The sequence below is a fragment of the Ananas comosus genome, linkage group 9 (assembly GCF_001540865.1).
Source record: "Ananas comosus cultivar F153 linkage group 9, ASM154086v1, whole genome shotgun sequence".
NCBI classification, from domain to species: domain Eukaryota; kingdom Viridiplantae; phylum Streptophyta; class Magnoliopsida; order Poales; family Bromeliaceae; genus Ananas; species Ananas comosus.
In genome coordinates, this window is record NC_033629.1 from 7,737,132 (window position 1) to 7,809,220 (window position 72,089).

The following is a 72,089-nucleotide window of genomic DNA, read 5'->3' on the forward strand; positions in this document are numbered from 1 at the left end:
TAGAATGTTGATGAAGAACCAGAGACCAAACTCTAAACGAAGTCTTAGATCAATTCGACATTAAGATCTCGAATTACGATATCTCGAATTGACCTAAAAGAGGTTATTTTGTATAAAATAGATTTTGGACGAAATCCTAACCTCTAGGGTTTCTCAAACATCTATTCTCATAATGCTTAATCTGTTAGAAAACCCCAATAGCCTATTTATATAGACTTTACAATCAATTAGAGTCGGATTTGAAAGCTTTTCAGATTTTTACATTGTGTACCAGTACACTTTTAAGCTATTACCGATTACACGATGACGGAAGAGAAAATCTGTGAAACGCTGTAACCGGTGACAAGTCGCTGGTTGTACCGGAACATAATTTGTACCGGTACACTATCAATGCTGTACCGGTATACTTTGCATTTTCCAGCTTTTTGCACAGTTTCAGGTTTTGCAAAGTTCCGACGCACTTTCTAATCCACTAAACTTTGATTTTCTGATTCTAATGCCTATAACTAAGTATGAATCACCATAACATGAATTAAAACCTTACCTGAGCATCGTGATTCACATCGTGAGTTATTTTTCGATTTCTCCGAAGTCTTGGATTCTTCAATCTTCGACGATACACACCGATCCTTCAAGACTCCGACTCAATCCACGAAACTTGTGAACACACAAAACTTAACACCTTGTTGTAGATGCCTTATATGTTGTAGGCATATGGCGGGTCTGGATACGCACCGAGCAGGCTTCCGCTGGATCCCGCGGCGTGACAAACCCGCCGAACACATAGAAGCTTTCCGTGTATACGAAGAGATGGTTGACCTACAAACTAATAAATATAATTACAAAAAGTACAGAGCTGCTAAAACCAAAATATATATAAAAAAGGCCCACTGTACATACAACTTTCCAAAATGCATCTCTGTCCATCCAACATACAAGTTAAAACCTTATCACAAAATGCGTAAATAAAATAACCGTATGTATATGGCAACTCCCAAAAAGAAATTGTCTCTAGTAAGGGTACTCCTCTAGTATGATGACCGAGGTAAACAAGGATCTAGTGTTGGCGGCTTAAATAGGCTAGTATCCTGCCCTGTGGCGGGAGGCTATGTCTGGACCGAGTCATGTTCGAAATGGCGTGAGAATGGGTTGGGCCGAGTCATGTTCGAAGTGGCGTGAGGTTGGTTGGGCCGAGTCACAATCGAGACCCGTGGCCGTTGTATCTGTATATTTTAAGTGAATTAGTTACATATTTCTAACAGCTTGAACTTTTGGGATTAATGGTTAGCATTAACGATCCGACAAGTGGTATCAGAGCCAAACGTCACGGGTTCGATTCCCGTATGCTGCAAATGTGTGCAGGTGCTAGAGGGAGGATTATTGGCTTAAATGAGCCAGCATTCTGCCCTGTAGCGGGAGGCCATGTGTGGGCCGAGTCATGTTCGAAATGGCATGATGCTCGGTTGGGCCGAGTCATGTTCGAAGTGCCATGAGGCTGGTTGGGCCGAGTCACAATCGAGACTCGTGGGTGTTGTATCTGTATGCTTTAAGTGAATTGGTTCCGTATTTCTAATAGCTCAAGCTTTTGGGATTAATGGTTAGCGCCAACGATCCGACATCTAGCTCGCGATTCCCTTATCTCAATCAGAAGCAGCAGCAGCGGCAATCGGCGGCTCTACAAGAAAAGTTGGCAACAACGGGTGTGAAAACTACTATAAAATAAAGTAGCCCTCAGTGGGCACCATCACCAACCTCAACGGCCTACCCACTAAGTCTACGAGATAATAATATAGTTGATAGGTAAAGAAACAGTAAGGTAAGCTTGATTAAAACTCTATAGTTACTATTCCACTACCCTACCGCTATGCACATCAAGATCTCTACAAACATATGCATCACTAGCTAATAAAACAATCCTCACTGACCCAATCCACAGGAACTGCGATACTCCCGTCCCGCCTGTTTATGCTACATCATACACCACCCTGAGGGCAACCGGTGGACAGCAAAAGTCAAACCTAGACTACTAAAACATCAACGCAAGATAGCCAGACTCCGGAGCGGCACTCGTGGGAGCAACCTAACCGAGTATGCAAGCGTATCTCTGTCGAGCTTAATCAAGTTCATGCAGGCTAAAATCAATACGAATGGGTCAAATAGGTCTAACAACCAAGGCTCACGTGCCCTCGGCATAATCTGATGCAAGAAGTAAAGATCTGGGTCCACCATCAGCTCCGACGGCATCCAACTGTACGAAACAACCTAACTCTGCTGTAAAAATAGGCTCTGCACCTCACCACGAGCGTAATCTCAACTACACTAAACTAAGTATTTACCTCGTACTAATAGCGGGGATACAAGAGTAAAAACATCTCCCAAAGCTAAATCTGTTAACATTCTCGAAAAGTGACATTTGTAGTTTTAATAAGTTTTCTCCTAAGTCAAGTCCCAATTCAGCATGTAAAAATTTATCTAAAATTATTAATCATACTCCAAATTCAGATTTTATTTAAAAACACGCAAATCCTTAAATTCGAGCTAACTGTGTGACACATTATTGTAGATCACAAATATTTCCCCCATAACTGAAAGGGCAAGTATAAGAGCCAACATCAGCCTCTGTTTCAACTCTTCGAAGCTTCTCTGGCAGTCCTCACTCTAAATAAACTTGATTTCCTTTCGAGTTAATCGAGTGAGGGGTATGGAAAGCTTCACAAAGCCTTTCACATACCAACGATAATATCCTACTAATCCAAGAAAACTCCTGACCTCAGTAATCGTCATCGGTCTTGGCCAATTCGGAATCACATTAATGTTCTTCTAATCAACTGCCACTCCAGCAACTAAAATCACGTAGCCCAAGAAGAAAACCTCTTGAACCTAAAACACGCACTTTTTCAACTTGGCATACAACTTCTTCTCTCTCAGTAGCTGTAATACAATCCTCAAGTGCTCCTCGTGCTCCGCATCAATCTAGGAGTAAATCAGGATATGATCAATAAACACCACTACAAATCTATCTAGGAACAACTTAAATACTCGATTCATTAAATCCATTAAAGACGGCAGAGGCATTGGTTAATCCAAAAGACATCACTGTAAACTCAAAATGCCCTTACCGTATCCGAAAGGTCGTCTTGGGAATGTACTCGACTATCACCTTCAATTGGTGGTAACCCGACTGCAAATTAATCTTCGAAAAAATACAAGATCATTGCAGCTGATCAAAAAGATCATCGATGCGCAGTAAAGGATACTTGTTCTTGATAGTCACTTCATTCAACTCTTGATAATCTACACGAAGTCTAATTGAAACATCCTTCTTCTTCACAAATGACACTGGCGCTCCCAAAGGAGACACACTGCATGGGTCTCATAAATTCTTTTTCCATCAGATCCTGGAACAGTGCCTTAAGTTCTCTCAGCTCAGCCGGTGCCATTCGGTACGGTGCCTTTGAAATTGGCGCAGTTTCTAAAACCACGTCAATCACAAATTCAATCTCCCTGTTCGGCGGCATAGTCATTAACTCAAGGGAAAACACATTTGGGAACTCACGAACTATGGGAATATCCTCGAGTCCTGGTGTCGCCGTGGGCACCTCTACAACAGTCGCCAGAAACACAATACATCCTTGATTCATCATCTGTCTTGCCATCGCTGATGAAATCTAGGTGGCAAATTGCATACTCCTGCAACCCCTATAAACAAACTCCTCCTGGCCTGGCTCGCGGAATGTCACCGTCCTAGCTCCACAATCAATCGTCGCAAAATAGCGCGTCAGCCAATCCATATCGAGAACTACATCAAAATCCTATAGCTATCCTAAGACCAATAGGTCTGCAGGCATAATCCAAGGTCCCAACTGCACTAGACATGTCATACCCTGAATTCTCCAGATCCGAGAGTTGCACTTCGTCCAGAATCGACTAATGGTCGATTGGATAAGCTTTGGAAAAGCTTAGGATGCACAAAATCCAAGAAGTGCATTGGAATGGAGTCCGCGAGGGCAAATCATGCAAATTGCATTATTGGGCTGAAGTTGCCCTCGGGGACTGGTCTCTGGTTGGAGAGACCGGTCCCATCAGCTGAAGGCTGCGGGGTCGCTGATGCAACCGGTCCCTGGCAGGGGAGGGACCGGTCCCAGCCTGCGACACTAGTGAGAAGAGCCAGAAATTGGCTAAGTCCCGCGAGATGAGCTCTCGGGGACCGGTCTCTGGTGGGCGGACTGGTCTCCCGAGGACCGGTCTCTCAGGGAGAGACCGGTTCCCGAACGCGTGGAATCGGGGAGAGCTCTCGGGGACCGGTCCCTGGTCGAGGAGACCGGTCCCTCAGCGTGCAGAATCCCCAGTGAGGGCTGTGTAAGAGGTGAAAAGTGGAGGGACCTTTGGGGATATTGTTACAAAATGAGATAGGGTATTAGAGAGACCTTTTCCTTTCTCTCTCTCTCACTCCCTCAGCCTCTCTCTTTCTCTCCGGTCGTGCAAGGGAGGAGAAGAAGAAAAGAAGGAAAAGAGAGAAAGAAAAGAGAAGAAGAAAAAGAGAAAGGAAAGGAGAAGAAGAAGAGGACCAAGGAGGAGATCCTCTTCCTCATCTTCATCTTCATCTTCCTCTCCCCTTGGAGCTCTTGGAGAGGTAAACTTCCAAGCCCTCTCATGGTAGATCTCTTGTGATGGGTTTTTAAACCCTAGAAATGGTATTTTTAGTACCCTAGCATGCTATCTAGATGGATTGAACCCAAATCATAGATCGATTCGGTGGATTTGGTAGTATTGGCATCTAGGGCATCCAAAATGGGGTTTTGTGATTTGGGAGGGTTTGATCTCATTTGACCCTTCGTAAACCTAATTGATAGGTAACGAAACGCGTTGGCGGAGTCGGTTCGGCAATCCGACAAGCTGTTGCGAAAATATTGAAGAAACGGGCGCTCGGAGCTTCTTTTCCGCCTGGGAGGCCGAGGCGGCGTCCATAAATCGTGAGATCGGGTCCCGAGCACCGTAGCAGCAAGGCGAAGATCGCTAGCACTTAAATCGGTGAAGCGGCGCGCTCGTGGGGAGCAACTCTGAGATCGGGCCCAAATGGGTGCCAAGTGCCGCGGGAGGCCAATTGCAAGTGTCGACGAGCAATCGGAAAGCTAACTAAGGTGGGTTGTGCTTACCGAAGCGACTAGGTCACCCTTTATGTCTTAGCAATGTAATCTCATATTGATGCATGTGCATGTAGACAAGACTAAATGGTGCATTAATAAATATGCATAAAGTAAAGGCTAAGTAAAGAATGCATACTAATAATAATGCATAAATAGAAATGCTAAATAGAATGCATGGTGGGTAAAGATGCATAGAGTAATTGCTAAGTAGAAAGCATGAGATAATAACTCTAGTGTGAGTAAAGTTGGTTGGACAACTAGGTTGTCAGATAGATCGAGTGGCATCTAACCTAGTGTTAAAAAACATAGGTTAAACAAGTGAACCTAGAGTCGAACAATCTAAGTGTATGTGGCATCGAACCTAGTATTAGTAAACCTAGGTCAAACTAGTGAACCTAGAAATGGACATCTAGGCAAAGAGGACAAGAACCTTGTCACGCCCCGGGACCGGCGGAGGCCCTCCCAGTAGCGTGCCCAGACCTGCCATATGTCAACACATATAAGGCGTCTACAATAAAAGCGGAAGTAAAAGCAAGTAATAGAACAAATAGAACAGTAACAACTAATGATATCAGAGCGAGCAAAGTTCTACCATATAAACCAGAGTAAAGGAAATATACCAAGACGAAGAAAGTAAAACGTAAGGTGATACAAAACTAACTCCTCAAAAGAAATACCAAGATCCAAAAGAAAGGTGGTCTCTATACAAATACAGGTACAACTCTCAACCTCTCACAAAATAAAACATCGAGAGGTAGACCTCCTAAACTCGTCTCTCGCTGAAGAGCTAACTCGAAGCGACGCCCTCCCCCCGGTCCCTAGCCTCTCCCGGCGTGGAAGGCTCTGAAAGAAAACATAAAACAGAGGGCGTGAGAACTATAATTTATAGTTCCCAGTGGGCAATTACTGACCTCAGCTCATTGCACCACTAGGCCCAAAAGAAAAGGGTAAGTCAAAAGCGATAGCAATAACGAGTAATTGCAACTATGAAATACTAAAATATTACTTGCGATTAAACATGGCATTTATGTAATGCACAATTATCCTGTCATGAAGAGTATGTCTCTACTTAACCATAAATAATGTCATGGTTTGCTTAAATGAAATTATGAGGATTATCCCTTATCATAGCAACATTGTTTAGGTGAATGCAATTAAACACTGCCTCCTAGCATACTACATGTATGTATGTATATCCAAAGTCTAAACCTACGCTAGAAGCAAGTCCGAGTAATCCAACTACCTCTCTCTATTTAGTAGTGATTATAACAAACTCATCCCGTGTCGATTTCCATTTCCAATTAGGGACCTACCAAGGGTAGTCCAGCTTGTGCCACCTAAGTGCCTGTGGTAGCCCAACATCCCTACTCTTGGAATGTGTCTGTCCCACTCGACCCTGTAGGCTTCTCAATACCGCACGAGCGAACATAAGTCGCGTAGGCTAACTCCGGAGTGCCGGTTTGTAGGGAGCGACCCTCACAAGCATGTGCGAATGAGCACAAATGGCAAGCAAGTATAGTCCAAGTCTCAAGCATCCAATCCTCATATCTCTAAGTAACGTCCCAACACTCACTTGCTTAGTGCCTCTTTATGACACTTAGGCATCACAACAGATCAAGCCCAAATCTTGTTCTATGTTTCCATTAAAACATCAATACTAATGATTACCATGACCCGGGCCCGATGCCTCTTTATGACATTGTCCCAATTCTCAAATAGTCCAAGTTCTCAAGCCCTCTATAGGCTTCTAACATTCCTAATGTCACAATTGGCATATAAGTTAAATGCATGAAGCAAGGTTCATTTACATAATAAGGATCATGGTTCCCAATCATAAACAGAATGCTAAGTCTCACATGCATGCACTCTACCACATAGGGGTCTAAAATTTCACTATACATAATATATGCATATTAAGCCTTCTAAAATTCATATTAAATACATTTAACAAGGAAATGCATGAGTTTCTATTTTACGAAACATATTTGCCAAATATGAGCATTTCTCATATCATAGGCTAGGTCAAACCCACCGAACCGTCGCGTGCTCCTTCGGTTCGCCGAACGGAGTTGTCCACGAGCCTCAAGATACCCTAAAAGTGATCAGCGAAGAGGTACGAGGGCATTACGACCAACCATAAGATCAAACATTAATCTAGAAGCAAAAAGGGCCAAAACTCACCTCAAGAGAAGAAATCTCTTCCAAAGCTCCAAAAGAGAGCTAGAACCCTTCCAATCCAAGCCCAAGGAAGGTTCTAAACCAACTAATCTAGCCTCAAAAGCCCTAGATCAAAAAGCCCCAAAATCAACCCTAAATCTCATTTCTAGGGTTCCAACTACAAAAACCATCAAAACAAGATCTAGAGGAGGGAAATGGGCAACAAACCTCCTTAGAAGCTCCAATCCTAGCTCCAAGGGTGAAAATCTCCTCCTATGCAAGCTCCAAGTCCAAGCCTTCAAGCACCAACAAGGTGGGAAGAGGAAGAAAGGCAAAAGGGATGCTCCAAACCCAAGCTAGATCCTTCTCCTCTTCTTCTCCTTCCTTTTCTTCTCCTTCTTCTCTCTCTCTAGCAAGGATGTGGGGTGTGTGAGGAGGGAAATAGAGAGAAGAGAGGGTAGATGGGTCATATAGACCCTCTATTGTAACAAAATCCAGCTAGGTCCCTCAAAAATCCAAAATTGCATCAGCCCGAACTGGGCAGTTTTCGCCCAGAGGGACCGGTCTCTCCCCAGCAGGGACCGGTCTCTCGCTGCGAACCCGAAAAATCCATGTTCAGGAACCGGTCTCTCCCTGCGCGGGACCAGTCTCTCTCTGCAAAGGCGCGCTCGGGGACCGGTCTCTCCCGCCAGGAACCGGTTGCCTCAAGGCTGCCGCAGCACTGCTCACAGGGGGACCGGTCTCTCCTTCCAGGGACCGGTCCCCAAGAGTAAAAAACTCTCAGGTCTTGTCCAGAATTCCAGTTTTCGAACTTTTTAGGTCAGAAAACATTCTACAACCCTCCACCAAGTGTGGAAAAGCTCGAAATACATCCAAACACTCGAACCTCGCAATTTGCAAAGGTCCAGTGTGCTACAAACCTGGCAAGTGTATTTAGGTTAAGTGACATGGACATAGAACCTTGAGTATTGAAACCTAGGTTGATGAGTATAGTGGTATAGCCACTAGGATGAGCTAGGTCGACAGTATAGGGTTGGCTATGGACCCTCGACCTGTGGAAAGTGGATTCCGGAATCCCATGACTTGTGATGACCCTGGTAGAAGCTAGGGCGTTTGTGCGACGACTTTGCCGCCGAGCTTGGTACCGAGGGAGGATTGGGGGCGATCACATGGAGATCACCGCCCGGGGCTTGAACCATTGTCGTGGCGTTTGTGCGACGATTTCGCCGCCAAGATGGTCAAGCTGATTGAGGATTAGACTGCCAGAGCAGACTGAATCCATGCTGGGTAAGTACGATACGGGTGCCTCCAGGTGGCTGAGTCTGACATGTACTGTTGTTGGGTGTGGTGCGATCCGTTCACCGCCAGACCGTGTGTCGTGACTCGAGCTCACGCTGGGTAAGAGCAACGTGATCGCCGCCAGATGGTCAAGTCGTGCGACTTGAGCCAGGCTTAGCGTGTGCGACGACTTCACCGCTAGGGAGCTGAGACAGAGAGGGCGGTAGGCTGATAAGCAGCCAGTGCGCGGGTTATCCGCGGATGATTGACTCGGAGCCAAGTCGGGTGGTTAGCTTCGATAGGGTAGAGGAACCTTTATGAGCTAGAGATAGAGGCTTGAGCTAGGTAATAGAGACCTTAGAAGCCAGTGGACCGAGTTGAGATCCTAAGGTAATAGAGACCTTAGAGTAAAGATATGAGCTAAGAGTAGCTAAGTAAAGTGTAGAATCAAATGATCTACTTGATATTGCATAGAGTTGCATGATTTCCATATCGCATATCGTGAGGCATGGCATGTATTTCAATTGAATATATATCTGTTGTATATTGTTGAACTAACATGTTGCAGTGCCTCCTCGGACCTATCGGTCGAGCTTTTTCCTTGGGTGGCCGTACCGACTCGAAACCATGGAGTTGGTTCTCACCCCACGTGGTTTTGGGGTGTTTTCAGGTTGTACGTCCGCAGCGCGGCGGCACGAGGCAAGGGCGTAGCTCCATAGATAGCGCCCTACCACAGAGACCGAGGTAGCAGTAGTTTTATGTATTTGATACTCCCTTTGCAATCTGGATTGATATCCGTTCCTAGTTGGAACATTCGTTGTTTGTTTGGATTGCGATGCCTAGAACGTACAGGGGAGACTCTGTCCGCGTACAGGGGAATTCCCGGTCCGTTCGGCGGTCTGTTGGCGGCGCCGCGACCCGGTCCAAATTGGCGGTTGGTCACGGGGCGTGATAGGACAAGTCCAACAACACTTAGCCACGTACAAAACATGATCGAGGCTCTGCACCTCTCGTGCATGTGGTAATGGGCCCTATCTCTAGTCTATATAGTAATGCAAATGCTTGGCTAATAAATGAATGCGATGCACTGGTATCAAATAATGCACGAACTCTAATGCCGAAAATCAAAATAATACTCGCCACTATGTGATCTGCTGCTATGGAGTCCTCGACCTGAGCTGTGTAGACTCTACCACTCTATGCCTGCTGTCGCCGTTTTGCTTGTTGCTGCACAAAAGCCCTATTTGCCTGGCTATAAGTCGGTGGAGCTCTGAATGTCTGCTGAGGTACAGGAGAAGTCGATATTGTCAAAGGTGCTAGCGATGCTGCTAGGGGACAAGCTGCCCGCAAATGCCCTGGCTGACCACATCCAAAACATCGACGCTCTCTCTGTTCGCATCGCTGAGGCCCGTGTGGTCCTCAACAAATGACACACCTCTGTGGCCTTCTCTATTGTTGTCCCTGCTAACGGGATCCACCAGACCACTATCGCCTTGAAGACCCACGACTTTGAGAACATGATATGGAGGCCTCGGCGAACGTCTACCATTGGTTTGTCTTTTGTCATCAGGAATCGGGTGCTTCCTCTCCGGACTCTATCCTGTCACAATCGCCTGCTCTCTAACCACTGTTGCTCCTCGCTCGAACCACAATGCCTATTCAATCGACGCATTCAAGGTCTGCAACCTCTATGCCTGAACTAGTGTGAAGATCTTCAGCCGCAATCCTCGCCCATACAGATAAATCTTGTGAGCCTCATCCCTCACTGCGAAAGGCACGCAGTTCAGGAGTTTAGTAAAATCTCATGTGTACTTCCGAACTGATCGGTCTCCCTACTGCTGATTTTTCAGACCCACCTCAAGTTTCTGCTTTACGCTGCTTAGGAAGTAGGACCCATACAGCATCCTACGAAACTTTCTCCACCTTATCTGCAGCGGATTCAAAGATTTGTCCTACCGCATCCTCCTCTACCATGCATGTGTGTCGTCAGCTAAACAATGCATCACCAGGTGGACTTGTTCACGCTCCGATACAAAGAGATCCTCAAACAACCTCTCTATCACACATACCTACGCCTCCACAACCCTAGGCTCAATAGGGCTACCGTCGAAGTAGAGTGAATCAAATCTACAAATGCGGGCCAACCTCTCCGTAATCTGCTCCTGTTTCATCTCTGTCATCTGCCCATTTGAATGCGATGACTCTCCAGTAGGCGCAGTCGGTGCTGACGTTAGTGGGGTGCAACTCCGGCTAGAGTAGTACCCACTAGGGTGGTCAGGGGTGGCGCTTGCGTCTCTGACACTCTAGGTGCTTCACTCGGCTGGTGAGTGAATGTGTCACACATCTTCTGTAATAACGCACCCTGCTGCCTAGTTGCCTCTGCCAAGGCAGCTAACTGCTCCCTCAAACCCGACTGTGCACTAGATCCCGCTTGCTTAGGTACCTCTGACGGAGCGGAATTAGCCCGCGTTGGTGGTCGACCTCAGTGCCGGGGAGGAATCTTGACTATCTAAAACCAAGACAGTTGTCAGATACGAAACGCAAAACAACTCTTGACCTAATCTAGCGAAAGTTTGGAAGGTCGTCTCTATTCCTCTGCAAAATTATGCCGTCTACAGCAAACATAATTCATCTGGCGGAAAAAACATTCCTCCAGTCACTCTCTCCACTCTAGGAAGAGTTTAAACAATTCAATCACCGTCTTTCGCAGCAAGTCACATCTTGCTTTCCTAAGGTCTGCCAAAGGCTAAGGTTTTCGAGGTCCCAACGACTTATTCCGATGCTCTGATACCAACTTAATCTATCACGTCCAAATTATTGCGTTCCACGGGCTCGCCAACAGACCCACCATACACATAGAAACTTTTCGTGTATACGAAGCGATATTGACTTGCAAACTAATGAGTACAACTACAAGATGTATAGAACTACTAAAATTGAAACAAAAATATATAAATAAGACCCACTGTACATACAAGTTTCCAAAATGCATCTCAGTCCATCCAACATACAAGATACAACCTCATCTCAAAATGCGTAAATAAATAACTGTATGTACAAGGCAACTCCCAAAAATAAACTGTCTTTAGTAGGGGTACTCCTCTAGGATGATGACCGGGGTAAATAAGGATCTAGCTCGTGATTCCCTTATCTCGATTAGAAGCAGCAGCACTGACCCAATCCACAGGGACTGCGATACGCCCGTACCGCCTGTCCACTACAACAGAATTAGATTATAGGGACACATGTTTGGGACACTTTTGTGTAAGTGTCCTATTTATGCCAAAACTTTTAAAAAAATCTACTAATGCCTAAATATAAAGTCCAATCCAACAAAAAATAAAAGATTACTCTACTCAACCCATCCAACCGAGCCCATTCGGCCCGATTACAAATGTAAAAGAAAAAAAAAAATCGATTATCATCTCTCCTTCTACCCTCACTCAATCCACTGAAATCCTAGACGAAGAGCCCTTCCCTCTCTTCCTCCTACGCCATCGCAGCCAACGAGATAGACTTCCGGTGGTTGTTAATGCTTAAATAAGTGTTGGTAAATTAGCAACACTTTTTTTATATTATACCGACTCTCTTTAACTGTCACTATATACCTAGTGACCCCACATATAGCAATATTTTTTAAAAGTGTCGGTAATTTAGTCAGCAGCACTTTTTTTGACATGTACCGATATTTAATAGTGTCGCTATACACCGTTTTTATTGTAGTGGTCTAAGCTACACCGTACACCACCCCGAGGGCAGCTGGTGGAGAGCAAAAGTCAAACCTAGACTACTACGACATCAACACAAAATAGCCAGAGTCCGAAGTGGCACTCGTGGGCGCGACTCAACTGAGGATGGAAACTTATCTCTATTGAGCTCAATAAAGCTCAATAGGCTATAATCAATATAAATGGGTCAAACATGTCTGACAACCAAGGCTCACGCGCCCTCGGCATAATCTAACGCAAGAAGTAAAGATCTGGGTCCACCGTCAACCCCGACGGCACCCCACTATACAAAATAGCCTAAACTCTGTTGTGAAAATAGGCTCTACATCTCAGCATGAGTGTAATCTCAACTACACTAACCTAAGTACCTACCTTGCACTAACAACGGGGATACAAGAGTAAAAATAGCTCCTGAAGCTAAATCTGTTAACATTCTCGAAAAGTGACATGTGTAGGTTTAATAAGTTTTCTCTTAAGTCAAGTCCTAATTCATCATGTAAAAATTTATCTGTAATATACCGAAACTTCGGTAAACGAATATCGAACTTTAGTCAAAATGACCAAAGTGCGAGGTTGCTACGCTTAGGAAAGATCGAAGGCATCAAAAAGAGCAAACGTGCATTACTGGAGGTCTTCAAGAGCAAACTGGAGCAAGTCTGCAAGACTGCAGCCTTTGTGCTCTCGGGGACCGGTCCCTGAGTTGAAGGACTGGTCCCCATACGCGTGAAAAATGGGCAAGGGCCCATTCTGTGCTGGATTGCTCTCAGGGACCGGTCTCTCGAGTAAGGACCGGTCCCCGTAGCTGATGGCTGCGCAGGCGCCCGATGCAACCAATCCCCCGGCCAGAGGGACCGGTTCCCATAAGCGTATCTGGCTGTGGAGCTCTTGGGGACCGATCCCTCATCGGGAGGACCAGCCCCTCCACGCGAAAAATGCCCAGACAGGGCAGGTTGAGAGATGCAAAGTTGAGGGGCTTATTGGCATATTGTTACAATAGAGGGGTTATGAGAGGATTTCTCTCTCTCTTCTCTCATTCCCTCACTTCCACACCCTCTCATATCTCTCTCTCTCTCTCTAGAAAGAGAAAAAGAAGGAGAAGGAGTAGAAGAAGGTGGAGGAGTGGGATTTTGGTAGCTTGGGAGGACCTTGTAGCTCTCCAACAAGAAGGCTTTGGAGGAGCTAAGGTGAGTCCTTATACAAATATGAGTCTAGGGTTTGGGTTTAGACCTTAGATTTTTTAAGTTTTGATCCTCTAATAAACTTAGAAACCCTCTAGAGCTTAGAACACCATGAAAACCATGGTTTTCTTGAGGTGCTCTCATGGTGGATTTTTGGAATCCAAAGTAGATGCCCTAGGAATGGTCTAAATGGCTTAGTTATAGTATTAGAGAGCTTCCTAGGTGATTCTAAGCTATCTTTTGCTTAGAGATGAGATCAATCTAGGAGAAATTCGAAAATGGCATTATTAAGGCACCCAAATTGGGGCTTTTGCCCTAGAATTTTTTCAAGGCAAATTGACCTCTTGGAAACCTAATTGGGGGTATTTCCGACGCGTTGGACAACTCCGTTCGACGTTACGAAAATGTCTAAATATAGTTTGTGTACATAGGGCCTAATTTGGCACTATTTTGGTTATAGGACGCGGATTCGGTGTTCGTAAAGTTCGAGAGTCATCATATTCTTCTCCTACTACCACTCAAATTCGGGGGCCAGAATCATCGGATTTTTCTTTATGTCTATTTTCACCTTTATTGAGTATACTTGTATATAATAGTCATTCATGCATATTAGGGTAGTTCTAGGGTAGTTCACATGTGAATAATGGTTTAATTTCATTTATATGTTTCAAATGTAGTGGAATATAAAAATGATTGAGCCATAGCAGACATGTATGTTGGGACCCTAAAGTTGTATGAATGTGAGGCTTGGACTTGGACAATAGTAAACAAAGGTGACATTGACAATAGAGACATGATTAGCATTGAGAAATTGATTTTTAAACATAGTTTAACCATGGCGACATCGTGACAAGTATTACTTGGAGAGTAGCATGATCAAATAGGTAGAAACCTATTATGACAATCACATTATGACTAGTGGCTATGTTTTCTCAAGTTGGGGATCGGATCGATACTCACATTACTGGGCTTGAGAGAGGTAGCTCCTCCTCAAGCGGTGTACTCCGGAGTGTAGACACCACGGAAAAAGTACCCCGTTGACGGACCCTCGGGTGGTTGAGCCTAGAGCCTCCCCCGGTAGACGGAAATTATAATGGTGAGTTTTGGGGTTAACAAGATTAACTGGCAAGATTGGGTAAAAGCCAAGGTAAAGTTATGGAACAAGCATGCATGCATATCATCATATATATTATCTGTTATTGATTAGTTTTCTTGCAGGCATAGTATTAGCATTAGTATTGGTTACTTTTCCATTTCTTTGAAATACTCATGTCTGGATAAACCTAGTGGGTAAGTCGGCGAGGTCAGTTGCCGAACCCACTGAAAACTTCGTTGTAGTTCTCACACCACTAACCCTACAGGTCCGAGCGCGAGCGGGGCGGCGGAGGACCGGGGCAAGGGTATTGCGCCATAGCTAATGGCTACCGGAGTTATGCATTTTAGTCATTCCTTTTTTTGTTTCATGTATCAACTTTTATTTTGTTGATTTATAGATGTAAAAGTTGAAAACAATTCATGTATTTTGGTGAATGATTAAGATGTAAAAGAACTTATGAATGAAAGCAAAAAGATGTAATAGTTTTAGTTTACTTGTATTTGGTTTAAATCTAATCAAATATCATGTATGGTTGTATGTTTAGCTTAGAGCTTTCGCTTTCGTTGTTGCTTGCCCTCGTGCAAGCCTTGTATAATTGCAAAATCTCTTGTTGTTTGTTTAATTATACTTGTTGTTCGAGCCTTAGGCGGACAGGAGAGATGCTGTCCATTCGGCGTCTGTTGACGTGACCCGAACCCAGCCAAATTGGTGGGGATTGGGACGTGACATTATCTAAAATTACTAAATCATACTCCAAATTCAGATTTCATTTGCAAATCCTTAAATTCGAGCTATTAAATTTATAGAGAATTAAAGCATGCTAAAATTCTCTATTCTAATGTCTATTCTAATGTCTTCTAAATATTTGTAAATGTTCATAAATCATCATCAACATTATTTAAACTTACCAAGCATTGTGGATTCATGTTTTGATTTTTTGAGTCTTCGATATTCGTCATTTTTTCTTTAAACCTTCAAGACTCCACTTAACTTCATGAAATCTGCCAACCTAAAAATCCTTAACACTTCAGAATAGAAGTCTTACACACATCATTGTTCTAGCACCTAACAACGCCCATAGCGATATCGCTTAATGCCTTATTCATAGCTTGCTCACTTGATCCCACTTGTTGAAAAAAATTAATTAATTCTTTTGTAGAAATTTGCTTTTAAAATTAGTGAAAAACTCTTTCAAAAACATTATGTAAAAAACAATATTCAAATACAAATCGAGAGGTAAAATAAGGCTTGTGAGTCGAGATGTGCAACGCACTATCTTAGAAAGGAGACTGCCCTTCATGGTAAGACTCCGGCGATCACTTTTAGTGACACAATAACCACAAACTACCTCGTCAACATGTCTTAGGGTAGCACAATGTGAACAAAGAAAGCTCTGAGAGATCCAGCCGATAGTGAAGAAAATTAGAAAACAAGTAGAAGACTCGAGCTCCAAAAAGTTAATGAGTAACCTTGCTGACCAAAGAAAGAGAAACAGGAGAGACCCAAATCACTCCTCTCTATATAAATATAGGTGACTAATTAGGGCTTGCCGATCCAGGTGGCCAACAAGGATAGCTAATTAGTGTAACTAATAATGGCCGGCCTGGTTCGGAGCTCAAAGAGGTGCCACTGACTAGTAAACTAGTTCGACCTCTAAAGAAGCGCTTTCCAAAGAAATGGTTTTACAGGTAAGCTAATTATTTACGCTAATGTCACACCCCGGGACCCAGCGAAAGCCCACCTGGCACGTGTCCAAACCCGCCATACGTCTAAAACATATAAGGCATCTACAATAAAACGGTAAATAAGCAATGATAAAAGAATATCTAGGAATATCAGAGTATAGTACAACTAGAATCTACAAAAAGAATAGATAAAGGGCTAAAATCCACTAAGAAAGAGCCATCAAATAGTACAAATAAAGTCCAAACCCAAGAGCCAAAAGTATAACATAGGTGGTCTCTATACATGGTAACAAAACTCTCCCTCACCAAAATACCAAAAAGAGAGTAAACCACCTAGGAGCAAAAGCAAGCTCCGCTATCTAGCTACGCGACCCCCTTGCCGCGATCCCGCGCCTCCACTGGTGCTGAAGGCTCTGAAAGGAAACCATAAAACAGGGGTGTGAGAACTATTAAATAATAGTTCCCAGTGGGCAATTACTGACCTCAGTGAAATGCGCCACTAGGCCCAAAAGCTGAAAAGGGATAAGTACAAGTATAAAATGAACCATAAGCTACTAACATGAAAGCTTACTATAACAAGATATCTCTACTTAGCATGAATTTGCATAAGTAATAAAACTGCTGTAACATGAATGTCCAAGAGTACAACTATCATAATGTCCACAAGCTAAATAGTAAAATGTCATTGTTTACTATTCTAGTCAATATCCACTCGGTATACTAAGTCACCAATGTTCCAATTCTGTAGGACCTACCCGTGGGTAGTCCGGCCTGCGCCATGCCTAATGGCCTCGTAGTAGTCAACATCCCGACTCTAGGAATGAGCCCCCCCACGGCATCCCATTTCGGCGCACAATCCCGCACGAGCGAGCATGTGTCGCGATGGCTATCTCCGGAGTGCCGGCTTGTAGGGAGCGACCCTCACAAGCATGTGCGAATGAGCACAATGGCAAGCAAGCGTAAAAGTTCGTCTCAAGTCTCAAGTCATCATGTCTAAAATATGGAATGTAGTAAATATCTCAATGGCCTATCACTATGTCATCATGCCTAAAACATGGAATATATGTCTAAATGACCTGTCACTATATCTCTATGTTGCAGTTTCACAGTTTACTAAGTCGGGTGCCCCTTTATGGCACTTTTGTCCACTAAATCCAAGCATGAATTTAGTGTTCAAGAGTACATAATTCGAGTCATTTTCATCACATGAGACATGTTTCCAACTTGTAAGAAAGAATACTTTTCATATGCATGCATAATACACATAATGCTCTACTATATAGAGTTGAATTTTCATGATACATAGCGCATGCATTTTAAGTATTCTAAAATTCATATAAATTCTATCTAGCATGAATATGCATGCGATATGATGAAACGAAAATATTTAACCACTTAGGAGAAGATTTCTCCTATTCCAATGAAGTCAAAACCACCATGACTCTTGCAACCCTTTGTTCAAGCCGATGAAGGTGCCCACCACTACAACAAAAACGGTGTATAGCGACACTTTTAAATGTCGGTATATGTCAAAAAAAGTGTTGCTGGTTAAATTACCGACACTTTTAAAAAGTGTTGCTATATGTGGGGTCGCTAGGTATATAGTAACAGTTAAAGAGTGTCGCTATAACTTAAAAAGAGTGTTGGTAATTTACCAACACTTATTTAAACATTTAGCAACCACCGAAACTCTACCTTGTTTGCTGCGGTGGCGGAGGAGGAGGAGAGGGAAGGGCTCTTCGTCTAGAATTTCAGTGGATTGAGTAAGGGAAGAAGAGGAGGTGGTAATCAATTTTTTTTTTCTTTTTTTTTTGTTTGTAATCTGGGCGAATGGGCTGGGTGGGGTGGGTTGAATAGAGTAACATTTTATTTTTAGTTATATTGGGCTTTATATTTAGGCATTAGTAAATTTTATTTTAAGTTTTGGTATAAATTGGACACTTACACAAAAGTGTCCCAAACACGTGTCCCTATAACCTAATTCTGTTGTAGTGCACTACTCTCCTAGCACCCTAAAGGTATAGAAAAGAGAGATACACGAACGTTACGAAGAACTCATTGCTCAAACATTAAGCAACTCAAGCAAAGGTGAAGAAAACTCACCGAATGCGAAGGAAACTCTCTCGATCTCCAAAAGGGAGTTAGAGTCCTTCAAAACCAACCTAAACAAAGGTTCTAAACTAATCAATTTGGTTTCATAAGCCACAAATCACAAATCCCCATTTCTAACCCTAAATCTCAAATCTAGGGTTTCAACAAGTAGAATTTACAAAAACATGATCTAAAGGAGAGATCAAGTTTACTCACCTATCTTGAAGTCCCAAACCTAGCTAGGAAGGTGGTAGGGCTAAAGTTCTCCCTCCAAACAAGTTCCAACAAAATTCTCTAAGGTTCTCCAATGGAGAAAACCCAACATGAAGCAAGGAGAAGGAGAACAGAAATATCAAAACCAAATAAACCATGCAAAAAGGAGCAAAAATCCAAAGGAGAAGTCCTCACCTGGGTTCTCCACGAAATAGGGCTCAAATTAAAGGAGCTCTCTGAGGCAGCTGGGGTAGGTTATATAGAGTTGCAATAATTGCAAATACACCCCTCCACAAAAACAGCCTCTTCTGCAAAGTGTACTGGTACACGGGAAAGTGTACCGGTACAAACCCAGTGTACGCGTGAACCCGAGGCTCGGGTTGGCAGAAATACCCATCTGTACCGGTACAACCATCAAGGTGTAACCGGTACACTTTTTGTACCGGTACAACCTTCAAGGTGTACCGGTACACAGCTCTGCAAAATGCAATCCGAGAGCAGGCTAAGTCCTCCACTTTGGTGACCTTAGCGCTACTTTAAATACTTTAATTCTTGGAATACGAGCCATAGGTCGAAACACTGTCAACGACCCTCCAGAATATCTGAAAAAACTCGAAACACAGATCAAACACTCGAACCTCGCAATTTGCAAAGATCCAGTGTGTTACAGCTAAATAAAAATATTGTTAAATAAAGAAATAAAAGATAAAAGTTAAGTGTTGGTGAACCAAACCAAATAGCCAAAACTCTCACGATCCGACTCATGCTTGTGCCGTGCGCGATAGCGTGAATAGTGGATAGCACCGACCTCTTGGCCACCTAAGAAACTGACCAGAGGATAATGGAGTATATTAAAATATATATACACTTCTTGTAAGTTTGTCATTTGTGAGTAAACTTATAAGTAATAAATAGTACACAAGATCCCACCTAAGGCCCATTGGTGTTGGACTACCTAAAAAGGTCCTATGCCAAAATAAAATTTTAAGAGTAGTGCTTCTATACTTGTTATTTTTCGCTATCATTCATTCACTCCTCTTCAAAAGCTCAGATTTTAATTTTTTTAAAATTGAGACCTACAATAGCAGGTTATTTTGGGTGAGGTACCGATTACCAGGTAAATCGAAGAAAAATATTTTTGCCTTTTAATATATGAATAATTTAGTAATTTTATCTCTACTATATTATCAAAATCTTTATTCTCTCTTTATTTTCTTTTTCTCTTTTTTTCTTTCCTTACAAATTCAACAAATTCAATAATTTTTAAGGAACTAAAATTTAAAAAATTGACTAAAAACTGATAAATTTTAAAGGTAAATCAAAATCAATTTACTAAATCAAAATAGTAACGACCCAGCCAACTAGCAACAATAACTCGTTGGACCCAAACACCAGCCCAAATGCTTAAGGCCAGTTAAGGCCCTGACGTTCTCGTCAGTCCAATCACACACACAGCCCAAGATTATCAGGCAATGTGAGACTCGTCTCGCTAGCCTTGTTGACATAGCTTATCACATTATCTTTCAAACCGTGGCTCAGTCGAGATTCGTCACACATTTCCGGCTGATGAACTGATTCTGATACCAAATGTAACGACCCAACCCACTAGCAATAATAACTCGTTGGGTCCAAACACCGGCCCAAAATGCTTAATCCCGGTTATTATTACTAGTGTCTAAGTCTCTTATATACCCAATCACATCCCCATTAACATCCGATGTGGGATTATTAGAGTGTGACAATTAAACTAATCAAACTGATAAACTATATAAATAACTTAGATTCGTTCAATATAAGTTTATTTAATTTATCTATAGTCTTAATTTTGTTTACTCCAGTAAAACTCTATGGTGAAGATTTATTATAAGCTTAAAATTTAAATTATACGGTCTGAATTTATTTATTAGTAAGTTTAAATTGCACTATTCTATTTAGATTTATTAGAGGTTTCTGTATACTTTTTAGGTTCTAAATATCAAATTTATTTTGTTTTCTGCTTATATTTTGAATTACAATATATGATCTTATTATTTTAAAAGATCAATTTTTACTATTAAAATTTGAATTAATTTTGCCCGTACAATTCTATTCTAAGAATAAATTTGAATTATACCCTATATTTCTAATTAATTATCCACATTAAATTTTTTAAATAGTAATAAAGTATTAATATCTAAATTAGAAAATTCTTAATTTTTTTCAAAAATATTAAATATGTTGAATTTAAATATTTACCGACGTTCAATTTTTTAAAATTAGTAATACAAAATTAATGTCTAAACAAGAAAAATTCATAATTTTATTAAACATATTACATATGTTAAATTTAAATATTTACCAACATTACAAGTTTTTTAAATAGTGATACAAAATTAATGTCTAAAGCAGAATAATTTTAAAAGTTTTTTAACATATTAAATACATTTAATTTATAATTTTTTTACCTACATTCAAATTCTTTTAAATAAGTGATACAAAATTAAGATCTAAACTATGGAAATTGAAAAGTTTCTTAAACATATTAAATATGTTGAATTAAAATATTTACCAACATTACAAATTTTTTAAATAGTAATACAAAATTCCTCTAACTTAAATTTAAATTTTTAATTTTTAATATTTAATATTTAATATTAATTTAAATTAATGCCTAAATTTGAGAAACACTAAAATTTCTAAAATGAATGCCTAAATTAATGCCTGTATTAATGCTTAAATTTGGGTAATCAATCAATTCCCCAAATTAGTGCAAATTAATACGTAAATTTGATATCAATTAAAACTTTTTTTCAATGTTGTTGCATAGTTTAATTACAAAAAATAACCTCGAATGAAGTAACCCGTTTACCTGCTAAATAATAAAATTACATTTTTATTTTCTATTAATCAACGGTTAAATTTTTTTTATTTTCTATAAAATAAAGTGCCAAATTATTTCTCAAAATTTAAATTATTATAAAATAAAATAACTCCAACACCAACCACGGCCCACCCCCGCACACAACAAATACTCAAATGGCTCAAATTGAATGACAAAGTCATATTTTCCACGAGAATAATAAAAAAATAAGGAGAAACACATGCGCGCACAACAAATAGCACAAACTGAGCAACAAGTCATATTTCCCATCAAAACAATAAAAAATAAATAAAACTCATGGTTCCAATAAAAAATAAACAAAACCTATAAATAGCCACCTCTACAACCACTTACCCACATATACACAACAAATCGCTGATGTCGGTCCACGAACCTATAAATAGCCACCTCCGTAAGAGCCTACTCACAGCTGACAGATAGCTCAAGTGTGGGATGTCGGTCCACGAACACTGTGTTTTCTGCGCTTTTTCCACAGAGAGTTGTAACTATCTATTCCGCCACTGTGTTTTCGCTTGATTTCTTCTCCTTAAAGCGGAAGTACCCGTTGGGGATTCGAGCGACGTTCGTGACCTATGGTCCAACATATCTGCATTTTCCAACACAAAGCAAAGATCGAAAGTTCTAACCACTCTGGAGGCAATCTGGTAGGTGCTATGAACAGAAAGGAACAACTTCGTTTTCCGCTCCACGGCCCCCAACGTTTCGCTAGCATATGAACGTTCCATACTGCTGTTGAAATCCTGGATGGAGCTACTCTGACTGCACCTCTCCCCCTCCCCCACCCCTCTCTCGCGCCCTCTTCACTTCTCGCTGCCTTCTCACTCATTCCTGCTTTTTATTTTTATTTTTCTTCGTCTTTCCTTCATTTTTTCTCTCTGTTCTGGTTTTTCTTCGGAGGCCCTAGCTGCTTCCACACTGTAAGCCTAGTTCATTTTATTTAATAAATGAAGCAAATAGTTTGCTACCTATTTCTAAAAACAAAAACAAATCACTGAAATTGGATAGTAACATTTTCTGTCAAAACAATAAAAAATAAGCAAATCCCATGCTGGCCTATTTACTATAACAAAGTTTAATAAATAATTTAAATGCAATTTGAGCGAGAAATCACCATAGTGGGAGAAGAGGATGCATCGGGGAAGCCAATTCCCCTGGTGATAGCGCCGACAGTGGCCCCAGAAGGAAATTGGCAGTTGTAAACATGAAAATAGCTGTTCAAATCAAATGTCATAATCTACATAACAACAATGGAAAAACACATAAAGGTTACATCGTTAAATTCACTAGTCAAATAATGTCAAAAAAAATATAAAATTTGGTTTTTAAATATTTCCAATAACGTAGATAATGTCTAATATATTATCGAACCGATCATTGATTCGGAAGCTGCATTATCAAAAATAACTTGGTAGCACAGAAACCTCCGTACTACTAATAGTATAGTACGTAGACTCTCTCATCCTCCCCTCTCTCTTTCTCTCTCTCTATATATATATGTATATATATATATATATATATATATATGTGTGTATATATATATATATATATATATATATATATATATAGAGAGAGAGAGAGAGAGAGAGAGAGAGAGAGAGAGAGAGAGAGAGAGAGAGAGAGAGAGAGAGAGAGAGAGAGAGAGAGAGAGAGTTGAGCTGGAATACTTTCAAAAGCACCAAGAGGTTGGTACTTTTGAGTTTTTAACCCTTGGATGGAGAAATGTAAGATTGGGATGATGGTGGTAGGTGGAGGTAGGTGGAATAGTATTTGATCTAAGGACTATTAGTAATCAAGGAGTAGATCCAAGGGCTAAAAACCTAATAGCCCTTCCGCTCCGCCCTACGATTTTGGACCTTCCCCTTCTGAGTTTGCAGGTTAGTGGGTACATTAGCCCAAAATTAAGTAAATTTGATTCGGAAGTCAAATTTACATGTGTTATTGATTTTTGTTAGAAATTTTATTCGGCTTTTGATTCTGTTAACTCCAGCAGGAATTTTTGGAATTCGTATTCACTTTCCTTTTAATTGGAGCTAGCGGAAGGTATTTGTGGAGTTACATTTTGATCCATAGTCGGATTAGTGTTCTAGGTGGATTGATATTTACGGAATTCACTGGAATCCTCTAAGTTTTGTAGTAAAATTCAGCACATATATGCATGTCTTGATTACCATCATTATTTAGCTCAAATTTTAGATTTGCATATTAGTATGGAATTTGAAGTTTGGAGCATGTTAAATCCATTTTTAGATGTTTAATAAATGTTGAATTGAGATTTGACTTAGGAGAAACCTACATTTTAACATGTTAATTGCCATTATTAAAAATTAACTTCAGTAGCTGTTTTTACTACTTTCTCGCCTCTGTTAGTGAGCTACGAATACACAAATTAGTGTAGGTTGAGTTTACGCTCGTGCTGAGGTACCGAGTGGATTTTTACAGTAGAGTTTAATCTGATTCATATTGTATGATACGGATTTTTTTTTGTAATTGTGATACAGTGTAGGTTGCCGGTTAGTGTGTGAGCACAAAGTTGGAATGATATGAAACCGTTTTGACAGGAAATTGACGCGAAAACAGATGAATTGGGCCAAGTTTTCACTACAAAGGACTAAATTGCAAATATAAAAAATAGTGGGCTAAAGTGCAAAATAATCATTTTAGTGGAAGTCCACTATGTGGCGTTTGTCCTTATCCCCTTTCTGTCTCTCCCTCTCTCAGATTTTGTTGCAAGAGAAAGCAAACAGAAAAGGAAAGAAAAGAGAATATGAGAAAAGAAATGACAACACTATAATATTTTGTATTAAATGTGGCTTTTATGGATACCTATAGCGATTTTTTGAAAAGCCGCAACAAAAAATATCGACTTTTCTGAAAAAGCCACAAAAAAAACCGGTAAAAACTGAGTCGGTATAGGTCTATGTCAATATAACGGCAGCTTGTAAAAACCGCATTTTAGTGTCCATAGCGGCTTTTTGAAAGCCACTATCAGCATTCAAATTGTGGCACTATTATAGCCGCCTTTGATTATCTATAGTGACTTTTTGCCACAATACTGCGAATTCTACAGTTTTTAAGAGCTACGACAATTAGAAAGCCGCCTTTAATTAGTATAGCGGCATTTGGTATGCCACAATGCTATAATTTTTGCAACTTTTCGATGCTGTTAATAAAATTATGTTATGGTTTCTTGAAAGCTGGTAATATGCATATACAATTGACTTTTTATAAAGCTACAATTGATTGAAATATATGGACTTTTTAATATGTATATTAGCTACGGATTATAGTTGTATGAAAAATACAATACAAAAATGACATATTCATAGCAAAAAAGTTATTTCATTCATATATAAGCCAAGAGTATCAAATGAAACCAAAATACTAATTGTTCCTCACATCCTCAACATCAATAAAATGATAAAAAACTATAATATCCAAAAACAGTTTTTTTTAGAAATGACACAGTAACTCAAAATATAAAATGATACTAAAGGGCATAGTTGGTCCAAATACAAAAGAAATGATCAAATATCACTAAAAGAATTTGATGATGCTGACGTATAGCAAGTGCCCGAAGACTCAGGATCCTGTAACAAAAATAAAAATTTCTTTCAATAAAATAAGAATATAGTTAACAATTAAAACATAATGATAAAATTAGACATTCTATCTAGCTAGGTTATAGACATATAGTAAATATAGAGTTGAAAGCTAACAAACATAGTATTAAAATTACCATTAATTTTTTCGCATCGTCACTTATAAATGATCCATTTTTTTTTGTGTTAGTTCGAACATCTCAACAAGTCTAGGTACTCTGCCAGTTGTATCTTTCTGCAAATATCATAATGTAGACAAGTAAAAGAATGTTGCAATAACATAAGACGAAAAAATCCTTTAACCAAGCCATACTTGGGAGCTGGATACCGACTATAGAAAAATCCCTTTCCATCGTGTGTCCAACTAATTGTTGAGAATTTTACCAGCAGCCAAGAGAAGAGGCTGCATGTTAGTTCAAATTAAGAAAAAGAAGTTAGTTCAAATTAAGAAAAAGAAGTTAGTTCCTACGCTAGACACATACCAGCATGGTCCCTAAACTCTTTTTGGTGCAAGTTATACATTTTTGTCAAAAAGTATCCACTTTAGGAATAGTCTTACAAGCATAAATTTCACATTCTGCTAGCATAGCTAAAAGCTGATAGAGAGTACAGGATAAAAGGAAATCAACAAGAATGCGATAAAATTCATTTGATCAGAAGCAATAATGTTAGTAAATCCTCAAGATTTGGGTGCATTGACTGAAAAAGAAAATAAATCATTAACTTATTCAGTATCCCCATATATAAAAGTAGATAAATCAATTAATTATTAATCGACTTCACTAAACAGAAGCTCTCACTCATCAGAATGGAAGGACATGAGATTCACTCACCCATGATAAGGTGTCGGGTTGGCATTGCTTATCCTCGATAGACATAACCTTAATCGTGACCCAATTACTCCCATTCTCAGTAAGCCCATACGCCAAATACTTTCCATCCTGTCTGACTGCAAGCATGGTGAGAGCCCCCGTCCCATCCTTGCTAAGAGTGTTCGAATCCAATAAAACCTCTGCTTTTCCTTCCAATTCATTCTGTGACAAGAGCCGATGTTGCCAAATCATCAAAAGCGTTAAGAAAAAAGCAATAAACATACAGATACCCCCTAAACTTTTAACCTGTTACAATTTGATCCTTTAGATTTTCTCTTAAACCAAATAGTTCCAAATTTTACATAGTTTGCAATGTTATCAGTTGATTTGTTTCTAATCTTTCTTTACTCTCCGTGTTACCATGAGTTATCAAAATGACAATTTTACTTAACAATTTAGTAGAGAATTCAGTTCAAACTGAAAGTAAGAGTGGAAAGATAAGTAAACATATTGACAACCACAATGATTCATAATCAAAAGAGCCGAGGAATTAGGTCGCTAAGATAATCAATATTGACTCTGCGTAAAAATATTCTATCACAAGCTCGGTCGTGATAAATCGAAGGCTCGAAACCATAATGATTCATAGTAATGCCATATTTGATCAACAGTACTTACTCTACCAACCAAGTATTCCTCCACACCACCACATACAACATCATAGTAACAAACCATTACATAGCATCTGACACAACATAGACCACAAGAGAACCCAAAGCACAATACCAAAACTGAAAACATCAGCCTTGTGATCGTAAAATTTGTGTTCAATTACCTAGAAATTGGAACTTAATGATCAGCTCATAACAAATTTTCTTGAGAGAAAGATAACGTATATTGCATTAATACAATAAATAGGCAAAAGGTGGAAACAATTGAATAACTTATCTCCTCTTCTCTCAATCCGGTGCTCACACATCCAATCTTATCTCCTAGCTCAAGTAATTCCTATAGAGAGGGTGAAACATGAATTATAAGGTTATTAGGATGAGATGCTACATGAAACTGTCTATTATTTAGGTTTGATTTAAATGAATCTTGATTTATTTGTTATCTGTTGTTCTGAGTTGAGAGCTTTCAAGTCTACAGGGAAAGAGAAGTATGCACCTCATATGACATATTATCAACATCAAGGCGCCAATCGTGGTACCGATCGTAAACTTCAATGCCTCCCAACAACACTCTTGTGTGAAACATCATCATCTGCAAATTAAAGCAATATGAACTCTGAGAAATGATATGATTCTTAGATTGTAGTCCTCACCCTCACAAAGCTATCATTTACAAATACTACAATGCAAGTAAACGGCATCTTGATGATCCTTGACTTAGCTATCTTTATTAGGCTTTAACTGATCCAATCAGCAAAATTTGTGATATAGACGTATACACGGGCATCAAAGAGTGAACAATTCGAAAAAAATGGGACGAATTTGATGAATATTGAAGTATGCTGATTCAATCAGTAAGATAAAGAGCTATGGTATCTCTACAAAAGAATATAAGTAGAACAAAGTCTTAGTGCCTAAAACAAAGTTAAAATGTACGGAAAGTCGTCGTACTATTTGATATTTGGACTCAGTCCCTCGCTCTGGTAATTTATTACAATTCATCTGTATGCAAATTTTTCTTATACAAGGACCTTTTAACCCTGTTTCAAACACACTGAAACACGACACCATTTTACCCTTAAAACAACTTATATATATATATATATATATCTCTCAGGCCGATGATATGATAGCCATCGTGCCCCGGAGGGCACGATGATAAGTTGGTTGGTGGGTGAGTTGGGGTCTCCCGGGTGTAGTAGGATTGGCGTATAGGGAATTAGGTTCCCAGCTTTTGAATGTTCGTGGTTACTGAACCAAGAAAATTTTCATATCCTCGAGTTAAGATATATATATATATATATATATATATATATATATATATATATATATATATATATATATATATATATATATATATATATATATATATATATATATATATATATATATATATATATATATATATATATATATATATATATATATATATATATATATATATATATATATATATATATATATATATATATATATATATATATATATATATATATATATATATATATATATATATATATATATATATATATATATATATATATATATATATATATATATATATATATATATATATATATATATATATATATATATATATATATATATATATATATATATATATATATATATATATATATATATATATATATATATATATATATATATATATATATATATATATATATATATATATATATATATATATATATATATATATATATATATACTTACGGGAACAAAAATGAAGTGCAGAAAATAACATCGAAAGTGACCTTGTGTTCTTGTCGTCGAGGTAAGTTGGTANCGAATTATAATCTACTCAATACTAACCCAAATGGCAAAATTAGCAGGCAAAAAAGGTGAAAAAGCTGATGAAAATTATCAAAAGCATATTAATTTCATCCTCCAAATCACCAACATCGCAAATAAGATTAAGCTTTCATAGCCTTAATCCTAAAACATAAGCAGCATCCATCAGAATCGACGACAAAACCCCAATTAGCTCCTCAAATCGGATCACTAGATCCCAACCTACGACGTTACCCGTATCAAGCAAGAGATCAAACTCCACAAAAGAGGATTGGGGCAACCGATCCCTATCTCAGAGCTATTCACGCCAAAAACCAAAACCAGAGAACCGGGGAAGGCGTTTCGCTTCTCCTCACCTTCTCACCTTCCGGCGACTCCTCCGGCGGCTCCACCTGGTCGGATGCCGCCGCCGCCGCCGGAGTTGGCATAGGCGGCGGCGGCACCGCGGCTATGGTGCGGCCGAAGAGCTTGATCGCGGGGTCCCAGAGCTCAGCCATGGCTCCGCCGCACGATCGCGTTTCAAAACCCTAGAGAGGAAGAGGTTGGAGAGACGCGAGGGAGATAGGGCGAGAGGGGTTGGGTTTGGGTTTGCGTAGAAGAGGGAGAGAGGGAGAGAGAGAAAGAGAGAGATGGATAATTACTTATGGGCTAGGCCCAGATAAAGAGAAATATATAATTTGGGCTACTATTTTGGGCCGGCCCATATCAAAAAGCCGCTAAATAAATCTCGCCTTTTAACTAATTTCCTATAGTGAAAGAAGAAGTTAGAAGTTTAAAAAAAAAAAAAGAAAAAAAAAGAGAGTTGATGTATCGATCGAAATCACAGGTATTTATGTTAATTTTAATTTTTTTTTCTCTCTCCTTCTTCCTTCTTCTGTTCCTTCTTTCTTCTTTCTTCTTTCCCCATCTCCCTGTTATGATATATTTAGTATCTTATGCTATCTTTAAATACTGTATATTACGACATATTTAGAGTAGAATTATCATGTTACGATATATTTAGTATCTTATGCTATGTTTAAATACTATATATTATGACATATTTAGAGTAGAATTATATGGTATGTAATCTTAGTTGTATTGTTACTATAGTAGGCATTGTTATTATAGTAGACTTATCTCTTGTATTATATAATTTCNTATATACCATATAATCCTATATCATACCATATATCTTATGCTATATTAGGATATTGTATATTATGACATATTTAGAGTAGAATTATATGGTATGTAATCTTAGTTGTATTGTTACTATAGTAGGCATTGTTATTATAGTAGACTTATCTCTTGTATTATATAATTTCATCAATAGAACTTAAGAGGGTATGTTCTTTTACCCTTCTTTCATGGTATCAGAGAGGGAACCCTAATTTGGGGATATCAATCTATAGTTACTATCCACCACAAGTCTCACCTTCTTCCATAGGTGCCTTTTCTTTTGGTGTTCTATCTCCCCTTATCCTTAGACATTTTTCTCCCCGGTACTACTACAGTACTGGCGCTACAGTACTGCTACAGTCATCGTACAGTACTGGTGCTATAGTACCCTACAGTACCGGCACTACAGTAGTGCTACAGTGGTCATGCTACAGTAATTTCAACCTCATTGAATTTCTTCTTATCTCGTTGGTACTGCTTGTTGGTGTCGCCTGTTTAATCTCAAGTACCGCCGATTCATCTCGGGTTCAACTCTAACTCATTTTTCCTCTTTCCTCTAGATCTATGATTATTTGGTCTATTTTTTGGATTTGTCTCTCTCGCGATGAATTTTTTTTTTCTCTTGGTGGTAACATGTCTTCCTCTTCAAACCTGCTAGTGGTTAACATCAAAACTTTCATACCACTTGAACTCACGGGTTCTACATATTTAGTGTGGAAATAAATCTTTCTTAATGTTTCGGAGAGTTTTGTTGTTACTTCGCATGTGGACGGAACTGGTACTATACCGCCTCAAACTATTGAAACTTCTAATAAGAAAACAAATGCAAACCCGGAATATCAAAATTGGAAAAAGGAAGATACCACTATACTCTCGTGGATTAATGCCAACCTTTCTCTTAGTATATTACATATGGTCGTTTCTAGTTCTCATAAAACTGCATATGATGCTTGAAAGCTATTGAAGCATATTTTCTTGATAAAGCTGCTCCACTGCTTTCTCTCTAAAGTTCGAATTGCGAAGTATCAAGAAATGTTCAATGAACATAAGCGATTACAGGCAAAAGATTAAATCAATTGGTGAAACTCTACAAGCGATTAGTGAAACTGAGTCAGACCATAACTTGGTCATGATCGATCTTCTCGAGCCACCGGAAGAATATAGAGGTTTTGTCAGTGCTCTTAATACACATCGAAATAAGCCCACTTTTGAACAACTTCGTCCACTAATGCAAGAGGAAACTAAATTTCAACGTCGTACTAGTTTGAAGACATCACCAGCCACTCTCACTATCGACGGTGAAGCTCTTTATGCAAATCATGGACACTGAAGTCGTGGAGGTAGATATCACGGCGGTCGAGGACAGCACGGTAGATTCAACTCAAATCTTGGTCGAGGATCTCCTGGAGCCTATTCACATTCTCAACCTAATAATTTTCAACAATTCTATACTCTGACTCATCAACCTTACATTCCGAAGTCCAGCACACAATGTCAGATCTACGGCAAATTTAATCATTCTGCTCTTCAGTGCAAACAATGCTTCAATCATTCATGTGTTGCAGATAATCTTCCTCAAGCTTTTGCTGCTATGAACATTCATAAACCTGGTAAGGAAGTGTGGTATCCAGACACCGGAGCATCTAATCATATAACCGCAACCTCTGGTATTCTCTCAACTTCTAAACCTTATAAAGAGCATGAAAAAATTCTTATATTTAATAAAAATTTACTTGATATTACTCAAACAGGTGAAACTTAGTTGCATTTCTCCTCTAAATCTTTTACTCTTAAAAATGTTCTTGTTGTTCCTTCCATTAAGAAAAATTTACTTTCCATACGCCAGTTCTGTCATGATAATAATTTTCTTTTTGAGTTTGATGCTTCTAGTTTTTCTGTGAAGGTCAAGAAAATCGAGACAGAGCTTCTTCGATGCCCTAGTTCGAGAACATCACTTTATCCACTCTCTTTTAAAGTTGCAAGTGTCGGAAATAAGAAATAGCTAGCACTTGTCGCATCTAGGGTTAATAATGATATTTGGCATAGACGGTTAGATCATCCTAGCTTTTCTGTTCTTTCTACTTTTTTAAAAAATTATAAAATTGCCTCTGACTCTACTTTAAATTATCTGTTTACAATGCTTGTAATACAGAAAAACATGTTAAACTTTTGTTTAATGATTCAGAATCTCAATCTGCTTTTCGTTTTCATATTGTTCATTCGGATATATGGCAATCACCTATTCCCTCACTCTCTAACTACAAGTATTATGCTATTTTTATTGACGATTACTCTCAATTCTCTTGGCTTTATCTTTTAAATCTAAATACGAAGTTTGTCAAATTTTTGGAGTTTAAAAGAATGGTTGAAAATATATTCCATAGCTCGATTAAAATTTTTCAGTCCGATAATGATACTGGATTTGTAAATGAGAAGTTTTCTACTCTTTGTTCACAAAATGACATTATTCACAAATTTTCTTATCCTTATACTCCTCAACAAAATAGTCTTGTTGAGAGGAAGCATAGGCATTTATCTAACGTTGTTAGAAGCCTACTATTTCAAGCTTGCTTACCTTCTCGATTTTGGGCTGAGGCTATTCAAACTGCCGTTTTCCTTATGAATAGAATTCCCTCTCACTGTTTTGCAAGGATGATCGCCATATGACATTCTGCATGGCTGTGCTTCTCCTAACTTGCAACTTGTTGGAGTTGTTGGATGTTTATGTTATCCCGATGTACAGGACATTGCTACTCACAAGCTCTCTCCCCGGTCACTTCCTTGTGTCTTCTTGAGACTTTCTGAGAAACATAGAAGATTTCGCTATCTATATCCAAGCACCGGTAAAGTCTTTATTTCTCGCCATGTTATGTTGGTTGAACATATTTTTTCTTACTTTTGTCTTTCTAAATTTCCTTCTTCCTCCTCCTCTCTTTCCAACTTGTAAATGTTTCAAAATGCTCTCCAATCCGCCTTTACTGGGTGAAAGTCCTTCCACTCTTGATGCGATTTTTGGCTTCACCTTCACACATCCTCCTCTCGACAATGATTCACACACACCGTTTCACCATCTCAGGACTTATCAATATTTTCTTTCTGCTTGAATTCTGACGCTCCACGAGTTGGTCATAAGAATGTTGCCACTGTTGTTGGTCCATCTGAACTCCGGATCTATACCAGACATCCCGCCAGCCGGCCTGCTGCTCCTTCTCCATCCGCTACTGATACGCCACCTTCATCCGCTACTAATGTGCCACCTTCCACCTCTAATCATGCACCTCCTCAGCTTGCTACTGTCTCCCTTCATTCATCCTCTGTGGCTCCACTGCTTGCACGAACCCATTCTATGTTCACTCGCTCCATAACTATTCCACAAGGTCTACTTCCTTACTCGCTTCTGCCCATTCTATTCTTCCTACTGAGCCTACCTCTTTTCATAAGGCTTTTTAGGATGCAGGTTGGCGTGATACCATGGGTGAAGAATTGGATGCCTTACTGACTAATGCTACGTGAGATCTTATTCCTTCTCTTGCTTCCGTTAATCTCATTGGTTATAGATAGGCATACAAAGTGAAGCACAAGGCGGATGGTTCTCTTGAGCTTCTCAAGGCTCGGCTTGTTGCTCAGGGTTACAAACAACAACGAGGTATTGATTTTGAGGAGACTTTTTTTCCGTTGTCAGGGCGACCACTATTCATACTGTTCTCTCAGTGGCTCTCTCCTCTGGATTGTCTCTTTGACAACTTAATGTGAAGAATGTGTTTCTTCATGACACTCTCTCCGAAGAAGTTATATGACACAACCATCGGGCTTTGTGGACCCCTCTTTTCCTCATCACGTATGTCGTCTCCACAAGGCAATCTATGGCCTTAAGCAAGCGCCTCGGGCTTGGTTTCAGCAGTTCACTTCATTTCTTTCTAAAATTGGTTTTGTCGGCAGTACAGCGAATCCTTTGATGTTTGTTTCTTATTCCTCTTCTGGAACTCTTGTTTTTCTTTTATACATTGATGATATTATTATCACCGGCAGCTCCTCTTCTCTTTTGAAGGCTCTTATTGTCACCTTACAATGTGAATTTGCTATGAAGAATCTCGAGCCACTCCATTATTTTTTGGGCATTGAGGTTATTTCATCATTTTCTGGTCTTCATCTGACTCAGCGCAAATATGCGCATCAACTACTTCAGCGCCATGGCTTTCTTGATAGTAAGCCTATTTCTAGTCCTCTCTCTCCGACCTCTGGCCTCTCGTCTCATGAGGGACATTCCCTTGACGATCCCTATATCTATCGTCAGCTTGTTGGTACTCCCCAGTATCTCACCTTCATGAGACCAAATATTTTGTATGTTGTCAACACTGTTGTTTAGTATTTGCAGATGCCTCATGAACCACATATGCAAGTCGTCAAGCGTATTCTATGTTATATCCGAAGGACACTATCTTATGGTCTTCCACTCTCTCGATGTGTCAATCCTTCTCTTGTGATTTTTGCAGATGCTGATAGGACTAGTTGTCCCGATACAAGTCGCTCTACTTCTGGGTATTGCGTTTTTCTCGAACTCAATCTTATCTCGTGGTCCACTAAGAAACAGCCCATCATTTCTCACTCTAGTTCTGAAGCGGAGTATCGCACTGTGGCATACATGCTTGTTGAGACGGTTTGGATTCGACGTTTACTCCGTAACCTTAGTGTTTTCTTATGGCGCTCGATCAGTATCTATTGTGATAATCTCATCACGACTTATCTTACGGCTAATCTGGTTCTCCATGCTCAGACGAAGCATATTGAGCTTGACTATCAGTTCCCACGTGAGAAAGTCCAGTCTAGTGATTTGGACTTGGTGCACATCTTTTCTGATAAGCAACTTGTCGATATTTTCACTAAGCCTTTGTAACCTTCTTATTTTTCGATGTTGCGGCTCAATCTTCGCATCCGCCCACTGGATGCTTAGCTTACGGGGGGATGTTATGACATATTTAATATCTTATGTTATATTAGGATATTGTATATTACGACATACTTAAAGTAAAATTATATGGTCTGATATAGGATTATATGGTATGTAATTGTCAAGCCCCGCTATCGCCAATTTGGTCGATCCGGGCCCGTACACAGGCGCCGAACGGACAGCACCTCCCCTGTCCGCCCAAGGCTCAACAACAACGAGTACATGTATAAAGAAATAAATAATTCCCAGGATAGCATTTCAATATACATGGCTTGCACGAGGGCAAGCAACAATAACAAGTAAAAGTAAACTAACTAAACATGCATTTACTATATTTTCATGCAAAACTTTAAACTAAAACCAATCAAGCAGATAACTATAACTTCAGTTATTTACATCATTTGCATGCTCATTTATACATCATTTACATGTTTTCTTTCTATCAAATAGGTACATCATGAAACCAAAATGGATATATATCTATACTCGAGAGTCCACTAGCTAAGATGCTGGGCCTTTGCCACGATCCTCGGCCACACCGCTTGCGCTAGGACCTGTATGGTTAGTGGTGTGAAAACTACTAAAAATTTCCAGTGGGTTCGGCCGCCGACCGCGCCGACTCACCCACTAGGTCTATTCAAGCATATGTAGGCAAGAAAAGAAAACAGATAGTAACCAACTAAAACATGTAACTACTACAATGTCTGTACAAAGCTGAAACGAACAATATATAACAAATAATAATTATGCATGCATGCATGCTATTAATAAACATTACCCAATCATCTTGGTTAACCGTTTGGTTAACTACAACTCACTACCAACTTCCTAGTATCGAGGAGAATTCCGCTACAACCCGACGAGACCGTCTGTTGGACAAGTACGTTAGTCCATAGGCAAGTACGTTAGCCCATCGTGTGACAACTCCGGAGTGCACTGCTTGGGTGGAGCGACCACCGCCAAGCCAAAAATAGACTATGTGAGTGTGATCCAATCCTCGCTTAGAGGATACATTGACAATGCCACAATTTAACTAGCTCTTTATGCTAGATTTACAATTCCAATCTCGATGCTAACCAATTCTCTAGTCATAATGTCACCAAAATTCACTATTGTCATGGTCCACAATAAATTCACACATTCATAGGGCTCTATATGCATATTCTATTGTTCACATGTTCTTTACATTGACAGAAATTCAATGGTTCAGTTGCTAACTGCATAGTGACAATTCCCTATAATGCATGAATATCCTACTATTCACATATGGATATGCTCAACAAGATGACATAGACATAAAGAGGGATTCAAAAATTTCGGATAGCACCACCCACCTGGAGGGATGCCGAATGCTAAAACCCACGTCTCGAAACGTATAAACAACTAGTCCTCGCGACTCGATGCAAAAGAGGCTAGGACGAAGCGTTTCTTAATAAGCGCGTCGTAGGTCCGTCAAAATACCAATTTAAGCTTTCGAGCGCGTCAAACCTTCATTCATAGAGGAATAAAAGGGATTAACTTAAGTCATATTCGCATTCTCACAAACTTTGCATTTCGACTGCAACTTGCATATATGTATATAATATCAACATATACATATACATAGTCTTTCTATTAAGTTTCTTATGGCAGTTTAGGATTTCGAAAACTAGAACAACTCATAATTAACCCCCTTTAGGTAGTAAACATCAATTACAATCCCTGCCACAAGTTCCACTTTACTCTAAACAATAGCTCACATATCAACTATATAACTTATAGTTTACTATAGATTCATCTATGGCCGCATCCATCTAGAAGTTAATTTACTCATAGCTTTAACCTCTTTGAACAGGGATCCACATCCTTTAAATTCAAAATCTAAAACTAATTTGATCCAATCTTCATTCTTAACCTGATGCACAAATTCATCTATATGTACATACATACATACATACCATACAACTTATAATATACTATAGGTTCATCTATAGTACTATAATCTCTAGAAGTCTAATCCTCTCTAAAGTTTCACTTCTTTACACAGGGAATAGCATCACTCTAATTCAAAATTTAAGGTCAATTTACCCCAGGTCTTATCCCTAACAAACTATGTACATATATATCTATATACATACATGCTGTTTTTAATATAGCTTCAAGTCTTTTACATACTAACATAAGCTTTAACCACTTAGAAACCTTCCATTTAACACTTCCATATAGCAGGGAAAATCATTCCAACCAGGAATGATAAAAAAATCTGCATCCAATTCCATCTCTAACCAACAATTCATATGCACTCTCTTTAACATATAGTTTATTAGAGGTTTGCTCATGATACTACAAGCTCTAAAAGCCAATGATCCATTATTCAACTCTTATGGAGCAATTAGCATCACTCTAATTAAGAAACACACTAATTCTTACCTTGATTCGATGCTCCACCAGGTTCTTTTTTTTTTATCACAGCCACCCAAGCTCCCACGTGCTGGAGCTTCATGCTCTATAAATTCATTAATTTCTCTACTCAATTCCCTTTTAATTTTCCTTCCCAAGCTCTCAATCCTTATCTTTTTTTCCTTTTCTCTTCCTTTCCCTCTCTCTCTCATACGTATAGGATGAAGGGGATAAGGATAGAGAAGATCCCTGCATACGCACCATGGCTGGGATGAATAAAAGGCTAAACACAATTGCACATAACCCCCTCACTATTGCTGAAATTTCTTTCTTTAATACGGTTCCCAATTCAAAATCTGAAACCTATCGCCGGAGCCTCCGTTTTCACTGAAATTTGACAATCAGGCTCGATTTCACCTATTGAGAAGAAATATATCTTAACTTTTCAGTTTGGACCATGTTTGGTCACCGAAAGCTCTACCGAACTGTAATCTCTAGCAGATAGCAATCGGATTTTATTTTTCACCTTCCGGGTGTCAGAATAATATGAAACTTTAAATCTAGCCTCATAAAAGTAATTCTGACATATTCTCCAGTTTTCATAATTTTCTGACACTGTGTATTTTCTGCTAAAATATCAGCCCCGTTTCTCACAGAAAATTCTAAATCTTCTGTTTGCGTTCCTTTCAACACGAGTCGCTTCCGACTTATATTTTACTTCTCTAAATCCTATAAAAATAGTATTTTACACTATTTTTATTTACATCTATTTTTAAATTAAAAATCCGGTATATTACAGTAATCCTAATTGTATTGTTACTATAGTAGGCATCGTTAGTATTAGGCTTATCTCTTGTATTATATAATTTCATTAATAGAAGTTAAGAGGGTATGCTCTTTTGCCCTACTTTCACTCTCTCTCTCTATGCTGCTACTTACCGCAGAGCAGCAGCAGCTTGCTGCTGCTGCTGCTGCTGACTACAAGGCCGCAGAATCAAGCTGCTGCTGCTGCTGCGAGCTACTTGCTGCTGACTACACAAGCAGCAGTAGCATTAACAGCAGCTGCAAGGGCAACAAAGAAAATAAAATAAAATAAAAAGAAAGAAGGAAAGAGAGGAAGAAAGAAAAAGAGGAAAGGAGAAAAGAGAAGAAGAATGAAAGAATTAGAGAAAGAAAGAGAGATAATGAAAGAGAAAGAAAAAAGGGGAAGAAAATGAAATAATGAAACGGAAGTGAAATTGGCGCAATTGATACCCCTAATAATAAAATTGGTCCTCACAGGGTGTCAAGGAGTGTGACTTAGACTGCGATGCACGTCCGGTTAGTTGATATTTAAGGTAATTAGTGTTCAATTGATGTGAACTAGGATCTATTCGAAAATTCGATTTTATGACGTCATTTTGAAAATTGTACTTTGTCTAATGTTTCCGGGCAGTCGTGAGCCGAGAAATAGTACATGAATAGCGTTTTTCTTGCCGGAGCCGACGTAACTAGTTGAGGTGGGTTCCAAGTTATCGAAAATGACGGATTTCCTTCTATGTCTATTTGCTTGTACATGCATATGTATATGAGCATCTATGGGTTTTGGTAGCATGGACTTGAGTAGAAGTCTAGATTCCTCATAAGCGCATATGTGCACGATGATTTATGCTTGAGCATTGTGTTGAGCAGGGCATAACATATGTCAAGAGAGATATAAAAACTGGTGCTATTGCGGCTACACATCCCGATTTGTCAGGTATACTGCGAAGAATGGCATGGATCGGTAGGAAATACCATTCCGGCAGAATATGAGGCGGGGTGGGCATCGGATTAGCAGGTATATAATTGTCGGGATGCCCCAAAACATTAGGAGCATAAAAAATCCAAATTCTATACGTTATTTTATTTAGTGATAGAGATGCTATTAGCATGAAGTTGAGTTCTTATTCACAGATGGAAACTAATGCAAGCCAAACTTCTCTAATCACCATGATATAGTAATTGTTAGCAATATTTAGACATTCTAATTTAGGTCATGGGATGCCATTTGACATTTCATGTATCTTGGTAAGTCATCTATTACTTATTTGTGCCGTGCATGCCATATAGTATGTGATAAGAAATGTCATCTTGATACATCATCTATTATTCACTTGTACCGTGCATGCCATGTATTATGTCTCAATAGCCGTGATAGCGCGGCAGTTGTTGTGCAGATATTTGGTCATAGAGAGAGCTTATGCTCATGCTATTGTGACGTTTGACCTACTGTTTATTCCATGACTATTCTGAAGACATTGGATTGAGCATTGTGATATTGTTGACCATGACATAGATCATAGCCTACAGAGCCACATTGAGTTTGACAATGCTACATGCTACTAGACTCGGTAGGGGTCGCTCTTCTTCGAGTGCTGCTCCGGATGTTGGCCAGTTATATCAGAGATTTGTGCCCTTGGGAAGACAACCCACATGCAAAAGTGATGTTCGGGCTGGAGGCAGAGCCTAGGTATCGACAGTGCACCTGCGGGAGTGCGATCCGGGCACTAGGCGGGCGCAGGCTTGACTGAGCATACGAGTCGGTCGTTGCGATTGGGTACTATTACAACATTTGATTATTAGTAGCATTGATGTATGCACTAATCAGCTTCATTCCTTTCTTTTCATTACATGTACAGGGGTATGACAATTCAACAGGGATATCTATTGACAACCTTTGTTTATATTGACTACATGTACAACATTTGGTTATATTCAGTTATTCATTGGCAGTAAAGTGATCAGTAGATACATTTACTTGTTCAGATCATAGCCAATTATTTAATTACCGTTACTTTTGGTTATTCATGTACTTGTTCTGATCGTTTACCTATTCTGACCATAACCAATTAAATTTAGTTATTCACTACCACGTATCTTACTGTTCATTTATTATTCTGGCATCTAATAGACCTAGTGGGAAGATCGTGGTTATCGTCGATCGTACCCATTGGGAACTACTGTTCAGTAATTCTCACACCCTCTTGTGGTTTACTTTTCAGGGGTATGTTACTGTCGGCTGATCGAGGTGAGGGGAATCACGCAGTAGATAGCATCTCCTACCAGCATACCTATACATTAGAGGACCACCAAATAGAGAGCTATTCGATACCACATACCAGTACTGGCAAAGTCCAGAGGTCCTTCTTTGTACTTCTCCTTTGGGGTTGAGTTTTATTTGATGTAGTGATTTATGTATAGCAGTTTAGTTTGTAGATAGTGCTCTGATACATGTCCTTTGTTTATTTCATACTGTATTTTGGTTCTTGTGATGCGGAAATATTTTTGTTTTGACCTTTTGGACTACCTTGCCCTATTCTATTGTGTTGCCGCTTCGTTCGGACAGAAGAAACTCTATCCGTTCGGTTGGTCTGTTGATATTTTCGTGAGCTTCCGCTGTGTAATCAGGGTGTGACACAGAGCGCATTTAATGCCTAACAACCGCCATACAGTACAATACAGTAGCCATAACTGATAGGATACGGGTGAGTAGGAGGGAGACGAAGGGGAATTTTGTCAGATGGCGAAAAATTCGGTCCGAATCTACAAAATCGAAAAAGGCGGCCTAGATTTGCAAAATCACAAAACTAGTGGATTCTTATGCAAATTAGCCAAAAAAAATTCTTGGCCATATCCACGAACACCATGCGGCAGGACATATAGGACACCTACCTCAGGTACGGCATTGCGTAGAGGAAGGTTTCGCTTGCTCCTAAGAAATGTGCCTATCTAGCTAGAGATGACTTTAACCGGAAACAAGGAAGACACCAAATTTTATTTCAGAAGCTAGCGACAATACTAATAAAATTTATTTTAGGCTATAATTGAGTCAAGAAGAACATTTGTAGTCACTGGTTGCTACATTCTCTGCTTATTCTGGCTTGCGGCATGTAATGATGGCAAACTTGATAAGCTTCTTGTTGTAGCCTTCCATCATCAGAGGCATCACTAGCGCGCCCCTTATAGTCTTCCATCCTAAATAGTCAAAAGCAAATTTAGACTCCCAAAGGACAGATTAATCCGATCAAATTGCTTAGATTTTTGTAGACATCCGTAGAGGTAAAATTAAGGAGCTTACCACTTCGTAGCAGCGATGTAAAGCCTCGCCAGGTCAAGGCAGATCGTATGACAGCAGGCCAAAATGGAGCCACATTTTCCGACCAGTCAGCAGTTCTGATATCCTGTCACATTCAGAGAATCTCAGTATTCCAAATACAGAAATCACACACAATCTGACACGCCTATCTATCCAATCTTATCCAATTGAAGAGCCTGTATTTTTGAAAAGCTGCATTGCCAAACACAGAGAAAGCACATATATGCTTACCACTGTTAGACAGAGATTTATGAGCTTTTCCTTCTAAAGCTACCTAATCAGTACTTGTCTTTTAAGTTCACTCAACATGACCTGTGCAATTTTGTATCCTAATCATGAGGCATACAAGTAGTCTTTACCTCTTTTCAAGTTTATTAGAATGTAAAGTTTACGTATTAGCAAGGATGCATGTAAATATTTACCTCAAGAGATAGAGACTTAGCAATGTTGACATAATCAGCAGCAGAACACCAAGCCGGAAGATAATACGCAGTACATATTTTGTTCAAAAGATTGATCTCATCGGGCCGCAGTGACGACTCAGATGGCAAGAGATCTCTGTGGCACCATGTCACAATGATAATAGTTGCTCCTGGTGCCGCTACACGTGCTAGTTCACCAACAAACTACACATATTCAAGAAATTAAAAAAAGATTTAAAAAAAGAAATGCACAAGGGGTCAGACTCCAAAAGCAAATTTGGGCCTAGTTTGGGATTTGTATCGCCAAAAGTAATAATTCATGGCTTGGAAAACCTTTTTTTTTTTTTTTGAGAGAGCGTTATGGAGTTTCCATCTGTCAATACTATAAAATAGTGGTAGGAGCTGCCAATAAAGAAACAATCGGTGCTTGGTTCTCCGGTGAAGGTTTCCACCACCATTTTATATCCTTAGAGGAAGGTTGCAAAGCTCTTTGTGGTTTTTCAGGCCCTTCATAACATAAAAGCAAGTGTGTTTCAACATTGCAACCAACTAAGCCTTACTAAAGTAGATAGGAATGAGTAACCAGATAGTACCAACATCTCGGTAGGAACTTTGAGAAATCTTATAGAACATTCAGGGACCTAGGACCATATCTTTCTTTCTTTACAACTTATAAAGAAAGGCTGATATAAATATTCGTCCCCTCCAAATTGATATATGATGCAATACTCGAACACCTTAAATTATTGCAAAGAAGTCCCACAACCCATTTTAGTTATATGTTGATTTGTCGCCACAAACTACTACATTATTTTCACATTAACGACACATCAATATTTTTGTCAGCTAAATTAGGTAGCGGGACTTGATTGCAATAATTGAGGAAGTTCGAGCAACAAATTGAAACAAATTAAACTATGAGGACCAAGACGTAACTACCACTCAGAGTTTGTGGACCAAAGGTGTAATTTAGCCAAAGTATTAGTACTAAACAACCTGTTTGGCCTCACTGAAGGGTGTCATGATGTTTAAGGAAGTGATCCCCTAGTGGCAACCCCTAGCATCTTGTTTTTAAAGTAGAATCAGAAACACTGAGTCCAAGATTCTACTTTTGAGGTTCGAATCTCATTTCTACTTCCCAAGACAGTAGAATCTCCAGATTTTACTCTTACCAAACACTTTATTAGAGACTACTGTTGCAGCAAGAAGAGGCATAAACAGGGCAAGACAGGTGCAAAATAGGTTCTAGAAGAACTAGCAGTCTCCACAAACATAAATTGCAATTTGCAAAGCAGCTGTGTTAGATATAGAACATTTAATGATGTAACTTGAAAGGAAAATTTGGAGAGCAAAAGTAAACAGAAGATACCTGCACAATGAGATAATTGATTAAGTCGTGAAACAAAAGAAGGCGTACATGCTGTCTTACAAAGTGAAAGTACCTTCCTCTTGTCTGGCATGTGCTCACCACTCTCCATGGACCAGACTAAATCAAATTGTCCATCAGGAAAAGGTTGCTCCAAAGCATCCGCGACTTGAAAAGAGACCTTCGCATTACATACATCCACAGTTAAGTACAAGCAATACAGGACACTGTAATCTTTTATCAGTTCTGTCAAATTGTTGAACACACCTTGTCTGCTAGCCCCTCGGCAATAGCAAGAGCCTCTGCCCTTTGAGCTTGCACAGGACTCAACGTAATTCCTTTGCATTGGGCCCCATACTTTTTTGCCAGGTATCTTGAGCTTCCACCAATACCACACCCGACATCGACTATTCTCTTTGGCTTCTTTTGCGGATCATCTACAAGTAGAACATCAAACTAAGAAACTTTAGCGACAAGAGTTCTACTGATGCTGGACTTATCAAGAAAACCGCCCAAAATTTAAATAAAAGGCTAAAATATAGATAATCCACACCCCCCCGTCTTTATGATCTTTTATTTTGCCATCTTAAAATTGAAAATTGAAGCACTCAACTCAACACTCTTATAATTTTGCCACTATTTTATTTATAAGCTGTATGGTACAATAGGAAAACTTACTTAGATACCCATTATATCTATAAAAATAGTGGGAATTCATACGACTCTTATATTTTCTCTCAACTTAAGTAGCTTTACCAAAGAGATCCCTGGCTATTTACTAATCAATTTTCCTTTTTTCATCATTTCTAAGGGTAAATGAGCATAAGTAGTAATTCTTCAATCGTACAACACAATTCATGTAGGGAAAAGTGATGAAATTGTAACGGTCTAGGTTAAGCGCTACAGCTACAAATTTAAAGGGAGCAAAATAGAAGTTTTTAAAAGCGGGGGTAAATTGCAAAACCGAATATTTATAAAGGAATTTTCTGTAATTTAGCCTAAATAAAAAATTTTAGAATTTTCAACAATTTTTGAATGATTTCATATTTTCAAAATTATTTGTAGAATTTTCTTAAATCTTTTTAATAGAAATTATGAAGGAATAATAGAAAATAACTAACAAATAGGTAAATATTCAGAAAATTAGAGAAAAAAATTATAAAATTAGCGAAGAAAGGCTAGAAAAGAAAAGGAGGAAAAGAAGTAAAAGAGAATAAAAAATTTGAAGATGAACAGATATTCACCGGCATGCATGGTAAGAAGAAGATAGCACAACTGCAGTTGAAACTCTAGAAACCAAATTTATTCCATTTTAATTCTCTCTCCCTCTCTCTCTCACTCTAATTACAAGCCTTAAGCTCTAAATAAATCCTTGAAAATACAATCCCAGTGTAAATCAAATCCCAAAATTTTAGAAATTTCCTAATAAGAAATGATGAATAAATTTAATCCAAATTTAAAAAGTCTAAAAGCATATTCCGAATAATGAGGGATTTATTCCATATAGATAGATAAGTCATAAAAACCTAAAATAAATAACAAAAACGTATTAACAAAAATAATTCTGAAAATAAGAAAAAAAAGGATTTAATATCCTATCAAATTCCAATTCTGCATNTTTAATCCAAATTTAAAAAGTCTAAAAGCATATTCCGAATAATGAGGGATTTATTCCATATAGATAGATAAGTCATAAAAACCTAAAATAAATAACAAAAACGTATTAACAAAAATAATTCTGAAAATAAGAAAAAAAAAAAAAGGATTTAATATCCTATCAAATTCCAATTCTGCATCAGCTGCCCTCCACCTACTAGAATAGAAGAACGTATTCAAAATTCAAACCTTTACATTGACGGCTCGATTACAGAAGCGCAGCATGTTGATTACACTGCCCTTAATTGAAGCGTGTGCATCTATCTAATCTACTCATATGTTGTGGATCCACCTTGGATCCATAAGAAATAGGTGCTAGTCATAGCGATCTTAAAATCTCTAAAAAATGGATAAGGTTAGAGATAAAAAAGGGACGATGGAGAGGAGCAGGGAAGGAGATGGGGTAGTGCAGAACCGGAGAGGGCGGCGAATGAGAGGGCTTCCTCGACCATGCGGATCTGGGCGGCGCGGTGGTCGGCGAGGGAGGCCGGCGCATGGGGGTCGTAGAAGCCGTGGTGCATGTGGTCCCCCCACACCCTCTCCCACAGCCCCGACGACTCGTCGTAGAACTCCGCGATCCCCTTCCGGAGCCCCTCCGCCGACGCCGACGCCGACGCGACGCCCGAAGGACTCTGGGCTCCGGCGCGCGCTGGGGCCGGCACCCCTCTCCTCCACTCAGTCCACCAGGAGGACCGACCGCGGGGGCGGAGCTGCGGGAGCGATGGCTCGCACGTGGGGAGGAGAGTACCCATATCTATTCTTCTTTCTTCTTTCTTCTTTCTTCTTTCTTCTTTTTTCTGTTCGGTCTAAAGGGTCAGCGAATGGAATACTTCAATGGAATGCTTCTTGTTATTATATTATTATTATTATTGTTATTATTATTATTATCATCATTATCCATGGGCAATGAGTTTCGTTCCTTTGGGTGGATCCGCATTTATTCGAACTTCCCGCTTTCCCTTCTATCCCCCATGTGGGTGGGTTCAGATGTGGGGGTGATTGCCCCACGCACCGACAAGCTGTAGCTGGAGAACAAATGGACCATCAACCTGAATTTCCTGAAACGCCCCTGTTATCTTGCCGTTACTCGAAGCAAGCCCCTCCGGCTGACAACTTTGCCGCTGAAATAATTATGAAATTTAAAATTTAAAATTTGAATATTTTAATATTTAAAATTTAAAATTTAAAATATTTAAAATTTAAATTTTATAAATTTAAAATTTAAATTTTAAAAATTTGAAATTTATAATTTGAAGTTTAAAACTTGTAATTTAAAATTTAAAATTTAAAATTTTTAAATTTTTAATTTTAAATTTTAAAATCTAAAATGTCAAATTTTAAATTTTATCTTAAATTTAAAATTTAAAATTTTAAAATCTAAAATGTGAGATTTGAAATATAAAATTAAAATTTAAAATTTAAAGTTTGAAATCTATTTTTCAAATTTTAAATTTTAAAAGTTAAAATTTAAAAATTCAAAAATGAATCTAAAAATTAAAAATTAAAATTATATTTAAGTTTAAACATTGAATTTAAAATAAAAATAAAAATTTGAACTTTGAGTCCAAAATCAGAATCGGATTTCAAGAAGCAGCTTTTTTCTGCTTCTGATTCTGGACCTTCAAAATCAGTTTTATAATTCTGAAAAGCAAAATTAGGTTTGAAAAATGAGGTTGCCAAGCGCTCTTTTGAGCCAAAAATAATTTTTCAATCCACAAGCACTTTTTAAAAGCTAGGCCAAACACCCCTAAGTGGCTTTCTTTCCATGCAACTAAAAATATAAAAATTTATATAGTTAAAAATATAGTAATTATAATTATATGTATGTTACTTAGTTGGATAAAATAGTAAGTACTATAATTATAAATAATTGATTTAGTTACATGCATTGTAACGCACTGGACCTTTGCAAATTACGAGGTTCGAGTGGTTGGTTGTGTGCTGAGCAATTTCAGACTTTCTGGTGGGTCGTTGACAGTGTTCCGACCTATGGCTAGCATCCCGAGAATCGAGATTTAAAGCTGTGCACCAAAACCCGAAAAATCGGATTTTTGGTTAGCCCTCGGGTAGCTTTCAGCAGGCCTTGTACCGGTACAGGGTTGATGGTTGTACCGGTACAAGGGTTGATAGTTGTACCGGTACAGGGGCTTGTACCGGTACAGAGCCGCTGAACCCGCCAACCCGAGCCTCGGGTTGTGATTTTCGTGGGGCTTGTACCGGTACAAGAGCCCGTGTACCGGAACAAGGGGACTGATTTCGTACAGTTTGAACTGCAGGGGGTTTTTCGCGATTGTGGGCTTCTTATATCAGCACCCACGCCCCCTAAGGCTTTTTTTGAGCTGAGAACTCAGGGAGACAAGGTAAGAGGAACCCCACCTTGCCTCTCTTTGGTTTTGATCTTTTTTTGTTGGGTTTTAAAGAGATTAAACTTCTCTTTTTGCTTGTTGGAGGCATTTCCACCATTGTTGGAGCTTGGGGCTTGGATTTGGAGCATTGTTGGGGAGAGATCTTGGCATTTAGAGAGTTTAGAGGTTGGATTGAAGCTTCTAAGAGGTAATCTACTTATTCTCTCCCTCTCGATTTGAGTTTTATTGATGGATTCAAGATGAAATCCTAGATTGGAGATTTAGGGCTTATTTTGGGCATTTTTGATTTTAGGGCTTTTGGGGCTAAATTATTTGGATTAGAACCCTCCTTTGGATTGGATTGGAAGGGATTTAGCTCTCTTTTGGAGCTTGAGAGAGATTTTCCACTCATTATGTGAGTTTTAGCCCTTTTGCTATAATTATTAATGTTTGATCTTATAGTTGATCGTAATACCCGTGTATTTCTTCGCTCAATACTTTTAGGGTATTTTGAGACTCGTGGACAACTTCGTTCGGCGAAACGAGACACTACGCGGCGGTTTGGTGGGTTTGACCTAGTTTATAATATGAGAATTCTCATATATAGTGATATATGTATCGTAAATTGGAAAATCATGCAAATTCATGTTAAGTGTATTTATTATGATTTTTAGAATGCTTAAAATGCCTATGTTACATGTAATAAAATTTTAGATCTCTATGTAGTAGAGAGTTGCTTGAGAGACATAGGGTTGCATTAGCGTTCTATATGAGACTTGGTTCATGTTTCCATTGTGTAAAAGAGCCTTGACACATGCATTCAAACTTACGTTTACTTGAAACTTGAAGGGTAACAATATTGTCTTATGGAGGCACCGAACTTTGTTATTATGTGATTTAGAGAGCTAATGTCATCAAGCGGCATTGAGCTCGGGACATGGTTGAACCTAGTGGTTAGGGCCATTGAGGGATTTGGATTATGTTGAACATTAAATTGTCTAAGTGTCATCAAGGGGCACTAGGCGTAGTGAATGTTGAAACTTCACATTGTGACTTAGAACTAGATCTTCAGGATGCTAGTGACTATATCATGTTAGAGACATGATGATTGGATACTTGAGACGTTGACTATGTTTGCTTGCCATTTGTGCTCATTCGCACATGCTTGTGAGGGTCGCTCCTTACAAGCCGGCACTCCGGAGTTAGCCTACGCGACTTATGTTCGCTCGTGCGGTATTGAGAAGCCTACGGGGTCGAGTGGGATAGACACATTCCAAAAGTAGGGGTGTTGGGCTACCACAGGCACTTAGGCGGCACAAGCTGGACTACCTTTGGTAGGTCCTTAATTGGAAATGAAAATCGGCACAGTGTCGAGTGTGTTATAATCACTACTAGATAGAGAGTAGTAATTGGATTACTTGGACTTGCTTCTAGCATAGTTTTGGGACATTTGAGTATACATATATACATGTAGCATGCTAGGAGATGTTGCTTATTGCATTTATGTAAACATTGCCTATCTTAATAAAGCATGATCTTCATAATACCACAAAGCAAATCATGACAATTACTTATAGCCATGTAGAGACATGTTGGTTATGACAAAGTAAAGGTGCATTATATAAACATCATGTTTAATTGCAGTGTAGTTTATTCAGCATTTTAATTATGCTTTCATAAATGCAATTTATTCGTTACTATTGTTCTTTTTGGCTTACCCTTTTCTTTTGGGGCCTAGTGGTGCATTGAGCTGAAGTCAGTAATTGCCCACTAGGAACTATAAATTATAGTTTCACGTCCTCTGTTTTATGTTTTCTTTCAAAGCCTTCCACGCCGGGAGAGGCTAGGGACCGTGGGAAGGGCGTTGCTTCGAGTTAGCCCTTCAGCGAGTGACGAGTTTAGGTGGTCTACCTCTCGATATATTTCTTTTTGGAGAGGTTGAGAGCTGTACCAGTGTACTAGATACCACCCTTTTGTGTACCTTTGAGACAGATATTGTACTACTTATGGTTACTTTTATTGTTTAGATATGTTCCTTTTACTCTGTTTTAGATGATAGAACTTTACTTTCTCTGATGTCATTAGTTGCTATTCATTCTATTTATTCTATCTCTTACTTTACTTCCGCTTTTATTGTAGACGCCTTATATGTGTAGACATATGGCGGGTCTGGGCGCGCTACCGGGAGGGCCTCCGCCGGTCCCGGAGCGTGACACATTAATTTGGTATCAGAGTCTAGGGTTGAGTCTTAGTGGACCTAGCAAACCTTAAGCCGGTTGGACTATAGGAATTAGGCTCGTGAGAGACGAGGTCTAATTGAATTGTTAGCGAAAGTATTATGATTGGGTATATGATAACTCTCAAAAGTTAGAGTTCGATCGGAGTGTATGGCTTCTAATTTCGCGGAGGGTTACGTTGGCGGCGGACAACGTAACATCGGGAGTTAGTAGTGAAGGACACTTCCCTACTTTCGCATGATTTGGGTTTTATCTATTTGAGCGGGGATACGATAGCGTGGGTTACTAACTTGCGCTTTTATATTTTGTAGTGACGATGCCGGTTACACGCTCCCAGTCTGCCGGGGCGGATGATGCGGCACACCCCGAGGAGGTCGAGACCTCCGCTACTTTCGGATCTAGTGAGGTCCGTGACTTGAGGAACCAGCTTACGGTTCTCATTGATCTGTTGGCGCAGCAGACGGCAGCGGCGGAGCGACAGGCTGAGGTGGCTCAGCGGCAGGAGGCACGGATGAAGCATCTTGAGGACCTGTTACTTCAGCAGGCAGCAGCTTCTAGGGAGACCCAGGTTCCCACACCGCCAGCACCCGTGGTGGACGTCGCACCGAGGGCGCAGTCCCCCGCGCCCAATTCTTCGCGTGCAGCACCGGCGACCGCACCTCGGGAGGAGGTGGTTGCGTCACTACCTGTTCAGAGACCAGCGACAGGGGCAGCGTTCCCCGTGATGGCTGAGGGAGCCGAGCGGGACCGACTCATGGATCGCCTTAGTGAGTTCAGAAGGTGCAGCCCGAGGACGTTTGATGGTGAGAACGTCGACCACTGGATTGTTGAGAAGTGGTTGATGCACATGGAGAAGCTTTTTCGAGACACCTTTGTGGAGGAGCGGACAGAGTTTGGCTCGCCACTTACTTTCTCGACGGCGAGGCCTACCATTGGTGGTTGGATATCCAGGACAACCCCAACACCGACTTGGCGGTGATCACTTGGACGAGTTTCAAGGAGCTTCTTCTGGCGCACTACTTCCCGACCAGCGTCAAGAGGAAGATGGAGCAGGATTTACGCAGCTTGCGCCAGGACGAGCGGAGAGTGGCCGAGTACGAGAGGGAGTTCTCCTGGCTACTTCACTGTGTACCATTCGTTGTGAGGGATGATGAGGACAAGGCTCGCATTTTTTAGCACGGGTTGCGGCCTTCTATCTTCCAGTTGGTGCAGTCCTCCAACCTCCAGACCTATCGGGAGGTTGTAGATCGAGCATTGATAGTGGAGGCAGGAGCGGCGGATTTGCAGGACCGTCGCGAGAGCTTGGAGAAAGGGAAGGGCAAGAGGCCCGCGGCTGAGGGTGCGGGCCAGACGCACTCACGGAGGCCGCCGAGGCATCCCAGGAGCCGGAGCCAGTCACGAGGACGTGGCCAGTCTGTTAGGTCCTATGTGTTGGCAAGTTTCGTGGGTCGAGTCAGAGTCTTGAAGAAGTCCGGAGCGGAGTATTGAAGATCGAAGAATCCAAGACTTCGAAGAATCAGAAAGGACGCAAAACACNGTTCTTTCTTTCTATTACTTTATCTCACTTTCTACTTAGCTTCATAAATCTGTCAAAAATGATTGACTAAACTCCAGGAACCCGATTATTTCTCAACTTAATGAGATAACTTAACACTTTAACGTAACTTTATCACAAAAACTCTTTTGACTGGGGCCGTTACGTGAAAACGTTTTATTCTTAGGATTTCACTTTAACTGGCGCATATTTGGTTTAACTCCCATTTTCTTTGCGCAACCGCTTCAGCCAAGCCGTTAGGCTGCTTGGATGCGTTTCTATAGCGGTTTTCTTCCAAAAGCCGATATCAACGGCGAAAGACGTCGTAACTTTACGATTGAACATTTTATACTCGCTACTGAGATCAAATTAGAGAGGATCAGAATACATTTACTATTAACTTGTACGAGCTTTCAGATTTAACTGAAAAGATGTCCAGCTGCTGCGCGATTAATGCCATCTCTGGCGAGATCAGGATAAACGTGCCTCAGCGCTGTCTTTCAGCAGCTGTGAAAGGCTCTGGGACTTGAGATCACCTAACTGTGGTGATGTCCACCCAGCCTGGATGGGTTTTAGCCACTTAGTGGGAGATACAGATGGGATCTGTAGACTCGTATACTTGAAGATAAAAGTACGTAATATCTTATATCCGTAATCGTATTTCGTTCACTATAACTTGCATACTTAAGACTAACTATCATTCTTGTATACTTGTAATCTTATACCTGTATCTTGGGATATTTACATACTTTGACATTTCTTGGTTCTGTTATCATTTGAACGACTGTAGTACTGATGTCTAATCCAATCGTAGCTCTTTACATTAAGTACTTTGATCATATTTCTTGATCCATCTCACTTTAACACTGTAACAACAGTCAACTTAGGAGATTTGCTCCTAGTCTAGTATGATTGTATCAGTTACCTGAATCTAATCACGACCAGCTTGTTGTTTCTGTCACTACATAAATCCTAACTCGATACGTTATAATACATATTAACGATATGAGACTTTCAAGTCCATTTCCGGAAACAAACCGTATACGTAAAGATTAACATCTTACTTACCGTATCTCTAGTACTCTTCTCACAAAATAGCGAACGTAATGGAACAATCAAAGATGAAAGTGTACTATCTGACCATAATACCATATACAAGATCATTCATTGATCTGAAAGTATACTACCGTATTGAACTTACTAATAAGTTGATTTATATTAGATCATCTATTGATCTAAACCTATACTATTGTATGAACATATCAGTTCATCTCTAAATATAACCTGATGTCCTATACACGGTACTCAGAAACTTGTCTTGTAATCGTTTGGTGAAAGGAATACACATTCCTCATCACTCTCCAACACTTAGTGACTGGTCCATATCGGACAATCTCAGTACTCACACTACATTTCGGAATTGAACAGTTCAATATGATCAATAACCATCTTAGTATAGTTGTTCAACAACTATCACTGAATACTAACCCATCTTTCTTTTCTTTTCTTTCCTTTCTTTTCTTTCCTTTCTTTCATTCTTTCTTTCCTGCAGGTTTTTCTTTTCTTTCTTTATTGCTTTCTTTCCTTCTTTTCTTCCTTTGCAGGACAGCTTCTACTGCTGTTACTGCTGCTCCTACTGAAGCCTCTGCTGCTGCTAACAGCAGCTGCGCAAGCTGCTGCTGCTGACTGCTTGCCCTGCTGCTGCTGCTGCCTGCCCTGCTGCTGCTGAGGCTAACAGCAGCTGAAGCTGCTGCTGCTACTGCTTGCACTGCTGCTGCTGCTGGCGCATGCTGCTGCTGCTGCTGCTGGCAGCAGCTGGCTGAGCTGCTGCTGCTGCTAAGCTGCAGCTGCAGCTGCTGATGCTGCTTGCTGTTGCTGCTGATGCTGCTGTTGCTGACAGCAGCTGCTGTTGCACTGCTGCTGCTGCTTGCACTGCTGTTGCTGCTGCTACTCCTGCGCATGCTGCTGAAGCAGCTGCTGCTGACTGCTGAAGCCACTGCTGCTGAGGCTGCTGACTGCTCAGCAGCTGAGCTGCTGCTGCTGACTGCTAGCTTCTGCTGCTAAGGCTGCTAGCTGCTGCTGCAAAGGCTGCTGACAGCAGCTACTGAGGCTGCTTCTACTGCTACTGCTGCTGAAGCTAACTGCTGCCGAGGCTGAACTACTGCCAGCAGAGGGAAAGAGAAAAGGCCATAGCAAAGAGAGCGAGAGAAATAAAAGTCGCACCTTTCTTTTTTCTTCTTTGTTTTTCTTCTTCTTCTTCTTCTTCTTCTCTTTTCCCTTCTTTTCTTTTCTCTTCTCTGCTCTTTCTCTCTCTCTACGTATGCAGCATGAAGAGGGGGGGTAAGGATCGAAGTTCCCTGGCAGGGAACTTAGTGGAAATCCACTAAGCATGCGGAAATTACCATAATGCCCCTCGACTTAAGTCCGTTGCGCAACTCGGATCAAATACCTTCCGTAAGCCCTTCCGACAGTCCGATTGAGCTCAAATTTGGCAGGAATGTTCGTTTTTACTTAACAAGTCCACTGAAATTTTAANATGATTCTTGGAGTAAAAGCCTTAATTTATTTGAAATTAATTTAATTTGATGGATTTTTAAAGCAAATTTTTCGAAATCTGAGATCGTTCGTCGAACTTAGTCTCTCTCTTTCACTTCATTTGCATTTTAAGATGATGTTTTAGTTTCAGTTCTGCTTGTTTTTTTTTTTTTTTTCTTTTAGGCCTGTAACTATGACTTGACTACGCTTATGTTTTTCTAGTATGTTTTCTCTCTTTATTTGCTTTTTTTTGGCAATTTTTGACAAAAAGGGGGAGAGCATAGATGAAGGGGGAAAGCATGGATGAGCAGGCATTGAACTGAAGCAGAGGATGATGAGTTCAAGAAAAAAAGGGGAGATGTGATCATCAAGAACAAAGGTGGAGAAGGTATAAGAATCTAATGTTTTGATGTAATTTCTTGGATAAATTGTTTTGCAGGAAATCAAGACTTCAAGACTCCTAGTTGCGTCTAAGTCATAGAGTCTGTTTTAGGAGTTTTGATGTAATTTTGAGTTTCAAATTGTATTTGGATTACACACGAGGGGTTCGATGTTTTGGTGATGACATTGAACTTCGTTCGTTTTTCTTTAAATTGTAATTTGTGAGTTTGTGTGTGTTTTGTCACGAAATTGCCAAAGGGGGAGATTGTTAGGTCCTATGTGTTGGCAAGTTTCGTGGGTCGAGTCGGAGTCTTGAAGAAGTCCGGAGCGGAGTATTGAAGATCGAAGAATCCAAGACTTCGAAGAATCGGAAAGGACGCAAAACACGTAAAACATGAATCACGATGCTTAGGTAAGCTTTAAATCTTGTTTATGGTGATTCATACTTAATTATAGATTTTAGAATCATGTTTTCAAGTTGTAATTGATTAGAAAGTTTCTAAGAGCTTGTAAAACTCGAAACAATGCATTTTCAGCGAAAATTGCATTGTTGTACCGGTACAAGAGTTTTCTGTCCAGGGTACAGCCATCAGCGTTTGCGCAGAAAAGTTTGATGGTTGTTCCGGTACAACCATCACGGCTGTCCAGGGTACAAGCCCTGTTCCGGTACAAGATGCAGTCTATCCAGGGTACAGAAGCTTCGCAGAAAAATCTTCCGTCATGCTGTACCCTGGACAGCTTTCCTTGTTCCGGTACAAGGTGCTGATTTTGGAAAGAAACTTTCTAATCCTACTCCGTTTTGATTCTAAAGTCTATAAATAAGCTATTGGGGTTCTCTAACTGATTAAGCATCATAAGAATACATGTTTGAGAAACCCTAAAGGCTCGGATTTCATTCTAAACCTAATTTTTACAATTAGCCTCTTTAGATCAAATCGAGATATCGTTTCGCATTCTCTATATGTCGATTTGATCTCCGCTTCGCTTGGGTTCTATTCCCTGCTTTCTACGATACTCCTAAGCGAAGGATCACCATAATCATGATACTTTTCATGAATGGCGTCGTGGATTCGGCGTGAACAAAGGCGGTTCGTGGATTCGGATCGTTGGCTCGTGAATTCGAGTGGCGTCGTGGATTCGGCGTGATTGAAGCTTCGTGGAATCGAAGTGGAGGCGTTCGTGGACTTGAACGTGAGGGCGTGGACAACCGGAGGGTAGCGCGAAGATTCATAGGAGGTTAAGAGAGGTTGAGTCCGTGGAGTCGGTAATCACCTTGTAATCTTTTCTCTTAGTGAATTATTTTTTCGCGTGTTTGTCCCGTGGGTTTTTCTCCAAGTTGGAGTTTTTCCACGTAAATCTCGGTGTGCTTTTTATTTTTCGCATTTATTTTTATTGCATCGAGTTTGTGGTTTTTGGCCTATCACCTATTCACCCCCCTCTAGGTGATAGATACAATCTAGATAGATCCTTGGGCTCCTCAAAACTTTCACAGTCTACTCAGCGAGGAGGACCCGATCGTCGCCAGGTTCCCCGCTGCGTGATCTGTTGTGGTCCCCAATACCCATGCCAGTGTTCACGCAGCCGGGGCAGGTGCTTCTTGTGTGGCCAGGAGGGCCACTTCCAGTCAGACTTCCCGAGGAGTCCATTGCCAGCGCCATCTTCGGCATCTGCACCAGCATCGCCAGGTCCCAGCCAGGGGACATCTTCTGCGCATTACCAGGCAGGACGGCCGCCAGTTCAGCGGCAGGCGGAGGGGTCACGACAGGCCCCGAGCGGGCGCATGTACGCGGCCCAGACTGAGGAGGCGGCAGCAGCCGAGAATGTGGTTCCAGGTATCATTTTACTTCATGGTATTCGAGTTAGAGCTTTATTTGATACCGGTGCATCGCATTCATTCATAGATCGGCTGTTTGCCGAGCTACATGGCATCCCACTTGTATCCTTGTCGCATCTGGGATGAGTTGTTGTACCCGATCACTCTTTGGACATTCGGGAGTTTTGCCCCAATTGCCCTGTTCGGGTCGGAGATTGGATCATGCCTGTGGACTTGCTAGCTTTACATAAACTCGGGGAGTTTGATGTTGTGTTGGGCATGGATTGGTTTACCAAGTACTTTGCCACCATCGATTGCAAGAATCGAACAGTGATGTTTAGAGAGCCGGGGCAGGCGGAGGTTGTGTACCGAGGATGCCAGAGTTCGCTTTTTGCGATGACGATTAGCTCTTCTCGAGCTCGGCAGTTGATTAGTAGAGGCTGTGTGGCCTACTTGGCTACTGTGGTGTTGAGGGGTGATGATGATGCCCCTAGGATTGAGGATATCCCCGTAGTACGGGAGTTTGGAGATGTGTTCCCAGCGTAGCTTCTAGGCATGCCACCTGACAGGGAGATTAAGTTTGTGGTAGATCTCGTTTCCGGGACTACTCCAATCTCAAAGGCACCTTATAGGATGGCACCAGCAGAATTGAGAGAGCTGAAGGCACAGTTACAGGATCTTTTGGATAAGGGTTTTGTGCGACCAAGTGTGTCACCTTAGGGAGCACCGGTCCTGTTCGTCAAGAAGAATGGTGGATCACTTCGCTTGTGCGTGGACTATCGTGAACTTAACAAAGTCACGATTAAGAACAAGTATCCATTACCGAGGATTGATGATCTATTTAATCAGCTCCAGGGATCTTGTGTGTATTCCAAGATTGACTTGCAGTCGGGATATCACCAGTTGAAGATCAAGCCTGAGGATGTGTCGAAGACGGCTTTTAGAACACAGTATGGACATTATGAGTTTACCGTTATGCCGTTTGGGCTTACCAATGCCCCGGCAGATTTTATGGATCTAATGAACCGTGTTTTCAAGCCTTATTTAGACAGGTTTGTCGTGGTGTTCATCGATGACATATTGGTCTTTTCCCGAAGTGATGCGGATCACGAGGAACACTTGAGACTTGTACTTCAAGTGCTTCGGGAAAGAAGCTCTATGCCAAGTTGAAAAAGTGTGAGTTTTGACTTAGAGAGGTGGCATTCTTGGGCCATTTGATTTCAGGATCATGTATAGCTGTGGATTCGAGGAAAATTGAAGCTATCAAGGATTGGCCAAGGCCGACGAGTGTGACTGAGATACGGAGCTTCATTGGTTTTGCCGGCTACTACCGACGGTTTGCTGAGGGATTTGCAAAGTTATCTACTCTCCTCACGAGGCTCACGCATAAAGGCACCAAGTTTATTTGGAATGATGCGTGTGAAAGGAGCTTCCAAGAGTTGAAACAGAAATTGACGACCGCCCCAATCCTAACCCTGCCTACTGCTAGAGCAGGGTATGTGATTTATAGTAACGCTTCCTTTAATGGATTGGGCTGTGTTTTGATGCAGGACGGGAAAGTGATCGCGTATGCTTCTCGCCAATTGAAGGAATATGAAAGGAATTACCCTACTCACGACTTGGAGTTGGCGACCGTGGTCTTCACATTGAAGCTATGGCACCATTATTTATACGGCGAGCGATGCGAAGTATATACGGATCACAAAAGCTTGAAGTATCTATTCACTCAGAAGGAGTTGAACTTGAGGCAGCGCAGGTGGTTGGAGCTACTCAAGGATTATGACTTGACGATACTTTACTACCCGGGCAAGGCTAACGTGGTGGCGGATGCGCTGAGTCGGAAATCGACGGAGAACTTAGCGATGCTTGTAGTTACTCAACCGCCGTTGATCGAGCAGATGAAGCGGTTAGAGTTGGAGGTGGTGGCTCCTGATACTCCCTTGAGATTGATGACCTTAGTGGTGCAACCTACTCTTTTAGAGAGGATTAAAGAAAAGCAAACTTCCTACTTGGAGTTGCAAAGGATTCGAGCTAAGATGGTTGATGGTTGCACCGGTGACTTCACTTTGGACAGTGATGGATGGATACGTTTCCGCGGACGACTATGTGTACCGGCGGACTTGGGCATTAAAGAGAACATTCTCTAAGAAGCACACCGAGCACCGTATGCTATACATCCGGGGGCCACCAAGATGTACAAGGATTTGAAACTACTTTATTGGTGGCCCGGGATGAAAAAGGATGTTGGTGAGTTTGTTGCTAGATGTTTAACTTGCCAATAGGTGAAGGCTGAGCACCGAGTTCCTGCGGGAAAGTTGCAGAGCCTACCGATTCCAGTGTGGAAATGAGAAAAGATCACCATGAATTTTGTGATGGGATTGCCACGCTGACGGGCCGGGCATGATACTATTTGGGTCATCGTGGATAGATTGACGAAATCAGCAGATTTCATACCTATCCACACTACTTGGACCGGTGAGAGACTCGCACAGGTTTATTTGGATGAGATTGTGCGATTGCACGGGGTACCTACTTCTATAGTATCGGATCGAGACCCCCGTTTTGTATCCCATTTTTGGAGGAGCTTACAGGATGCTTTAGGTACGCGCTTGGATTTTAGCACTGCTTTCCACCCCCAGAGTGACGGGCAGTCGGAGAGTACTATACAGACTCTCGAGGACATGCTTCGAGCCTGCGTGATTGACTTCCAGGAAGGATGTCGCAGCATCTACCGATGGCAGAGTTTGCTTATAACAATAGTTATCAAGCAAGCATCAAGATGGCACCGTTCGAGGCACTCTATGGACGGAAGTGTAGATCGCCACTTCATTGGAGTGAAGTTGGCGAGAGATTGTCTTTAGGCCCAGATGTGCTCCAGGAAGCAGAAGACAAGGTTCGCATTGCTAGGGAGCGACTGTTGACAGCCCAGAGTAGGCAGAGGAGTTACGCTGACCGGCGTCGATGAGACTTGGAGTTTCAGATTGGAGACCATGTATTCTTAAAAGTCTCGCCGACCAAAGATATTAGACGATTTGGAATCCGGGGTAAGTTGAGCCCCCGATATATTGGGCCGTATGAGGTTTTGGAGCGTGTAGGCCCGATAGCGTATCGACTCACTCTACCGCCGAGCCTATCGGGTGTACAGAACGTATTCCATGTATCGGTCCTTCGGAAGTACATCCACGACCCGGCTCATGTGTTAGATGCTGCACCTATAGAGCTGCGGGATGACTTGAGTTTTGAAGAGCAACCATTAAGAATTTTGGCTCGCGAAGTGAAGAGATTGCGGAACCGTGAGATCCCCTACGTGAAGGTGCGTTGGAGCAACCACGACGAGCGCGAGGCCACTTGGGAGTTGGAGAGCGCACTGCGGCAGCGCTATCCCCATCTTTTTCAGATGGATGCTTGAGGTACTTTGCTTTCGAGTTTCGCGGACGAAACTCCTTTTTAAAGGGGCAGAATGTAACGCACTGGACCTTTGCAAATTGCGAGGTTCGAGTGGTTGGTTGTGTGCTGAGCAATTCCAGACTTTCTGGTGGGTCGTTGACAGTGTTCCGACCTATGACTCGCATCCCGAGAATCGAGGTTTAAAGCTGTGCACCAAAACCCGAAAAATCGAATTTTTGGTTAGCCCTCGGGTAGCTTTCAGCAGGGCTTGTATCGGTACAGGGTTGATGGTTGTACCGGTACAAGGGTTGATGGTTGTACCGGTACAGAGTCGCTGAACCCGCCAACCCAAGCCTCGGGTTGTGATTTTCATGGGGCTTGTACCGGTACGAGAGCCCGTGTACCGGTACAAGGGGACTGATTTCGTGCAGTTTAAACTGCAGGGCGTTTTTCGCGATTGTGGGCTTCTTATATCAGTACCCACACCCCCTAGGGCTTCTTTTGAGCTGAGAACTCAGGGAGACAAGGTAAGAGGAACCCCACCTCGCCTCTCTTTGGTTTTGATCTTTTTTTGTTGGGTTTTAAAGAGATTAAACTTCTCTTTTTGCTTATTGGAGCTTGGGGCTTGGATTTGGAGCATTGTTGGGGGGCGATCTTAGCATTAAGAGAGTTTAGAGGTTGGATTGAAACTTCTAAGAGGTAATCTACTTATTCTCTCCCTCTCGATTCGAGTTTTATTAATGGATTCAAGATGAAACCCTAGATTGGAGATTTAGGGCTTATTTTGGGCATTTTAATTCTAGGGCTTTTGGGGCTAAATTATTTGGATTAGAACCCTCCTTTGGATTGGATTGGAAGGAATTTAGCTCTTTTTTGGAGTTTGAGAGAGATTTTCCACTCCTTAGGTGAGTTTTAACCCTTTTGCTATAATTGTTAATGTTTGATCTTATAGTTGATTGTAATGCCCGTGTATCTCTTCGCTCAATACTTTTAGGGTATTTTCAGACTCGTGGACAATTTCGTTCGGCGAAACGAAACACTATGCGACGGTTCGGTGGGTTTGCCCTAGTCTATAATATGAGAATTCTCATATATAGTGATATATGTATCGTAAATTGGAAAATCATGCAAATTCATGTTACGTATATTTATTATGATTTTTAGAATGCTTAAAATGCCTATGTTACATGTAATAAAATTTTGGACCTCTATGTAGTAGAGAGTTGTTTCAGAAACATAGGGTTGCATTAGCGTTCTATATGAGACTTGGTTCATGTTTCCATTGTGTAAAAGAGCCTTGACACATGCATTCAAACTTAAGTTTACTTGAAACTTGAAGGGTAACAAAATTGCCTTATAGAGGCACCGAACTTGGTTATTATGTGATTTAGAGAGCCAATGTCATCAAGCGGCATTGAGCTCGGACATGGTTGAACCTAGTGGTTAGGGCCATTGAGGGATTTGGATTATGTTGAACATTAAATTGTTTAAGTGTCATCAAGGGGCACTAGGCGTAGTGAATGTTGGAACTTCACATTGTGACTTAGAACTAGATCTTCAGGATGTTAGTGACTATACCATGTTAGAGACATGATGATTGGATACTTGAGACGTTGACTATGCTTGCTTGCCATTTGTGCTCATTCGCACATGCTTGTGAGGGTCGCTCCCTACAAGCCGGCACTCCGGAGTTAGCCTATGCGACTTATGTTCGCTCGTGCGGTATTGAGAAGCCTACGGGGTCGAGTGGGACAGACACATTCCAAGAGTAGGGATGTTGGGCTACCACAGGCACTTAGGCGGCACAAGCTGGACTACCTTTGGTAGGTCCTTAATTGGAAATGGAAATCGGCAGAATGTCGAGTGTGTTATAATCACTACTAGATAGAAAGTAGTAATTTGATTACTTGGACTTGCTTCTAGCATTATTTTTGGACATTTGAGTATACATATATACATGTAGCATGCTAGGAGATGTTGCTTATTGCATTCATGTAAACTTCGCCTATCTTAATAAAGCATGATCTTCATAATACCACAAAGCAAATCATGACAATTACTTATAGCCATGTAGAGACATGTTGGTTATGACAAAGTAAAGGTGCATTATATAAACATCATGTTTAATTGCAGTGTAGTTTATTCAGCATTTTAATTATGCTTTCATAAATACAATTTATTCGTTACTATTGTTCTTTTTGGCTTATCCTTTCTTTTCTTGGGGCCTAGTGGTGCATTGAGCTGAGGTCAGTAATTGCCCACTGGGAACTATAAATTATAGTTCTCACGCCCTCTGTTTTATGTTTTCTTTCAGAGCCTTCCACGCCGGGAGAGGCTAGGGACCGTGGGAAGGGCGTTGCTTCGAGTTAGCCCTTCAGCGAGTGACGAGTTTAGGTGGTCTACCTCTCGATGTATTTCTTTTTGGAGAGGTTGAGAGTTGTACCAGTGTACTAGAGACCACCCTTTTGTGTACCTTTGAGACAGATATTGTACTACTTATGGTTACTTTTATTGTTTAGATATGTTCTTTTTACTCTGGTTTAGATGATAGAACTTTACTTGCTCTAATATCATTAGTTGCTATTCATTCTATTTATTCTATCTCTTGCTTTACTTCCGCTTTTATTGTAGACGCCTTATATGTGTAGACATATGGCGGGTCTGGGCGCGCTACCGGGAGGGCCTCCGCCGGTCCCGGAGCGTGACATGCATAGAAATATATTTTTTAAATTTTATTAATTTATATAACTAAAAAAAATCATGCAAACTATTTAAAAATTTAAACAAACTAAAATTTTAGGGAAAACTTCAAAAACCCCCCCTGTGGTTTCGTAGTTTCTAACTTTAGTACCCTATGGTTTAAAGTGTATCAATTTGTCCCCCTGTGGTTTCGTTTTTATCTTTTCGGTAGCTTTTTCGTTAATATTTCATTAAATTATATACAAAAAACTTCAGATACCTATTTAGATTTATCAAATATTCACTTTAGTACCCTTTAATTTTAACTTTGTCACTGATTTAAGAAAAAAAATAATGAAATTGATAAGAAAAAGAGAAAAAAGAAATCACAGGGGGGCAAATTGATACATTTTAAACCACAGCGAGGCAAAGTGAGAAACTACGAAACCACACGGGGTTTTTTTGAAGTTTTCCCTAAATTTTATTATCAGATAATAATATCATTCATAATTTGGGCCAATTTGCATAAAAAATGCATTAGTTTTGAAATCTTGTAAATTTATGTCGTCTTTTTCGATTTTATATATTCAGACCGGAATTTCTGAAAACTGACCAAAATACTCTTATTTCTTTCTCTCTCTCTTTTTTTTTCTCATTCTTTGATAAAAGCGGCGGAGGCCTCGCCTTCGACTCCGCGAAGGCTGTGCTCGCCGCTGCCCTCTAGACACCTCGCTTAGCCTCTGCCCTACACACCCTCGCATGCGCCCCCTCATCCCTCGCCTCTGATCCCGCTGAGGTCACGTCGCGACCCTTTTTTTTTTCTCTCCAACCCTCCTCCACTACCTCCGTGTCCCTCTATGGATATCTTTATACCATTAAATGAAAAAACGCCTCATATTAACCATTAAAATTACAAATTTTGAAACCCTTTTGTCACACCTGGGCTCCAGCGGAAGCCCACCAGGCACGTGCACAGACCCGCTGTGTACACCAAGCACCCCGGTGCATACTAGGTGTCTACAACAACAAAAGAAGAAAGTAGGAACAAATCCTAAACAATGTGATCAGAGCAAACACGTAAGTCTACTATGTAAAAAGTTTAATACAAACACATAAACAAAAGATACAATACTGAACAAAAGATACAACTTGAATATTAGGAGATCTCGAACAAAATACAATTGTACATCCTTCAAACTAAACTAAAACAAAGATGCCGATGGGTCCATCTATAACAACACCAAAAAAAGTTTTAGCTAGTTGCTAACCCCTTACTACGATCTCTAGCCTCTTCCACTGTGGAAGGCTCTAAAATAAAAACAAACAATCAATGGAAGTGAAAACTATTAAACAATAGTTTTCAGTGGATAAGCCGCCGAGAGTGATGAAATACACCGCTAGACCAACTAAGGCATGATAAACTAAAAGAAGTATTTAACATTGTAATATATCGAACTTCTAATTCATGAAGTTACGATGTATGTTAGCTTAGAAAGCCATTGGAATCATTCCGGCGAAGTTCGGGAGCATTCGGGTGCTTCGGTGCGCGTAGGGCGCGAGAACGGAACCCGAAAGGCTATGTTGGACCGTGGACTAAATTCAGCATTAGCGTGGATGAAAAGATGATGAAAACATGTTCGAAAACATGTTTGGAGAGTCTCGGTTCGATTTGAAAAGAAACGGAGGTCAGACGAGCGAAAACGAGCGAAAACGGAGTGAAAAAAAGGATAAAGGCTGAAAATGCTGAAAAATTGACTAAGTCTGGAATTCTGGCCTTTCGGGGACCGGTCTCTCACTGCCTGGGACCGGTCCCAGAGCCCCGAAAATGCCCAGTTTGGGCTGATGCAAGAAGAGAATTGTTGAGGGACTTGTTGGCATTTTATGCATGAGTTATGTGTATAGAGAGGAGTAGAACCTCTCTCTCTCTCTTTCCCTCACCGTATTATCCCCAAACCTCTCCTCTCTCTCTCTAGAAAGGAAAAGAGGAAGGAGAAGAGAAGAAAAGAGAAGAAGAGAAGAAGAAAAAGAAGGAGAAGAAGACAAGGAGGAGAAAGTCATCCTCATCTTCTTCCTCCTTGCAATGGAGCGAGCTTCTTGAGGTAAGCTTCTTGAAGCTCTAATGGTAGATCCTCATGGCTATGGTTATATGCTCTAAGAATGGATTTAGAGAGAACCTAGCATGCTAAATAGATGAGTAAAGCTTGAATGCAAAGCTCTAATGGTGGATTTTGCAATAGTTGCATATTAGGGCTCCAAAAGAGGGCTTTTGCTTATGAGGGGTTTTGATCTCAATTGACCCTATACAAACCTAATTGAGGGTATAACGAACGCGTTGGTGCGCTCGGTTCGACAATCCGATGAGTGTACGCGAAGTTATTGACGAAACAGTCTGTTTTGGTACAGATAGCCGCAGCACGCGGGATAAACCTCCAAAAATCATGAAAATGGATCAGGAGCATCGTAGTGTCGGGGAATAAACTCCCGAATAGACGGATCGCGAATTGGTGGCCGTTCGGGTGGTCGCGCGAGTTCGAGCCGAACCGGGTCACGGGTGTCGCGGGAGGCCGATTGCAAGTGACGACAAGCAATCAGAACGCGTTAAAAGGTGGGTTGTGTTTACCGAAGCGACTAGGTCACCTTCATGCCAAAGTATAGTGTATTTCACTATTGATGCATGGTGATAGTAAAAATGCTAAGTAACAATGCATGATAAAAATGCTAAGTAAGAATGCTAAATGTGAGTGTATGTGATAGATGTTAAGTAATGCATGTAATATGTGCCAAATAATGAATCATATGAGATGTATGCCAAAGAATGCATGTTGACATATTATAGAAATGCTAGATGAAGCATGAGTTAAATGTTAAAGGCATGTATGAGATGTATGTTAAATAAACATATGAGCTAGATGATGTATAAATGCATGATTTCATAATGAAGAATATGTTGGAATGACATGAAGGTTGAACTTGAGTCAATGAACACTAAGTAAAGCAAAGAACTTGACAAGTGTCATATGTAAAGAATCCTAAGTATAAATAACTAGGATGACGAGTGGCATTGAACCTAGAGTTAAATAAACCTAGGTTGTGAACGTAATGATATGGAACCTAGAGTCAAATGAACTTAGGTGATAAAGAATATTGAACCTAGAGTTAATGAACCTAGGCTAAGAAGATAATGACGTTGAACCTAATGTATCAACTTAGGTTGAGTAAAGGCTTGGACCTAGATAGGTCGATACTATAGGGTGAGACCAACCCTTGAGAGATGTAAAGTGGATTCCGGAATCCCTGCTGCTAGTGCAGCGGCTGCTAGTGCAACATACAAGCTCGATAGTTCTTGGCCGCGGGTGCATGTGGCATGTTTCTCTCCTACCGGAAGAACTTTGAGGCTTGTTAATGAGCAAGAGCAATGAGCACTAGGGTGTATGTGGCATGTTCCTCTCCTTATCGGGGATCTCGGCTGCGGGTGTATGCGGCATGTTCCTCTCCTACCGGGGGATCCCTGACCACGGGTGTGCGCAGCTCTGGGCGACCCGTTGGGCGATGTGGTTTGTGATTGAAGGCTGAGGTGCATGTGAGAGTTCCTTCACCTCGAGCCTGACAGAGCGCGGACTATCCGCAGTTGATTGACTCAAGACCGAGTCGGATGGTATAGTTGGCTAAGGTAAAGTAACCTTAGGAAAGAAAGACTAATGTGTATAATATCACTAAGGTGTGAGTACCCTTAGTAAAGCGTAAAGAATAAAGAATAAAGAATAAAGAATCAAGAATAAGGAAAGGCTAATGCTAAAGAATAACAAGTAATAAAGAATAAAGAAAGGTTAATGCTAAAGAATAGCTAGTAAAGTAAAGAATGAGTAAAAGTAAAGAATGGATAAGAATAAAGTGTAGAAGCAATTAATCTACTATATGAGTTGCATAATTTGCATATTGCATATTGTGAGGCAAAAGCATGGTAATGTTAGTTGCATGATTTATGATTTCATATCTATCTATTGGACTAACATATTGTTTGCCTCCTTTGGACCTGATGGTCGAGCTCTTCCCTTGGGTGGCCGTACCCACTGGGAACTATGGAGTTAGTTCTCACCCCACGTTGTTTCGGGGGATGTTACAGGTTCACACGCGAGCGGCGCGGCGGCGCGAGGAAAGGGCGTAGCTCCGTAGTTAGCGCCCTACCACTGAGACCAGATAGCACAGCACCCTGAGTCGGCTTCTTAGGGTATAAAATGCAAAGAACCAAGAGTGTGATAATTGTAAGAACAAGATGTATCAAATTTGTAGTAAATTTGTAATAATTAGATTGTATTTGGAAGTTGAATGCAAAAGAATGTAATTTGCAATGTAAAATGTAATATGTGAGATGAATGCTTGTAATAGCAAGTAGATTTATATTTTGATACTTCCTTATGCAATCCTTGATTGAAATGTGTTCCTTGTTGGAACTTCGTACATTGTATTGATTGCGACGCCTTGAATGTATAGGGGAGACTCTGTCCGCGGTACAGGGGAAACCCTGTCCGTTCGGCGGTCTGTTGGCGTTCCCGAATCCGACCAAAGAGGCGGGCTCGGGGCGTGACAAACATAAAGGTAACAATTAAGTGAAAGGTCCAACTATAGTCATGCCTCTACGTACGTGACAATGTCAACTAACATATATATGATTTTCTACTGTCACATGCACAAGTATTTGTATATGCACGCTTACATGCTTGTTCGTCTTTAAGCTATAAGCAGTAGTTAAAGAAAAAAATCTTTTATTATCATCATATAGCTACACTTCTATACTAATCAATATGTGTATAGATCTACTACCACTAAGGTTGTCAATACAAACAATGACTAACATGAATATCCAACTACTATGAATGCATCAAGTAGTGTCATAAGGTAACAACCCACTAGTATGTTTATCTACTATATATGCATCAACTAGTTGTGATGTACTATATTAAGTTTACTTAACTTTTACCTAATCAATGAGGGACTTACACGTGGTAACGTCCCAGCTTGTGTCATGCTTAATGGCCCCGTGGTAGTCAATATTCTCTTTCTAAGAATGAGCCTTTTCCATGGCAATCTACTTCGGCGCCCAATCCCGCATAAGCTAGTATGCTGTCGCAAAGGCTAACTCCGGAGTGCCTGCTTGTAGGGAGCGACCCTCACAAGTTTGTGTGAATGAGTACAAAGACAAGCAAACGTAATCATAAGCATCATATCCAAAGGCCACATATCTCAATCATCATATCTAAAACATGAAATATCAATCATTGACTTAAGGTAGGATACGATAACATAAATGTTATATTTCGTTTTCAATAAACTCGGTGGTATGTCTATACCAATATGCAACATGCCTCAAGCATGTAAAGATTTACATCTCATTTATGACCCTAATGGATTGCAAATGTATACTATTTTCGCTATAGTATGAAGAGAACAACTTACTAATGCCGTACTCAATGAATTACTAGGATGTTCATGAGATCATAGTTCATATTATGCATATGCCTTGCTACATAAACCTCCACTCCATGGAGTATGAAAGTCACCATGCCAACAATTACCTCTCATTTAACTAAACATTTATACACCTTTGCCATTTTTATAATCAAATGCCTAAGAAACTCTTTCTGTTAGATGTATGTCCTAGAAGCCAACCAGGCCGACACATGTATTCTTTCTTGTAAGGACTGAGATTTTTGCAGTGCAGATAAATCCTTTGTTGATGATGTTTTTATGTGTAATTTAATTACATAAACACTCGTCAAGTTTCAGAAGAAAACGAATTAGGATGGAGAAGTTACGCGACCTGTACTAATCACTTAAAGTGAATAGTAACTCCGATTTTTCAGAGAGGCCAAAAATAAAAAATCTGCGAAAAGGCCAATATTTTATGTACCGTTTGCGTGATTTCGGATGTCGAGGTGCGTATGCGCGAAATATACACACTGTGAGGGACTGGGCTAAAAATACATAGCTTCGGAGGACTTTTCTGCAAAAACTGCACCTAATATATATAGGTGTTAGGGTTTCACGAAACCCTAACCCTAATTGCTTAGCTCCCTCCAGCTGCGCCCCCAGAGCCTCCACTACCTCCCAGCACCTCACCACTCGCACCCCGGCTGCTGGCGTGCGTGTCCAGCCGTCAGAAAAGGCCAACATTACCTCCCTCTCAACCATCCTCTCCACCTTCTCGGCCGTCGACTTTAGAGAATTAACCTCACGCGTCCAAGCCCCTTCCTCGGTCGAGGCGTGACCAACCCAGACCCAGCTCGAGCCGAGCTCAGCCTAGCTCGAGGCCCGCGCGCCGCCGCCACCCTTGGTCGGCCGCACCGCCCTCCTGAGCCTCCGGGGACCCCTCGTAGTCGGCGGCGCCGTCCCTGCGGGCCCCCGACCGCCGCCTTGGCTCCCTGCGGACGCTTAGACCTAGATCGGGCCGACCGGGGTCATCTTGACACCCGCGCGCCGCCGCCGCCGCCGCCCACCGTCGGCCGCGCTGCCCTCCCTCGGCTTCCGGCGACTGACCGCCGTTGCCCCGGCGCTCCCCCGGCCGCCGCCCGGCCGNCCCTCCTGAGCCTCCGGGGACCCCTCGTAGTCGGCGGCGCCGTCCCTGCGGGCCCCCGACCGCCGCCTTGGCTCCCTGCGGACGCTTAGACCTAGATCGGGCCGACCGGGGTCATCTTGATCCCCGCGCGCCGCCGCCGCCGCCGCCCACCGTCGGCCGCGCTGCCCTCCCTCGGCTTCCGGCGACTGACCGCCGTTGCCCCGGCGCTCCCCCGGCCGCCGCCCGGCCGCCGTTGTCCTATGAGCCCGAGGCCAAGCGCGCGGGCTTGATCTCCTCTACCACGCCACTGACCGCCTATCGCCGCCGGCCAGTGCGTGCATCGGCCCCCTTTGACCAGCCGCAGTCTTCCCCTACCAGCGTGCTCGCCGTCCGGTCGTCCAATGCCTCACCTTGCTCCGATAAGGCAAATTACTGTTTCCTGCACACTGTTTAGAGTTTGGATCGCTGTTCTGACGATCCAGGGGCACCCCAACACTCCTGGAAGTGAGCACAATGATCCCTAATCCGTGCTGAACATCGTGCTCACCTCCTTTGGGGTCAGTAAAGCCCCGATTTGCGTGTAAAGCACGGTTTAGGCAATGTGCTTGCTATTTTGCTGAACTTCGCGTCGCTCTTGCACTCTCCACAGTGGTCGGCAGTTCTACGAAGCATGAGCATGGCCTTCGACACATCGAGATCTATCAGTGGGTGTCTCGGCCAGTCTCGAATGTCTCCGGTTTGCGCTGTCGGGTCGTAAAACCCAAAAATCACATAAAATGATGTGATTTTTTATAGTCGCAGGGGCTTTTATGCAATTTTACACTGCGTGGTTGCTGTTGGCAGCGTGTACGGGCATCGGGTGATCTCTGGACTAGTTGTCCAAGGCCCCAGGCCTTTTCGAAAATCGAATGTTGATTTTCGATGCGTTTTTCGGCGAAATCTGGCGACGGAACGCGATTTCGATTCGGAATTCTTCCGACGGTGCCTCACGGTAGATCATGTTGTCACTAAGCCTTGTTGGCTAGTAACGCGCATCGTTTCGAGGGTTCACAAACGACGGGTGAGCGACGATGGGTTCCGGTGTCGAAATTGACACTTCCAGAAATCCGGATCGGAACGATTATCCGACGATAATCGTTTCGATGTGAGGAGGTGTGTTTGCTACCAAGTCATACAAATAATTGTGTTTAATGGCAGCGGGTAATTCGTAGCACGAGTCGGTGAGTTCCGGGACAGTTCGTGGGTCCTGGTGGAGTCCCGGTGCGATTTTCGTAACTTGCGGGTGTTACGGCAATTAGTTTTGGGAAACCGATTCCCGTGGGTTTACATGTGGGGATTGTGAGTTAGTGGTTAGTATTCGTGAGTTGGATTCTAACCGGTGGACCATTTGTAGGTCCGGTTGATACTTCTTCCACAGTCGGGAGATTAGTGTCTTATACGTACAGGTGGGTACTTCGACCCGAAGTCGGTACAGTGGTGCACGCTCGGTGACATCTTCTTACCCTTGTTCTCTTGTTATTACCTTGCATATATATATAGTGTTGAGCCTAGCACCCCTGTTATTCCTGTTACGCTCTACTTGGTTGTTTTCATGTCTAGCAACATGAGTAGGAGTAGAGCAGCCGTATGATTTCATGTGAGATCGGTGACCTAGTTGGTCGGTTCTTGTATCTCGTACTGTGACCTCGTCGACCGGTTCTTGTATCTCGTACTGTGACCTATTCGGTCGATTCACTGCATCTGTTATTGTGATATACTTGGTCGGTTGGACTACTTGGTGACCTACGCGGTCAGTATACCCTGAGAGGTTGGATTGTCGGCTAGTTGCCGATGTTTGGCTATTGAGCATGTCACGCCCCGAGCCCGATCCCTTTTGGCCGGTTCGAAAGCATCAAACAGACGCCGAACGGACAGAGCTTCCCCTGTCCGCCCAAGGCTCAACACAAGTATCAATAGAGTACAATTTGCATAAGCAGAAGCATACACAATGGTTTGCGCGAGGGCAAGCAATAGTCAAGGTGAAAAAATTAACAATTCAATATACAAGTGATATGACTAAATTTAAATCACATACATGCATCCAACTATAATCAAGTTGTTCACAATCTTGCATCATTTCTTTTTACATCTCATTTCACCCAAAATATAACTTTTGACATTTAAAATAAATATCCCTTACATCATTCATTAAAGCAAGTTCATGATACTAAAATCATCAAATACAAAAGATGATAGCAAAGGGTATGCAACTACAAAATGATAACCATCTCGGGCGGTCTCTACCTAGGGCGCGATGCCCTTGCCGCGATCGTCTGCCGGCTCGCTGGGTCCCGGCTCTGTGAAATAGGGGTATGAGAACTACAACAAAGTTTCCAGTGGGTTCGGCAACCAACCACGCCGACTATCCCACTAGGTCTAATCAAGCATAATAGAATGAAAGGAAGTAAGTAACCAATTAACAGATGCAACTAATATACCTGAACAATATAAAATGATGTGCACAATGTAAAGCTCATGATGAATGCAAGGTCATAGTGTCAATACCCAATCTCTTGGCTAACCCGTAGGTTTCGCCCTCAACAAACTCACCAACTCAAAATCCTAATGATCGGGGAGATACTCGCTACACCCGATGGGACCGCCATCTGGGAAGATACTCGCTACACCCAGTGATGTCGACTCCGGAGCACATCGCCCGAGGGGAAGCTACCACAACCTCGAGCAAGGACTAAAGTGAGTACGATCAATCCTACAGTTGAGGATTCCAAGTTCAATCAATTCCTTAACTTTAAGGAAGACTATGCTCAATTGACCCTTAACACTAAGGTTGAATGTCATAATATCTCAATCGTTCTTGTTCTTGCATTCTTTACTACCACTAATGTCATATAGACTATCAAGTTCTTAAACTCATGCCATACTTGTTCTCTAAATGCTAGATTCTTGTTCTCATGCCAAATGCCACACTTGTTTACTAAGGATTCTAGACTCGTCGATATCACTTGCTAGATCTATATAAAAGTGTCACTTTTCGTTTACTAGCCCTTCTAGGTTCTTGTCACAATCATGCATACATAGGGATCATCATTCTCACACCCTTACAAATATTTAACTTGCATTTGAATTTGCATTAAACTATAACAAAGCTCACAATTAACCCTATTATGCAAGATGCTCAAAAATGCACATATGCTCAAAATATGACACTTAGACATAGAGAGATTTCTGATGTCCTTGGAATGCACCACCCACCGTGAGTGGTAGTAGAGGGAAGATGTGAAGCCTCCCGCACCTCACGAACGTCAAAATCGCGTCTTACAACCAAAATAGTGCCAATTAGACCCTATATACATGGACTATTTTCAAACATTTTGTACGCTTAAACGGAGTTGTCCCACGCATTTAGGATACCCCCAATTAGGTTTCTACGGGTTCAATTTGTCCCCGAAAAATCCTAGGGCAAAAGCCTCAAATTTGAACCCTAACCAAGCGCTATATGGTTTGCTCTTGGATTGATCTCATTCCTACACTAAAGAAAGCTTAGAATCACTTGGGAAGCTCTCTAACGAGGTTTCTAAGCTTTTAGAACCATCCCTAGGGCATCTATTTTGAGCCCTAGTGATCCACCATGAGAGGGGTCCAAGATAACCATGGATTTCATAGTTTCAAGGTCTTTAGAGGGTTTCCTCACTTGTAGAGAGATCAAAACCCAAAAATCTAAGGTCTAAACCCAAACCCTAGGCTCAACTTGTGTAAAACCTCACCTTAGCCCAAGCCCCAACAAGATCCTCCTTGTAGGTGAGCTCCTAGAACCACCAAAGCCTTCTAAACTCACTCCTCCAATCATTCTCCACCTTCTTCTCCTTCTTCTCCAAGTCTTGGAGCTAGGGTTTAAGAGAGAGAAAGAGAGGAAATGTAAAAGATAGTGGAGAGGTGTGTGTGCTTTGAAGAGATGAGGGAATACCTCTATTACATATTGTAACAATTGCTGACAGGCCCCTCAACTTTATCTCTGTAGCAAACTTCACTGGGCTGTCAGACCCACCATGTACCGGTACACGGGTTTGTGTACTGGTACGGACCTGCGCAGAGGCCCAAACCCGAGAGCAAAGTCTCTCGGTTGCGCAGCTTGTGTACCGGTACACGAGTCCCGTACCGGTACACCTTCGCGCAGACTCAAACCCGAGAGCAACCTGTGTTCGGGTTGCTTGCTGTACCGGTACAACCA

General features: G+C 41.0%; 2 protein-coding genes and 1 long non-coding RNA gene across 8 annotated transcripts; all 3 read right to left on the reverse strand.

The window, feature by feature from the left end:
- On the reverse strand, window positions 24,774–28,961 carry LOC109715526. 6 transcript variants are annotated; one of them, XR_002217636.1, is made up of 6 exons: window positions 28,705–28,960; window positions 27,033–27,128; window positions 26,814–26,873; window positions 25,887–26,087; window positions 25,367–25,456; window positions 24,774–25,041 (listed from the first exon to the last, which is right to left on the reverse strand). XR_002217636.1 is itself a non-coding variant. In XM_020240576.1 (6 exons), the coding sequence occupies exons 1-5, from the start codon at window positions 28,843–28,845 to the stop codon at window positions 25,214–25,216; spliced, it is 573 nt and encodes a 190-aa protein (XP_020096165.1). In that variant the 5' UTR covers window positions 28,846–28,960; the 3' UTR covers window positions 24,778–25,041; window positions 25,191–25,213. The 6 variants fall into 6 exon arrangements, 4 of the variants coding, with proteins under 4 accessions (XP_020096166.1, XP_020096165.1, XP_020096168.1 ...); XM_020240576.1 differs by lacking the exon at window positions 25,367–25,456 and adding an exon at window positions 25,191–25,288 and having other exon boundaries at window positions 24,778–25,041; XM_020240578.1 differs by lacking the exon at window positions 24,774–25,041 and adding an exon at window positions 25,203–25,288 and having other exon boundaries at window positions 25,386–25,456.
- Window positions 34,806–37,094, reverse strand: LOC109715527. Its single transcript, XR_002217637.1, has 2 exons — window positions 36,867–37,094; window positions 34,806–35,011 (listed from the first exon to the last, which is right to left on the reverse strand). It is a non-coding gene; the product is annotated as an uncharacterized LOC109715527 (long non-coding RNA).
- Window positions 40,602–45,317, reverse strand: LOC109715631 (probable tocopherol O-methyltransferase, chloroplastic). The gene is made up of 6 exons (XM_020240736.1): window positions 44,813–45,317; window positions 43,009–43,178; window positions 42,818–42,922; window positions 41,376–41,579; window positions 40,936–41,038; window positions 40,602–40,832 (listed from the first exon to the last, which is right to left on the reverse strand). The coding sequence occupies exons 1-6, from the start codon at window positions 45,147–45,149 to the stop codon at window positions 40,729–40,731; spliced, it is 1,023 nt and encodes a 340-aa protein (XP_020096325.1). The 5' UTR covers window positions 45,150–45,317; the 3' UTR covers window positions 40,602–40,728.

Bases quoted from the DNA above. Each gene is read 5' to 3' on its own strand.
- LOC109715631 (XM_020240736.1), bottom strand. From the start codon at position 45,149: ATGGGTACTCTCCTCCCCACGTGCGAGCCATCGCTCCCGCAGCTCCGC. The intron at 43,179-44,812 runs GTTCTGCACTAC...TTCTACTTGTAG, and splicing joins CTCATTCGCCGCCCTCTCCG to ATGATCCGCAAAAGAAGCCA. The intron at 41,039-41,375 runs GTAAATATTTAC...TGAATGTGACAG, and splicing joins CTAAGTCTCTATCTCTTGAG to GATATCAGAACTGCTGACTG.
- LOC109715526 (XM_020240576.1), bottom strand. From the start codon at position 28,845: ATGGCTGAGCTCTGGGACCCCGCGATCAAGCTCTTCGGCCGCACCATA. The intron at 27,129-28,704 runs GTGAGGAGAAGC...TTTAATTTGCAG, and splicing joins AGTCGCCGGAAGGTGAGAAG to ATGATGATGTTTCACACAAG. The intron at 25,289-25,886 runs GTGAGTGAATCT...TGATATTTGCAG, and splicing joins AACCCGACACCTTATCATGG to AAAGATACAACTGGCAGAGT.